The sequence below is a fragment of the Malania oleifera genome, chromosome 13 (assembly GCF_029873635.1).
Source record: "Malania oleifera isolate guangnan ecotype guangnan chromosome 13, ASM2987363v1, whole genome shotgun sequence".
Lineage (NCBI taxonomy): Eukaryota > Viridiplantae > Streptophyta > Magnoliopsida > Santalales > Ximeniaceae > Malania > Malania oleifera.
This window is the reverse complement of record NC_080429.1, coordinates 11,558,293-11,630,381: the sequence shown is the minus strand read 5'-3', so window position 1 is coordinate 11,630,381 and position 72,089 is coordinate 11,558,293. Positions and strand designations below refer to the sequence as shown.

The 72,089-nt window shown below is 35.7% G+C and overlaps 1 protein-coding gene across 1 annotated transcript; it reads left to right on the top strand.

Moving 5' to 3' along the window:
- Positions 1-56,855: 56,855 nt before the first annotated feature.
- LOC131146697 (uncharacterized) lies at positions 56,856-70,026 on the top strand. The gene is made up of 6 exons (XM_058096446.1): positions 56,856-57,735; positions 63,937-64,523; positions 66,877-67,069; positions 68,582-68,646; positions 68,764-68,974; positions 69,446-70,026. Exons 1-6 carry the CDS (start codon positions 57,565-57,567, stop codon positions 69,809-69,811), a joined length of 1,593 nt encoding a protein of 530 aa, XP_057952429.1. The 5' UTR covers positions 56,856-57,564; the 3' UTR covers positions 69,812-70,026.
- The last annotated feature ends 2,063 nt before the right edge of the window (positions 70,027-72,089 follow it).

The window sequence follows — 72,089 nt, the reverse complement described above, 5'->3', positions numbered from 1 at the left end:
AATTAAATCATCCACGCAATTTAAATATGTTTGAAAATAAAGAGTAAGGGAAAGAGAGAGTGATATAGGGATTTTTACGAGGTTCGGCTTATACCCAGCCTACGTCCTCGCCTTTAGAAAACCACCAAAGGATTCACTAAACCTGTTCCATTGACGGGTGGAACAAACCTTTACAACGCTCCTTGGTTAAGCCTAGAGCCCGCCTTCTCCAAACGATATCCTCTCATTTGGTCACCCCTTACATAGGCTAGAGTCTGCCTCTCTAAGCAATATCCCCTTGCTTAGCCAACGATCCAAACAACCCTTGGAATCGTCAATCTACAAGAAACACAAGATAAGATCTGCGTACAAGTATACTCTCTCAAAGAGCAAGTTAGTACAATTTCAACACTATATACTTCAACGTAAAATATCAATATGAAATAGAATGAAGCTCAAGTGTAGAATTCACCAATATCCTTCTTAGATGAGGATTAACAGTAAGAATTCAGAAGAGGAAGGATTAGCACTTCAAAATATCTCAGTAAAATAGATTTGCAATGAGTGAGCAAGAGAACTTGTAAGAGCAAGAGTGCTTTAAGCTTCTCAAAATAGATTTTTCAATTCTATGTATGAAAATCTTTGAAGTTTGGAGCTATTTATAGATGTTTAAAAGTAATTCCTTACCCCAAAAGTTTCCTTGAAGTATTTTCCAAGTTTTTCAAAATAATAGTGTCCAAAAGCTTCATTTAAAAAATCTTCCCGTTGAGAGTTTTTAAGCCAACGTTCGAGTGGTAGTTGCCTGGCATGACCACCCAGGCGCCTGGCATGTTCAGGAAGTTTCCTGGCATGCTACTGCCTCTTTGAAATATTATTCATTTAATTTGGCAGTCGCCTGACCCTTCTGTTTTTCAAAAACTCTTCTTTTTCAAAAACCTTTCTTTTCATTGATTTTAAAAATATTCTTTAGAGTTTCCTTAAAAATATATTTCTAAGTTTCTTTTGATTTTATGAGAGAGCTTCATATTATTTCAAACAATATTTTAAACATTAAAGCACTTACATGAGATTTTTAAGACATTAACATTCTAGGTTCTTGAGTCTTCATGTTTTGTCCTTAGCGTGAGTTCATATTTTCTTCAAACTTCCATATTCTTTGAGCTTTCTCACTTTGCCTTTCTTTGGCTCTTTTGAATTTAAACATTCCTTGGCTTTCAACAAATCATGCATGACCTCATATTCTTCAAGGTTTAAAATATCATCTTTAAATCTATGCTTTGACTCATTTAAGCTTCATTTGATCCTTGCGGGCACTTTGACCTTGCTTTCTCATATATGAGCCCTGAAACATCATTACTCACACAAATACATTAAATTTCACTTATTTGTTAGCACCAAAACAAGATAACAAGATTTTAAGCCTTGTAAGGCTAACAATCTCCCCCTTTTTAATGATGACAAACAAGGAGCAAAAATGTGAGTAAGCCTTAAAAAGGCTCCCCCTTTTAATAAGCTTCATCTTAATAATCAATCATGCTCATCACTTTCTTTTGGTTTTACAAGCTTTTTCAATCAATATTAAGTACTTAAATACTTCTTTTGAATAGATATAATGTTCATGCTCAATTATGCTCAATTTTTGCTTCACAACTTCTCCCCCTTTTGACATCAGTCAAAAAGAAAAGAAATGATTTAAATTCAAATACAAATCATTTTAAGCATATCAATAACCATGTATTCCAAACATATGTACACACTCAAGTTATTATTTTTCAATATAACATGTGTAGTGTGTAGCTCATAGCATTTATTCAAGATACCAGCTGATATTAATTTGATGATTTTTATGATACCAATTTAAAATTTAATTCATGATATCAATTGATTAATGATTAATGACACTCCCCCTAAATTCAATACATTCCGTTTTGTTATTAATTTTGCTTTTATCATCCTATGTAAAATATTGAATCATATCATGTATCGAATATCAATATCATGCTAAGATCATTAATGTCATACCATGCTCACAATTATACTTGTCATCCTCAAAAGCAAATTTAACTTTTAGATTGTGATACCAAGTGAGTTTTGTAAACTTGTGATACCAATTAAAATTTTTAAAATGTGATACCAAAATAATTTATAGATTCCAAAGTCATTATCACATTATGCATAGCTCATGGATATCAATATAACCATTATATCTCATAACTCATGGATATCAATACAAAAAGCAGTAAGTTTATCCATGTGATTCATCAATAGCATGCATGGTCAATAATTAATCAAAATTCATATCAAAATTCATGCTTATACTCAATAATTTCATACTCAAATAATCTCATGCATGGTCAAGCATATCATATAGCATATCATATAGGCATGTAAGCATATAGCATCTCATATAGTCATTCATTCTCAAACTTATCTTAAACTCATCTTTAAGTTTTTCTATTTTAACTAGTTTGTTTGTTGATCATGAATTAAGTTACTTTCTCAATTTTTAAAGGGAATGACTTAATCCATGGAGTTTTACACTTATGAACTAGTCTTTCATCTTGGTACCCATACTTTCTTGGGCCCAGTTGGTTTAACAAGAGATGATTCCTTAATTCTCCATACTTATTTAATTTTCACACCCTTTCTTTTAAATGGACATTCAAACTTTATATGCCCTTTTTTTCTTACATTGATAGCATATGGTGTTTGTGTAGGCATTAGAAGATGTGCATGTATAATCTTTGGATTCTTTCGAGAAATATCCTATGTAAGAATTCTTTTTTATTTTATTTTCAATTCCATTGAAACCAATGTCTTCTTTATTTAGAGACATTCTTTGTAAGCCAATCATCTTATCAAGGTTTTCCTTTCCTTTTGTGACGTTGTAAATAATTTTGTCCTTATCTTTGATTTGACTCTTGAGATCATTTAACTCTATGTCTTTCTTGTTATCAACCTTCTTTAACGATTTCTTTAATTCTAGAGATAATTTTCTAATTCTATCCTCTAATTCATAAATATACATATCTTTCTCATATACGGTAGAGGATAAGGATCGAAGGTCTTCTATCATTTGGTCATTCTTGCTTTCTAGTTTCTCAATTTTCAAGTTGTTTTCTTTTTCAGCAAGATTTTTGGATTCTATTTCTTTCATTGCTGATTTATACTTATGTTCTAATTTCTTGATTCTTGAATCCTTTTCTCTTTTATTTTCTAGTTCAGCATTTCTAAGGGATTCTAATTCTTTCATTATACTTTCATTCTTATTCTTCAATGAGGTGTTTTGTTTATTTGCTTTCATCAGCATCTTATGTACTTTGAATAGATCATTTTGAAGTTCATCATAAGATGTCATACCCTCATCACTTGATTCATCACTACAAGAATTATTTGAAGATTTAGTTGAGGAGCTTTCTTCGTTATCCCATGCCATAAAGCACGTGTAGACAACCTCTTGGTCACTTATTTCATTCTCCAAACTACTTGTACTATCCTAAGTAGTGGCTTTCATGGCCTTCTTATTTTTCTTTTTAGACTCTTTCTTTAATAGTGGACATTCCGGTTTTAAATGTCCAGCTTTATTGCAATTGTAGCATTTTGGAGTTTTAATCTCTGATTTCTTTTTGCTAATATCTTTTTCTTCTGATTCGGAGTCTAGATTTCTTCTTTTGAATTTGTTTCTCCTTCTTAGTATCCTTGCTAGCTTTTTAGATATGAAGGCTTCTTCATCTTTATCCATTTCACTACTTGAGTTTTCTTCTAAGGCTTTAAAGGCTATTGTTTCTTGGGCTTTGGTTTTCCACCTCTTTTCATTCATTGCCATTTCATATGTGAGAAGAGAACCTACAAACTCATCTAAGGAAGTGGTTTTTAGATTTCTTCCTTCCATTATAGCAGTGGCTTTTGGTTCCTGTTGACTTTATGGGAAGTTAGCAATCAACCCTGTTGCAAGGAATTGTAGCAGTGGGCCCTAGCTCGACAGTGCTTGGCGTGCCAGCCTGTCGGCACCCCTACTTAGAATTGGTGCAGCCCCTCATGTCCACTCGACGCTTAGTGCGGGGCTCTGCTCTGCCGTTTAAAGGAAAAGGTTGAACTCCTTCTACCACCAGTTGGTTTTAGAAGAACCAGTAGCGCTTGATCCTAACAGTTCCCATTTAGGTGGCAGCCCTCTAAGAATTTTTCTTATCATCTCATAAGTAGTGTAGGTTTTTCCTAGTACATTTAGGAAATTGATTATGTGAGTGAACCTTGTCTACATATTTGTAATTGATTCATTTGGGTTCATTTTAAAGGCTTCATACTCACTTGTGAGCATATCAACACTATTATCCCTAACATTCGTTGTTCCTTCATAAGTAACTTCTAACTTATCTCATATTTCCTCAGCTGATTTACAACATATTTCCTTAGTTGATTTACAAGCCATTACTCGATTAAATTCATTAGCATCCAAGGCACAATATAAAGCATTATAGCACTTGAATTTTTTTGGAGCATTATATAATCTTGATTGGTCATATCTTTCTTCTCTTTTGGGATTTGTTTTCCATCTACTATCTTAGTGGGAATTTGATCTCCATCTATAACAACTTCCCATATTTTCCAATTCATCGTTTGGAGATAGATTTGCATTCTCTTTTTCTAGAAAGTATAGTTTTAACCACAAAAGATATGAGACCTAGTTGAAGATTGTCCCTCTCTAAAGGGAGCTATGCCTAAGTTAGCCATTTAGATCTTTTTATAGCTTCTAGTTAAGAGTTGCTATAACCCCGCTCTGATACCAATTGAAATTAAGAATAGCTTCCCAAGAGGGGGGTGAATTGGCTTTTAAAAATTTCTTTTAATTCCTTTGTAGAATTCTTAAACTAATTTGTTCAATTTGTTAAGCACTTAAGAACTTAGTTTCTTTATTTAATTCTTAATCATACAAACATCCAATCATCCAATCAACTATAATTAGAAAACAACCAACCAAGCCAATACACAGCACTTATGTAATATAAACACTCAAAATGATTGTTTGTTGATATTAGCCAAATTTGAACCAAGCCCTGTAGTGAATGAAAATTTATGCTTGCTGATGCAAAGCCATGTATAGATGAAATTTGTACTTGCTTCTTCAATATGATGTGCAACATAACATCTAATCAACACAATATCTACACTCTTCTCAACATTCAAAACTCAACTAAACTCTCAGTTAATTTATCCTTGGGTTGTTAACCAAGCAACATACTCTCGTATGGTTTCCGTAAGATATGGTATAACCAATGTACTCCCTTTCGGTTTCCGCAACCCAAATAAAAATTAGACTTCAAGTTTACTTGATTTTTATATTACGTAGTATATATGATTATCAATTAAACCATCCACGCAATTTAAATATGCTTGAAAATAAAGAGTAAGGGAAAGAGAGAGTGAGACGGGGATTTTTACTAGGTTTGGCTTATACCCAGCCTAGGTCCTCGCATTTAGCAAACCACCAAAGGATTCACTAAACCTGTTCCATTGATGGGCTGAACAAACTTTTACAACGCTCCTTGGTTAAGCCTAGAGCCCGCCTTCTCCAAACGATATCCCCTCGTTTGGTCACTCCTTACATAGGCTAGAGCCCGCCTTTCTAAGCAATATCCCCTTGCTTAGCCAACGATTCAAACAACCCTTGGAATCGTCAATCTACAAGAAACACAAGATAAGATCTACATATAAGTATACTCTCTCAAAGAGCAAGTTAGTACAATTTCAGCACTATATACTTCAATGTAAAATATCAATATGAAATAGAATGAAGCTCAAGTGTAAAATTCACCAATATCCTTCTTAGATGAGAATTAGCAGTATGAATTCAGAAAGAGGAAGGATTAGCACTTCAGAATATCTCAGTAAAATAGATTTGCAATGAGTAACCAAGAGAACTTGTAAGAGCAAGAGTACTTTCAGCTTCTCAAAACAGATTTTTCAATTCTTGGTATGAAAATCTTTGAAGTTTGGAGCTATTTATAGATGTTTAAAAGTAATTCCTTACCCCCAAAGTTTCCTTGAAGTAGTTTTCAAGTTTTTCAAAATAATAGTGCCCAAAAACTTCATTTAAAAAATCTTCTCGTTGAGAGTTTTTAAGCCAACGTTCGAGTGGCAGTCGCCTGTCATAGAACAAACTCACAACACAGAACATTGGCAGTCGCTTGCCAGAATCAAGGCAGTCACCTGGCATGACCACCCACGCACTTGGCATGTTCAGACAGTCACCTGGCATGCTACTATCTCTTTGAAATATTATTCATTTAATTTGGCAGTCACCTGCCACAAAAGGACAGTCGTCTGGCCCTTCTATTTTTCAAAAACTCTTCCTTTCAAAAACCTTTCTTTTCATTGATTTTAAAAATATTCTTTAGGGTTTCCTTAAAAATATGTTTCTAAGTTTCTTTTTATTTTATGAGGAAGCTTCCTAATATTTCAAACAATATTTTAAACATTAAAGCACTTATATGAGACTTCTAAGACATTAACATTCTAGGTTCTTGAGTCTTCATGCTTTGTCCTTGGCGTGAGTTCATCTTTTCTTCAAGCTTCCATATTCTTTGAGCTTTCTCACTTTGCCTTTATTTGGCTCTTTTGACTTTAAACATTCCTTGGTTTTCAACAAATCATGCATGACCTCATATTCTTCAAGGTTTAATATATCATCTTTAAATCCATGTTTTGACTCATTTAAGCTTCATTTGATCCTTGTGAGTACTTTGACCTTGCTTTCTCATATATGAGCCCTAAAATATCATTACTCACACAAATACATTAAATTTTACTTCTTTGTTAGCATCAAAACAAGATAACAAGATTTTAAGCCTTGTAAGGCCAACACGAATATTAAATGGATGCATAATACATATATTTTAAGTTATTTACACATGTCAGATACATAGTGACAAACATAACATGCTTAGCCCCCCTATACCTCCTTAATATCGGTATCATCCTCACTTTCTAAAGTGTCTTCCTCTTCACTATAGTACTCGACCCCTGTTTCATCTTCCCTATCAGTTTCCTTATCATCGATGAAGTGAACATCTACAAAAAGTTCAATTTTAATGTCAGCACTCCCTACGTGTTCTACTGTGGCACCATCCCTATGCAATGTTATAGGATCAGGGTCTTCTTCGACAACATTGAAAGGAGATTGCGCTGCTGCACTGATAGATGGCTCATTTTCTTGGAATGCAACTTCATTGGCACTCATCTCCCCATCTGCAACTTTTGTAATAGCTTACAAACTTCGGGGAGGAATCTTTTGGGTCACATGCCATTCACCCTTCAATTTGGTGTCTTTAAGGTAAAACACTTATTCTGCCTACATCGCAAGCACAAAATAGTCATTTTGATACCAGGTCTTGCTAAAATTGACACTGGTAAAGTAGGCATCGGTGTTTATCCCAGTCTTTTTATTGGCAATGTCCCACCAGGTATACTTGAACAGGTTGACAAGTCTGTTGGCTCCATAGCTAAGCTCTATAATGTCATCAAACACACCAAAGTAGTCAATTTCTTCGTCTCCTTCTGTGCCTAGTACTGCAACCACACAATTTTGGGTTCTTCTATGCAGTTCAAGGGACTTTGTATGAAATCGTAACCCGTTGACAATGCAACCACTAACTCGTTGGTCGGGGCCGCATGCCAACATGTACAAATCTTTACTTGCCGTTGGTTCCTTATTGTAATACATGAATTTCATCTATTAAATAAACAAGAGTTTAGAAGAATAAGCCGTCAATAGTGAAAACATACATTGCTTCTCACTCAAACAGTATTTGTTACTTACACGACTCCCAAACCAATTGATAAATTCCTTCTTATGTCTTTCGTCAACATTCCGTTCATTTTGGGCCAGAAGTTCAACTTTATGTTCACTATATGCAACAGTAGTACATGTTAATGTCAACTAGGTATATAAATATGCATATGTAAATACAATGCAAAGTAAGGAGTTTGGAACCACCTACTCGATATATGGAACAGTTTCATCACAATTATTGAGGACGTAAAAATGAGCCTTTTGTAAGTTGTCCATATAAATGAAATCGTAAAATCGTGCACCAAGAGGCCGAACATTTTGTCAAAATATAGAGCTCCTTGGTTCTTCATCTTCGACATTAATAGCATGAACATCTGCATTTCGCTCCTCATGAGTGAACCTTGTATCAATATCATGTAGATACATTGAGCAAAATGCAAGACATTCATTATCAATGCATGCCTCAATAATTGAACCTTCCGGCTGTGCCTTATTGCGCACATACCCCTTCAAAGAGGACAAGAACCTATGCATTTTACAGAGTATTATAGACTTGTAGACACAATAAAGAAAAATAAAAATAAAAACAAAGAAATCACATAACCATTATACAAGGACTTTATAATTTACCTCTCAGCGGGATACATTTAACGATATTGAACCGGTCCTCCACTTATGGCCTCCCTTGGTAAATGGATAGTTAGGTCGACCATCACATCGAAGAATGTTGGTGGAAATATTTTCTCAAACTTGCATAGTATGATCACGATGTCATCCTCTAACTATTCAAGTACATTTACGCTCAATTTTTTGGAGCATAATTGTCGAAAAAAGATCCCCAGCTCAATCAGCACCAAGCGAATATCTTCAGTCAAGTGTCCACGAAGGAAAACAGGTAAAACCCGTTGAAGGAAGTGACAGTCATGACTTTTCATTCCTAGCATCTTCAGTTCCTTCATGTTTATGCATCGAGCTATGTTCGATGAATATCCATCAGGGAACTTCACTGATTTCAACCATTCAAAGAATTTATTTTTCTTATCCTTCGAAAATGTGTAACAAGCAGATGGCATGAGAATTTTGTCCCCATCACGAAACAGGTGCAACTCAGACCGTATTCCCATATCTTCCATATCCTGGCGAGCATTTGAGGTATCCTCTATCTTCCCATTTATATCAAGCAATGTACCAATGACATTCTCACAAATGTTCTTTTTGATGTGCATGACATCCAAGTTGTGGTATAGTGGAAGATCTTTCCAGTATGGCAACTCGAAGAAAATGCTTCTCTTTGTCCAATTCAACTCCCACTCAGCGCGTTTTCTTTTTCTACTGATCGATGGTTTCCCAAATTTCACATCTCCGATTAACCTTAGCTGGTTTAATATCTCTTCCCCACTTAGTCGCTTTGGTTGCGACCTTCGTTTAGGTTTTCCATTGAAACTTCTAATGCCACGAGTCCTCCAAGGATGCCCAGTTCGTAGAAAATGATGATGACACATAAAGCATAACTTGTGGCCATGCTTCAAGGATAAGGACCCAGGATCCTTATTACATACTGGGCATGCTAAGTAACCTTTTATGCTCCAACCTGACAGGTTGCCGCAAGCGGAGAAATCATTAATTGTCCACAAGACTGCAGCATGCATCCGAAATGTTGTCCCGATTTCCACATCAAATTTCTCCACTCCTTTTTCCCATAGTTCTTTCAACTCATCAATTAACGGACGCAGGTAAACATCAATATCATTACCAGGTGCCCTTGGTCCAGGAATGAGCAGAGACATATAAATGAAAGGTTCTTTTATACATCGCCATGGCGGCATATTGTATGACATCATCATAACTAGCCACATGCTATACCGGTTGATCATATTACCGAAATGATGAACCCATCTAAAGCAAGGCCAAGTCTGATGTTGCGAGGATCACTAAAAAAACAACAAATGCATTTTATCAAAATCGGCCCAAGCTTTGGAGCCCATTGGATGGCTAAGAGTGTTTCCATCTTGAAGACGTTTCTCTTGATGTCATCTCATATCTGTAGCAGTCTTTTTGCACATATACAATCGTTGCTGCCGCGGGATTAATAGACAATATCGTAAAACTTTTTTTGGAATCTTTTTACCCTTCTTCTGATTAGTTGTATTCCTCGGTTCACCACATTATGGGCACTTGTTCACATTTTCATGTTCACCATAAAAGAGTGCACAATTATACATACACACATGTATTAGAGTGTAACCGAAACCCAATTCACGCATGTATGTCTTCACCTCATAAAAAGACTTGGGAAGTGTTTCATCATCAGGCAGTGCTGCCTTAATAAGGCTTAAATGCATGTTGAATGCGCTCTGAGATAACCCATGCTTTGTCCTTGCATGAAGCAATTTTATTAGAAACTCTAATTTTGAGAACTTTTTATAGTTTGGATATAAGGGCACCCGTGCATCCCTCATGAGATTAGAAAATGGTTTACCGAGTAGATTCAACGTACTAGCATCGCAAGGTACGATACCTACTGACGTAGATTCATCACCAGTACGCGACACAGGCACATCACCCATGTCCATTGCAATCCCCCTTTGCAAGTCACCTAACATTTCAATTACCCCTTCCGAACAAGTATCACCACCTACTATATTTGCCCCCTCATCTTCATCGTTATCATCATCGCTATGAACTATGTAATCTTCACTATGGAACACCCATGTTGTGTACCTTTTCTCCATTCCAAAGTCAAATAAATGCTTGAATGTTATGTTTTGTCATTTCTTGCAAGGACACCTTATTCTACTGGCTTTGTCTACACGAGGATGCACAAACTCTATGAAATCATGTACCCCTTTCACGTATTCTGGCAAAAACCTACCCTGAGCATTCATCCAACTCTTATCCATGTTCATTAATTACCCTATAACATGTTCAAGTAAATGGTGTTATTATTCTGGTTTTCATAATGTTTATAACGCATGCATCATGAATCTTATAATCAACCATCATACTCTAAAGGATATGGATCATATCCCATTTAGGAATGTTGCATTTACATTATGATTAATCACTCAAATTCCTTCATCGTAGTCGTTATAAATTTCAATAGCATCTCCCCATGTCTCTCCAAGTACACGAGAAGGGGGAAGTGAACATGTTGCTAGTTTTCCATTACTAACAAATTGTCACAACACCCCACTATGCACCCAACAATGTAAATACAATTTCTTGAACTGTCCACATTAGACAATCCAAGAATGGTTGAAATACAAACATTACTAATCGTAAGTGAAACAAATAATTAATATGTTCAAGTGATTATTAGTCAACATAGTATGACTAATAATCAATTGAAATATAATAATTGATTTGTCTCACATGTACGATTAGGTATGAATGTATACTAACAGTTCTTGGACGGGTCTAAGCTTTAATGAATACATGAAATGCCAGTAATTAATTTGGCATTTTACTTCATATGGCATTTAGTTCTTGACCTTTCACTGTACACTTAAGATTGTTGTTCTTAACCAAGTCTTTTTGATTTTCAATTATAAGCCTAAGATCGTCTCTTTTCTTACGAATTTCAACACGTGAGAGGCGCGAGTTAGAATGACTTTAAGTTGTAATTGATCATGCATACATTTCTTTGTACATAGTTTTATTATGGAAAAACTTTAATGAAAATTCGGCAGCACGTCGTCTGTAAATTGAACATATCCTAAAAAATTCTTGCACTAAAATTTCATAGATTCAAGCAATATACTAACAATATATATAATCATAGCTCTTAGAATCGTATGATTCCTAACTCAAATCATAAATTCATAGAAAGGCCTAAATTAGTCTGAATGTATATGAATATCATAAAAGGCTATTAAATAGATGAAACAAATCATATGAACGTAAGATTTGGATATGTCTCCCCCCAAAACCCAACTTAAAACTTTTAGACATTTGCACAATGGCCTTTTTTGCCATTTATGTAAGTTCTGTTCACCAATAGAGAAGAAATAAGTCTGTTGGCCTTCTTATTTTGCACTTTTCTTTTTTGCCGTTGGATATAAAATCAGAAAAAAAAAAAAAAAAAAATCAGAGTTAGAGAAGGAAACCATCTTGAAAAGAAAAGCAAAGTCGACTGGGTGGGTGAGCTTTTGGTTGGAAGGTTGTTTCTCCACTCTCCACCCAACAGATTTAAAGGCCTATTTTTCTTAGTTTTTATATTTTAATAAGTTTTGTTTATGTTTATTAACTTTTTTTCTTCTTATTTTAGTTGTTACAGAAAACCCGTACATTAAAACTAACTACTTTTCTTATTAAACACCATAAAGTTCAAATTTTTACTATTTATCATTGATTCATTCCCTTAAAAACCATAAAGTTCAATTTATCATAAATATTTTCTTAATTCCACTGCCTTTTTTAAATAAAACATACGGATGAACCTTTTACTGTTAAACATGTAAACTTAGACCACAACCATAAATTCTAATTTACTTTAAAAAAAAAAAATGAGTCCTTATCTTAGACTTGGTGCTTTAGTTTTGAGTCGCATAACACGTGTTCCATAATTTCATTGAAACTAGTTAAACTTGATACTTGATGGAGTTGGAATGGTATGATCATGGTATATATATTGTTTATATGGTCAATCTTCCACTTATATCAATATATGTTTGAGTTACATAAATCATGGTAGGATTTAAACCTACAAAAGTAGCTTCATGACAAACGGGAGACCCGGGATTTCAAGTGATTACGTGGCTGCAGTGGAAGCACCAAATGTGGTAGGAATATCATCGACAAAATTAATACTAATAACATGTTGCAACTTAAATATTTAAAGGTGTCTAGAGTCAACAATTCTTACAATTGTTTCACATTAGAAAAATTAAACTATTCAAACTAATTATAGGTCTCATTATCAATATAGCTTGAATTTTTTTTTTTTTTTTTTTTGCCCATATTAACTAATAAATTAATGATAGTATAGTAATTACATAATATCAAGATGGATTAGGGTTAGAAATTTGTCTAAATCGTTAACTGTTTTGTAACAATTATAATGATGTCAATCATAATAAGGTTTGGAAAAAATTGAATGAACTATAATGGCGCAACATATTTTTAATTTTTTATTGACTAATAAAATTTTAAATGACTAAAATTTCAATCGAAAAACATCATGGAAACATTTGATGTGATTAACAGGATGTAATATATTCCTGAGAACTATAATACTTGAATTATAGGATTTCTAAAAATATAGCGCTTATGCTTCTTATTTAAATACATATTATAGGTTTTTGAGAATATAGTATTTCCAAATTGGGTTTCAAATAATAATAATAATAATAATAATAATAATAATAATAAATTTAAGTTTTTAAATAAAATATATCATGTTGAATGGGATACACTTTTAAAAATACTTGGACATATTATTCTATCATAAAATTTAATGAAAAAAAATAAAACATTAAAAAAAAATACTCAACTCATTAAAAAAGTAAGTAATAATTAAAATAAAAGTAAGACAACGAGGAAAGAATAGAGAGGAGGAGAAGAAGATGAAAAATTTGGAATGAATCTTTTATAAACGTGTGAAGGTATCTTTAGAATTTTAAAACATTGTTCGGGTATTTTTTTTTTTTTTTGAATTCCTTCTTCTGCAGTCTGTTCTACAACTCTTTAATTTTTCAACAATTCTCTCAAATTTGAATTCACACTGAATTGCAATTAGAACTCTCTAATTTTTCTTACGCAATTTCCTATATGCTCTCTCTGTGATTTTCTGTCTATGTGAATGTTGTTTCGTTTTTGGAATGTGTCGTGTGACCCTAGAACTCCTCTATTATTAAGCTGAGGGGTTAATTGGATTAAATATGATTGATAATCAAGTTTAATTGATCAATCAAACTTAAAACAAAATGATAATAAATTAATAAATCAAGGTTCAATTATATTTTTAAACATGCCCCAATCGCCTCTTATTTTCGGATTCCTAAGCTTTCTTTTTGTGCATGTGTGCAGGTGCAAGCATGGGTGAATTTGGAGTCTAATTTTGATTTATTTATGATGTTTTGTTCTTTTTAATGCAAAGTGTATTTTCCTGTATTTTTACATTTTATGAAATAAAATTTTTGTCTAATTTAATTATATAAGCCCCGAATAAAATTGGGGTGGTGTCACATTTATTTTAAGAAAAACTAACTGGTTGATATTCAATGCATTGAGCTGTAATCGATGATGACTTATACCCTTATTGATCAAACCGGAATGGTTGGCTCTTATTTTAACCAAACCAATTGGTTAAAAAGATGGACTCATCTATTTTAACCAAATCATCCCATTTATACCACCTAAAGTGGGCTTTATAATTTTTAACCAAACCGATTGACTCATTGATGATGGTCTCTCAACATGTGTATTGGTAACATATATGGACTTATGGCACAAGAGAATTTTTCCAATATTGAAAGTTATTGACAATGGATAAAATTAATTTGGGTTAAAGTCTCAAATAGTCAAGTCAAGAAAGAGATATTGATAATCTAATTTGACTCTCCCATTGAATGTACATGATAAAATAATAATCAATCAAGCAGGGAGGCTAAACTCCCAATCTAAACAAGCAGCATCAAAATCTCCCAAAGTTTAATTAAAAAAAAAAAACCATACCAGGGGTTGGGAGGCAGAGGACTTGACGGCGTAGCGACGGCGGTGGCTACGGTTGCAGCTGTTGCTCTGAGTGTAGCCGGAGGTGGGGTACTCAACGGCAACTAAGTGGTCGAGTAGTGGCAGCGGCGGCTGCGGTTGTGGCTCTAAGGACAGCCGGAGGCGAGGTACTCGATGGCGACTAAGTGGGTAGGGAGGAGGAAAGAAGGGAGGAGGGAAATGGGGGGGATCGGGGAGGGGAGGGTCGAGAGATCGCAGCTGGAGACGAGTGGGAAAGGGATAAAGGAAAGGAGGGAAGAGAAGGAAGATTCGGATAAATTTAATAAAAGGACTAGTAGTGACGAATTCATAACTGTCACTAATACTCTGAAACCAAAATTATTATTATTTTTTTAAATACGGCATGTATTAGTGATGGTTCTCAAATCTGTCACTAATACAAGGGCAATAGTGACGAATATATAAATTCGTCACTAATACCCTGAAATAAAAAAATTAACATTATTTTAGAATATGGGAAGTATTAGTGACGGTTCTCAAATCATCCATAATTAATTGGGCCCAATAGGGAGATATAAAGAAAATACGTCACGAATACTTGAAAACAAAAAAAATTTATATTTTTAACATGTGAGTATTAGTAAATCTGACGGTTCTTATCCGTCACTAATGATGGGAAAATAGTGACGAATATATAATGTCGTCATAATACTCTGAAACAAAAATATTAGATTTTTTAAATACAGAAGGATTAGTGACGACTTCTTCAAATTCTTCACTACTAATAGGCAAATAGTTGACGAATAAAGAGATTCGTCACTAATACTCTGAAACAAAAAAAAATTTTTATTTATTGTTCAATATAGGTAAGTAGGAGGACGGGTCCCCAAAGCCGGCACTAATACTGTGAAACAAAAATATTGGGAGGATGGTGAAAATAAAAGGAGTGCGGGGGGAGACACCCAAAGGGGGACCCGAACCCAAGAGGGCAGTCCAGTAGGAGGGTCACGAAGCAGGCCGGAGGAGGAGTAATACGATGGGGAGTGGGACAGAGGAGGAGGAGGGGAGGTAGGGGGAGGAGTAGTAATATGGGAGGAGCGGTGAAAAGATAGGAGGAGGATGGGAGGGAAAGGGAGGAGGAGGGAGGAGGAGGGAGGACGGGACCAGGAGGAGGTTGGACGCGGATTGGTTATGTAGTGATGAGTTGCTCGATTATTAGGATGAGCCTCGAGAGGAGTAGGAGGAGGATACTTGAGCGATTATTTTATTATTATTAGTGGACTATGATTATGGTTTCTCTTAGTAGGATTATGTAGGAGTGGTTCGTAGATCATATCAGTGATGTGAAATATTATGTATTAGGTGTTATTATTATTACTTTACTATTTTTCTTCTTCTTCTTCTTCTTCTTATTATTATTATTATTATTATTATTATTATTATTATTTATTTATCTTCTATTATTATTATTATTAGGAGGAGGGGGCATTAGGATTAGGGTTTTTAGAAAAGCCTTTAAAAAGGCATGCTCGCAGGATAACAAGGGGAGCGAGGCCGCGGAGGAGACAAAGCAAAAAAAAAATAAAAAAATAAAAACCTCCTTCTTCTTCTTTTGGAGCCCTGCTCCGCCGACACAGGGGCCTTGCCGTTCCAGCCATCATCCTCGACAGCCTTCAGCCAGCAGAGCACAGCTCCGGTCCTCTCTCTTCCTCTCATCCTCTGCTTCTCTCTCTTTCATCCTCTGTTTCTCTTCCCCCTGCCCCCTCTGCTCCAGTCATCATCCTCGGCCACCACCGCGCCGCATGGTCTCCAGACTCACGGGGCCCAGCATCCATCAGGGCCGCCGTCGCTCCTACAGTCACGCCCATGCAAACCACCAGCACGGACCCTTCGCCCAGAACCAACAAGCAGCACAGATCTCCGGAACGCCCCCCCCCCCCCCCTTGCAACAGATCGCCGCTGCCAGTCACCATGGCCATTGCGGAGCTGTTACGGCCACGCACTGGCCACACCACGGGAGAGGTTCTCACCTCCGGCCAGTAACACATGCACGAAAGCCCCTGTTTGTTTGTTTCACCGATTTTTTTTTTATTGTTGTTATTATTATTATTTTTATTACCCTCTGTCTTGTTTTGTTTTGTTTTTTTTTTTATGATTATTATAACGTTTTAAATTTAACGTTTTGTCTTCTTTTTGTAGGATTTCTCTTGGGGGCTTATTTCAATGTTCAAAGGTTGAATCTTTGTTGTCAGGATGTTTATTGTGTATAATTTATGTTTATTATGGTTATTCTTTTATATTGTTAATAGTTAATCTATCTTGTGGGCATTAAGTGAGTGATATGGTGATTTGATTCATTGTTTATTTTGTTTAGTTGTCCTTGCATATTATATTTTATCATGGTTTAGGGTTTCATTGTGCTACCACATATTATTGTATATTATTTGTTAAAATATATATATTATTGTTTATTAGTGTGAAAAAATTTTGTATTATATTTATATGATGTTCATATGTGTTCAATGTTTAGCGGATTTCATGCTAATCTTGCTTAGGCAACTTTCCTAATTTTTTCTAGGATATTACTTAGGTTTAAGTTTCATTTAGGGTTTAGTTATTTTTACATTTTAAGTTGTTGGTTATTTTGGGTTTAGAGTTTTTGTCATAATAATGTGATATTTGGGGTTATTATTAGTTTCATATTTTAGTGTTTATTTTATATGTAGGCATAGTGAATTTTTGGGTTGTACATTAATTTTGATTCAAATCCATTTTCTAATTTTCCATTTTGTGGTCATATTGAGTATGTACCTTAGTATCAGCTTTAAATGTTTCCATAATTTCTACGTTTGTTTTACCTTTGTATAATCACCGGCTAAATTAGAGTTAATAAGTTTCCATGTTTGATCTAAGTTCGAAATTATTTCCGTAATCTTGCGTAAACGCTTCCAATATATTATTGGGTGTTAATATTAAGGTAAGTATTATATTATCATCAAACATCCTTATTATCATTATCGTATTAGAAGAGTAAGTTAGTCTTATCCAGATTGTACGTTATTATGGTAATATGTTATATTGTAATATGATGTATAGTGAGTTATATTGCTATACTAAGTATGTTGTTATATTCAGTATCTTAGTTTATATGTTATATAAGAATGTGGTTATATATTTTAGTATTATGTTTTTTTAGTATTTTATTCTGCTTATATATTAGATTATTATGATTATATTTAGTATTACTTATAGTGTATATTTTTTAGTATTCTATATATAATGGTATTATTTTTTATGTATCTTTACTATTTTAACATATATTATATTATGGTATTTTATTACTTACTTTGAATTCTTAATATTTGAGTAGAATGTTGTTATTAGTATTATTCATATAAATTGTGAGATGTTTAATTTCTGAGCTTATTATCATATTACTATAATTCAAAACTGGCCCAACTAGTATTTTAATACTTAGAAAAACTCTAGAAGATTTCCAAATTTTGGGAGTGTATTTTGTAAATTATTTTCGATTTTATCCCTATGATTTTAATGCTGGGGTATGAGCCTTCGGGTTTCACGTACCTTTAGATTTTACATATATTTTTGTATTATTTATTTACTTATTTATTTATTTATTTATTCACTTTGCCCGTGTATTAATAAATTTACTAGAGGAGTAATTTTAAAGACTTTTAAGATTAACCTAGGGATAATTCTAAATTAATTAGATACCGTTAGTAAGAACGGGGGCGTAGGGGGTGCTCGTACCTTCCCCTTACGTAACCGAACTCTCGACCCCATCTCTGGTAATGTAGACACATTCTACCCCTAATAGGGTAGTAATCATGTGTTCTAACCACACTAAAAGGTTAGTGGCGACTCCGACATTCCCTATTTTTCCTTGAAAATTAAAATTGATTTTTATTTCGCCGCTCAGGGCACACGCGCTTCGGGACATCATGACAACGGTTATTTATTCGTCACTAATAAGCATTTTTAGTGACGGATCTTTTCATCACTAATACTGTACAAATCATCGCAAATATTTTTCCGAGATAATTTATGGGCGAAAAACTATTTCCTGTGATTTTTTTTTCGATTTTTAGTGACGAAATTATTAGTGACAGATTCAATTTCATCACTAATAGTTCCATATTAGTGACGGTACTCAAATTCGCACTAATACCCAACTTTAGTGACGAAAGTGATTCCGTCACTAATAATTTCGTCACTAAAAGTTAGTTTTTTTGCAGTGCATGATGATAATCTATCTCACTAACTGAGAGGTGTCTCACCCTATAATTCAAACATTTTAGGAAATCCAGACAAATGAGCTGAGCGAACTCCGAGGTAAAGGAGGTTGTGACACTGTCCTAGTTTCGAGGTAAGTGTTTGTGCTGGGAAATATGTTTTGTGTAATCCCTAGGATGATTTATGAATTTTGAGGATGTACATGTTTAATTATGGAGATAATAGAGCTATGATATTGTATATAAGGTTTAAGTATATTATGTTTTTCGCTGCATAGATAGTGTGTATATATGAACAGGTATATCCCCGGTACCCCACAAAATCTGATACCACAAAATATCAACAAAGTCAATCCGGACCCAGAAGTGTATATATATAGCAGAATTTTCGGATCATGACACATGCCTTTAGTTTTAAAATTTTAGATAGTGTCACACAACCCTTCTCAAGGTGACACCTTGAAACGTGCGGAGGGTTCTAGTCCTTTAACACCTTGGTGGTACTATGGTGACCATCCTAAGTTTTGAACAAGTAATTATTCTTTAATATGTGGACAGTAAATCCTGAGTTTCTGGAAAAAGTCAAAGATGTGTGGCAGAGGTCTGATGATGGGTATAGACAATTCTGTTTTGTTAAGAAGCTTTTCGAGCCTGGAGAAACCACGAGATCTAAATGCTCACATGTCTCCCATATCTCTGTTGTCCGGAGTGAAAGGGCCAAAATGTGATCTGGTGGAAAATTCAAGAAACACATGAATGACCCGACTATGCCCTGATATGCCACAAGGAATTGTACAGAAAGAAAAAATGTTGCAGTAAGATTAAGAAAATGCTAAACAGGTTGTTTCTTTCCCAAAATGGCAAAATGTAAGTTTTTGGAACATTGTGATAGAAATTCTCCTCTTTCACACCCTCCTGGAGAAAAAACAAAGATAGGAATCACATCTTTGCTGTAAATGAAAAAGGATGGTGAGCTCACAAAATATATGCGGAGGTGGCTGCAGGTTTTTAATTTTTACTCTCAGTTATGGGTTACTGAGAGAGTTTGTGTAAAGGTAAATGGCTCAAGTGATAAAGATGCAAGCTATTCTGATGAAAGTAAGAAGAAATGTGATATGGTATCCCCTATAACAGATGGGGAATCAGAAGGCTCGTTTAGTATGGAAAATGACAAAGCTCCTAGCCTGATGGTTACTAGGTAGGGTTTATAAGAACGTCTTGGGAATATCATTGGTTCATGATCTCCGCCTAACATTTAAGGAGTTTTTTCCAAAGTGGCAAATTATTTAAAAACAGATCAATCATACATCATTGACCTTCATCCCTAATCAAGCATACATCTACGGTGAATGAATGATCGTACAATCTCTTGCCGTATTAATGGTATGTATAAGTTATTGCCAAAGCGTTAGCTGAAGGATTTAAACCTGCCTGGAGGATCTAATAAAAAATGAACAAAGCTGCCTGTGAGAGGGAGAATATGGTGAGAAAATATCTACTTGGTGTAAGAAGGATAGAGGCTCTACAAAAGGAAAAGGATATCACCCTAGACTTGTTGGGTGTTTTTTTGTGTTCTTTTCTTTTGTTTTGGTGTTGGCTCGTTGGCTTGTTTGTGTTCTATGTCCCTCTACCTATTGCCCCCTGTTTCTGTTTCCCGCCCTCTGTTCCTCGGTTCGCTGCGACCCGTTCTGGGTTTTTTTTCGTTTAGTGCTTTTTCCGCTTATCTGCTGCGCCTGTTGGGTTTGGTTCTGGCTGTTACTTCTTCGCCCGTTTCTCTTGTCGGTGGTGTTTGTCCCCGCCGCCGTTCCGCGGTGTGTCCTCTGCGTTTTTTTCTTTCTCTGTGGTCGTGTGGCACGCGTTTTTGTTGGTGGGTCTTGTTTTTCCTTGGTGTTGGCCTGCTGCGTGTACTCGCCATTCTTCCTTGACTTTCGATCCATAAATTAGTACCTCTTTTTTTCCTTTGATTCTTCTCCTCCCCTAATTTTTTTAACTATAAAATGACCGATGACCAATTATATTCATGGCGCCTATCTCTGTATTTCATAGTATTTTTGTGGGTCATGCTGCGTTGAACTCCTAAATTTTTGATTCTCAACATAATGAACTAGTTAGCGTTGCATGGCAGTGGTCACAGACTAACATCCCTCTCCGCAGTTTCACCTTAACGGTGATTTGTGATTGATTCATGGATTTCTTTCAAAGGCCCAGGAGGCGGCGTCCTCCCGGCAGGGGCCCGTTGTCTCCTTTTCGTCTTTGTTATCTGTCTTTGGTATCCGAATACATCGTTACTTAGGAACTATAGTCTCTGGTAGAGCCACCCACATGTCAACATCATCATTTAGTTCACCACCCTCAATGTGATACAATTACTACCAATTGATCACACACCTGGTTTTTGTCAACTGTACTTATGTTGTTCTCACTTATCTTATAGGGTGCCATGCCTTTTGTTGCTTTCATGCTAAAAAAATGGTAGGGGCACGTTCCCCACGATACCCCCCCAATTGCGTTCTCTCACACGGCTCTGGACTCGTCATAACGACACACACGTGAGGTACACTCACACTTAGCCCCCCGGTTGGTCATGAAGCCCACACGCGTTTTGGAACTTGCCAAATTCCTTGAATATCACATTTACCTTGGAAACCATTCTTTCCCACTTATTAAGAGGGCCAAACTTTCCTCCGAGGCTAAAGACTTGTTTGGGTTGTTACACCTCGCTTGTCCTTTCCAAATTGAATGTTGTGCAATTACCATTCCCATCTAGTTGACTTTCCCCTTCTCGAATTTGTGGGTGGACAAGGGCCCTGCCTGGTTTCTTCCCTCTTTCGCTGGATAACACCACACTTACATATCTGATTGGGCAGATTAGAAATAATTGTAACTCTTCAATTTTTTTGTTCCATATGGCTTATGAATTCTCTTTGAACAGTTTGTGTGCTTCTTATTTTCCCTATTGCCAATGAACCGTCACTAAAATAAAAGTAATTAAAGCCCCCTTGTGTATGATGTATTTTGTCCGGCTTCTTTTCCGGCCTTCCCCCGCTCTGGCTGGCAGTAAAGCTTTGGGCGATTCAGAGTATCCGCTTGTAAGCTAATACCAATGATTTATGGAGGTTGAGCGAGCCCCTTGTCGACACCTAAGTCTTGGATATTTACAGAGCTCTTTTGACAAAAGCACCTATGTGTACATATACCAGTACGTGTAATGCCGCATTATAGTCGATCTGGCACAAAATGGATTTACAATCGCCTTATTCATTTGAAGGATACTGGTTTACACCTGCGTATGCTGACTCGTCTAATTCCCCCCTTCCAATAAACGAAGACTTTTTTCTCGACTCTGGTCACCCTTTTTTTTAAGATCTAGCTCTTTGTCTATAAATTATAAGTATCCTTATTTTTGTGACAATAAAGGCTCTGGACGTGTGGCTGACCAGCTGATGTTGATAAAACCTATGCATCAGATATGCGGGACCCCCCCCCTTAGCAACCCTCCCACATGTCTTTGTCATGACTCTCTAGAGGGAGAAGAGTCATCATAATGCACCTCTCGATTAAAATCTTGGCATCCGCGCCCTGACCATGAATCACCCACCCCACTTATATAGTATTGCTTTTGTGCTTGTGGCTAGATGAAAAGGAACAGACCTTCACCAAATGTGACCCTTCAGGTGTTATGTGTGATGGGATTGACTCTACCGAGATGCAATGTTCTGTAAGCGGGACATGGAGACATTGGACTCATATCTTCCTTTGGCCCGCCCCTGTAATTATACCCATGGACGTTTGGGATAATTAAGGATTGGCCCTTGGTATTAAAAGGGCTTTTGTTTTATGACAACATCAATTCTTCGGTACCGACGGTTAAAATGGTTTAGACATCAAGAACTCAAAAGAGTTGATAGTGGCACTATGTTGCTGGACTTTTTAAGAAATAAATAGTGGATTGGCTCACTATTGTTTATATCATTGCGCATTCTAGAAATAGGAAAAAGATTTGACAAATCACCTGTAACACCCTACCTCCTCTCCTTTCTATGATTTATTATGTTATAATTGTCACGCACAAAGACCCCATTTCCCTATCCGAGGGTGATGTTTGACTAACAAATTTGATAGTTCTCAGCTTTAAAATCTTTGTAATTGCTTGCTTATTTGACATCTTTGAGTCAGTGAGGTTGGCCTTTTGGATTTGGCCCCCAGGTAGCACTGGGTCTTTGATGTAGCGTTTTTCTTTTGGCTACCTCCCCGTGTTCAGGCCCTCTCATGTTTGATGCCTATATTTATAGTTGATCAATACATCTTACCACCCATTCACATTGCCAAAAAACAAACCCAGTAATTATACTCCAATCGCAATAACAATGCGCGGGTAGATGTCCCCCTTATTCTTGTGTGAACCCCCAGGGATTGCACTACTTTGTGTTTGGTTGCTCTCGTTCACACAAGAAACAAAAAAAAAATAAACCACTATTAGATATCACAATGCACTTGACCTGAAGTTAGTTCCATATCCAATTTGATTTTGTCGCCCACGTCCCAAGTTTCCACACGAAGAGTATTCAAAATCAGCTCTAATTTGAGCTCTTTTGTTGTAGTTGATTAGTTTGAATTTCGTACAGTGTTTTTCCTTCATTTTTTTTTGTTTTGTTTTTTGTGTTTCTGTAATTTTATTTGTTGGAAATCCTACTACAACACAACACCACGAAATAAAAATGATATATTTATATCTATGGAATTTCTTGTATTTGTGTTTTAAAATCTAGTGATAACCAATGTGCTTTCATGACTACATTATCCACAAAACATAGTGCAAGACTAAGGTTTTTGTCAAACACCATGATTATTAGTACTAATTTTTTTAAAAAAAAAAATTAGCTACCTACATAATTATTGTCAATTATGTAAACCCATATCCATTGCGGTCGACACAAGGATCTGGCGTTGCCGAAACTCGGCCCTCACGCACTTTACGTGGGACCATTGAGCATCGGCATGCGATGTGCTGTTCCTTGGCACTTGTAATAATGTCTAAACCTTGATCATCATATAAATTAATTCCACCTTCATAGACAGAGGTAAGGCTTGCATGTCCCTAGCCCTAACCACCTTGCGAACACACGTTGTGGAACCTCCCACACCCGGTGATAATGGAACATGCATATGGACCATTACTCAATGAATATTATATACACCTCAAAAACACCTAGCAAATATTCATGCAGAGCATTGACCCTAGATATAATACATTCCCTACAATTATTAAGCCCCCCAGTTGAATTCATAACTACCTCATATTTAATTATAAATTATTAAAATCTACACACATCGACTACAATCAATTGTCAATAATACCATCACTCCCTCCCCCCTCAGTTCCTACCATAGAGCGAGAGAGAGAGAGAGGATCACATTTATGAGGGTGATAAACTTGCTATGCTTTTGGATTGTCGTCGCTAATTTTATGAGGGACTCCCCCCGCCGCACTCCTGGGTCCATTCAGGAAGTCCGCCCTCGGCCACCGGAGTCCCCGACCCCGCTTTCTCCGGATGTGTGAAGACTGTTGTGTGTCTTCGGTTATTGAGGGGCTGCATTTCCCTGGAGGTCTCGTCAGTACACTGCGTTGGTACGCATGCGACGGTTGGTCTGCCGTACTTGTAAAACCGACTATCGTTTTCGCCACGGCGGTGGGTGTCCGGTGGTAGGCCAATGTTGTTCACCAAACCGCCTTCCGCTCCTTGACACAGCCTTCACTCACCACACTTCCTACATATCCTCTGTACCCACACGCGCTCCAACATTACCTCAGTGCCCCCATTCCTTCTGGCTTTCCATCTTTTTCACCCTACTATCTTAATCACCCACCCCTAGAAAGATAATATTACACTACTACAATAACAATTTAAATACTAATCATATTTTCATGAATACTCTACATTACATAATATTGAATTAAGTTTCGGGGCGTTACCGCCCCACACGGCCATTGAAGTGACCCGTGAGCTTGCGTTTGCCATTTTATCAGGGGCCTTCTGGGATCGCACGTTAATATTCTGCAATGTGCGGTTTGATAAGGCCAAACGAGGGTTTAAGTACGCTGGTCCCCGGTCTAAATCCACCGTTTCCTAGAGATTGCGTTGCATGATCAGCTTGATAGGGCTGGGGTCTCCAATCTTGGACAGGCCCTTTCCCGATCTGTCACAGGCATATGCTGGTTTATGGGGAGACGGCGTGGTGCCTACCCGTAGTTGTAGATTGGAAGAAGTATTCTCATGTGGTTCCAAGTCATATTTTACCATAGGTAGGCTGTCAGCACATTGCACCGTCAGGCACCCCTCCTGCCCCGATCACTGTGTACAGAGTATATGAGACTCCTGAAACCATTGAGGCCATGGACTGCGCATCCTCACCAACTTTCAACTCAGTTTCGCAACCCACGGACATGAAGGCAGGCAGAGTTCACCATGCGATGATCCAATGAAACTCTTGACAAAGAGAACTCATTAAAAAATGAAAAAGATTGAAAGGCAGGAATGACTGTTTTCTATGAGGAATTGTATGCATAAATGCTTTACCAGCCGAGCTGTAGAGTTTCGCGCCGTCCTCCTTTCCAGTTTTCACCCCCCAGCACATCTCCTTTTCACAATCCAGTTGGCATTACCCCCTACCTCAACCTCCAACATCTCTGCATATGTTACATAAAATCCCCTACGTTACAGTCGCAAATTTTTTGTAAATCAGTAAATATATAGCCACAAAAGAGAGATTTCGACGATGAGATAGCACGAGGAGTTACGTCCAGGCCAAATGGCGCCAGCTGAGCAATGGTACACGGTTGGACAGATTAATGTTGAAGGACTTTGTTCTAGAATGAAGAACAGAAAGAAACCACATTTTCGGGGATTTGTAATGCTCCCCCAACCGCGGAGTAGTTTCGAGCCCTTTATATACCACTTGCTCTTTTGTACAGTGGCTGCTGAGCGATTAATGATGGTCATGAGAATTTGAAAGTATGCCCAGATTTCAGCTACGGCAGCGTTGCGGCTTTTGAATTATATTGGCAGACATTCCCACAGTGAAGAGCCCGTCACGCGTTTTGGGACGGGAATTACACAACCTCAACCCCAGGGCCCCCCACCCACCCACAAAGCCCCTATAATATTCCACCCTACACACACCCATACACTCGTATTCCTATTCCGCTCTCTCTCTCCATCTCATTTCCAAGAAAAATTGTATCGCTTTACAGTGCAAACGTGCAAACGAAAAAAAACACTGAAAGATCGGAAAAAGGGTGGAAACAAGGTCCTTCATGAATCATGAGGGTATGAAGCACTCAATTCAATTGCCAGTCCCACCCCCGGCATGAGCCATTGTGATGGGCCGACCGAAACATTTGAATCATTATTTGCCCGTCACTGCACAAACTTCCTATATATTTGCGCCTCTAACGAGCCGTACTGCATCCTGCCCCTGTATGTTACTAAATACCTCGGATTTGGGAAGAAGGATCGTCCATCATGGAACAATTTTCGATACCTCTACCTTTTCAACCGTGTTGGCCATGTCGTCCAGATAACCACATTAGTAACCGCACCACGGAGCATTTCCTACCTGCATGGGCGCAAACACACATCATTAAAAACCCCCTAACTATATAATTAATCAAGATGCACCCTTTATGGATGATGAATCTGAACATCGACATGTTTAGGATGGCCTTGGAGGGAAGGCACGCCAACAAACCAAAACACCCACCGGAAATTAAAACCCTAGGCATAATTACCCGCATATTGAATAGATCAGTGACAATTTATTTCACTTTCGTTTGTCCTACCTTCAGAGTCGACTGGCATGATTCTACACATCCTAGAGAACAACCATTGCTAGTCCCACATAGTTGTATATGATAGCTTAGTAGGCCAAACCATCTTCAATGGTTCCCCTATATTATTTTACTTTGGGTGACGTTACTAAGGTGTGGATCCACCCTCACGATTCGCGCCATCTCGCGATATATACCGATAATTTGACGGTCCAGTATTGAGTTACGTTAGCAAACATTCTCTACTGTATTATTCATGATTTTATGCCCGTGGCACGATTTGTAACCATTGATATTTGGATTAAGGCTTTTTTTCCCCCTTAGACAAACGCTCGGTCATTTGGCGATCCAATTTATGGTCCTTTGGCAGAGATGGCGCACCGTGTCAATCACACACTTACTTTTTCACTGTACGCTGCGCTAATCATGTGCAGAGATGCCTTCCAAACTATTGTAATTTACTCAACATCCTCATGTTTTGTAGGTAATTCAGAACTTTAAATTTTTGTCAGAGGGAACATCGGTAAGATACCGACAAGTTGAATTATGTACTCCATTTGATCTCCTGCTAGTACAAGGTTATGATCATTAAACTAATTCTATACTCAGATTAGTAGACAAAACAGATCACAACAATTATACATGTTTTATGTAAGGTTCGGATGAGTTTTTCCGTGTTTTACTTTTAAAAATCTAAAATAAAAACTGGACTATACATTGAGTAGGATCAAATACCACCCTTATACCTACACTTAAATCTTCATCTCCCATTCCCTATAATTTACGTCCTCTTTTGCGATGGTGAACGTCATTGTTGATGACCATCATTTAATTGTAAGGACTCCGATTTGTTGTTAACCTACCCTAATTTGAACGGACTGAAGAGGTTTCTCCACAGTTTAATTACTCATAGCCCGCGTTGGCACCCCGCCCCTGTGAGGCCCATCACTACATAAAAAAAATAAAAAATAAATTCTAGTGACGCAAGTTAATAGTGATATTTTTCACTTTGTCACGAAAAGTGCCTTTTCTAGTTTTTATTAGTGACGATTTTAGAAATACTCCCGTTCACCTAATCGTCATGAATGTTTTAAACCGTAACTAATAGTCACCTTTATAACTGTCGACCTGGGTGTTGAATCGTCCACTATAGTGAATATTAGTGATATTTTAGAAAACTGGGCTCACTATGTAGTGTTCCAGCTATGTCAGTGATTGGATTTTTTCACACCCGTACACATAATGAATCGACTAGTACTTTTTACGATTTTTTTTTTTATATTGCTTTTTGGGCTCAGCGTGCTTCAATACGGCATGGCACAAACTTTATCCCACACACTGTCGGTACCTTTTTAAAATACTTATAATCCCCTACAACAAGACTCTTCTGACCTAGCCATCGAACAACTTGTCAATCTTATTGGTTCCATACAAACGTGCCAATGAGCCGACATCCTGCAAACATAACAACGTACAAACGTGCCATTTGCAATACACCACGCTGAAAACAAATGAATACTACCTAATTTAGTGACCTCCCCGGCTTCTCTGTACCATCTGTCACACCACTACATAATGCATTTGTAGATATATACCTGGGAAAAAGTAGGTCAAAACCAACAACTCAAGTGATGCCGTTTTTGTTCTAATCACCTTTACCTTCCTCTGCCGCTATGCTGTGCTCTGGTATGCACCATGACTCTATGTCAGCGGCCTTTAAATTCGAATCTGGGATTGTTCTTATACCATAGTGGGCGAAAAAAAATGCCAAGAGCTATCATTGGCTATTTTTAGTAATGAGTGAATGATTGGGGTTTGAAATTTAACCCATGTCTACTTAAATTTAACTTCTTGACGGTTTTTCATACCTTTTCGGATTAGACCGTGCTACAATTACCAGGAATTGTTTTTCCTCCCCCCCCCCCGGCCAAGTCTGTGGCTGCCCAAGTTGCAATGATGGGACTAGTTTTGGAAATGCACTAGAGTTGAGAAGTCCTTTGAAGCCCCTTGATCATCCACATAAAAAGGGATGGTGATGCACAAAAGAAATTCTCCAGGTGGGTTTGTTACTCGTGAAGATGATTTACAAATTAAGTAAGGGTCATTTAGTGAGGAATATATTCGGTAGCAAGTGGACATATCTATAGATTTCAACCAGTTGCTGATATTTACTAGGATGGAAACAAATTATTCTTTAACGACTATACAACATAATGTACGCGGCTAACCTAGACAAGTGGGTTTGACACACACAAAATAAGTAATCTATTTAGGATAGTTGAAGACATAAATATACAACCGCAGCAATAGATGTCCTTAACCGGTATGAATTGCTTGAAGAGACAAGACTGTCACCAATAAAATAGTCTTTTATATCTCCGTGACGACTTATGTAGAAACTGCCCTCACACTAATCAAGCAACTCTTGTTGACCGGGGAAAAAAGGTTTTAAAAGGTTACCAAGTTACATAAGACTCACAATCAGCGAGACCCCCTTTTAGTCAGTCATCCGCTAATTTAAGACAATTACTCTCTTGACCTTTACAAATTGATTCACGGTCCTCAAAGGGGTTGTCCATTCTTGGTGTTTGTTTTTCTATGTGTTCATCCTGGTAAAGAATGTTTTTTTTTTTCCCCCCTTTTAAACACTCAACAGGGGTTTATCTAATTCAATTGCGTACGTATTGTTGATTTCCACCCCATTTATGCTCTCGATTGTTCTTCAATTTTTTTCCTAGGGAATTATTAATGATAATAGGAAATAGGACGGATTCAATTTGTTTAGGTGTCAAGCCCATTTGCACGTAGGCTCCTGGATCACTGTGACAGAGGATATGAGAATCTGAAACCATGAGGATGGATGAGATTCCTTCACCACTTAATTAGTTTGCAATGGACATGAATGGAAGGCGCGTTCAATCGAGCTCCAATGAAATTTCAAAGAGAATCCAAAAATGAAAAAGATGAAAGGCATGTATATGACGTATGCAGGACATGTATGCATTAATGTTACCATCGAGCTTGTAGAGGGCTTTCTTTAGTTTTGAAGCACATCCTTCACAATCCAAGTTTGGAACTCTCACCTCCACCATCTGCATATGCAAAATCCCCTCACGTCAGTCTGAAATAATCAGAAATCCTATCTCACAGAGAGAGAGAGAGATAGAGAGAGTACTTACAGACATGGCGCAGTGAGCAATGGTAAAGGTTGGACAGAGTAATGTTCTGAAGTGACTTCTAGATTGAAGAAAGCAAGAACATTTTCTGCGGTTTGTAAGCCAAGGGAGTAGAGCTTATATACATTGCTCTTTCAGGCTGCGAGCGAAGATGGCATTGAGAATTTGAAGTATGAGATTTAGCTAGGCAGCGTTGGGTTTTGAAAATTCGAAAACAGTGAAGAGCTCACGCGTGGGACGGGAAAACTCAACCATGTGCCCCCACCCCACCCCAAAGCTACCCTACACACCCACTCTCTCTCTCTCTCTCTCTCTCTCATTTCAGAAAAATTGTATCAGCTTTACAGTGCAAAGTGCAAACGAAAAAACAGAAAAGAGAAAAAGGGTGGAAACAAGGATATTTCATGAATCATGATGGGAGCAGACAATTAATTGCAGGAGGCAAGAGCATGTATGGTCGAAACATGCATATAATGGTCTTGCAAAACTTCTATATATTTGCAAGAGCGTTCTGCATCTGCCCTCTGTTCCCAAATATTCGATTTTGGGAAGAAGATCGATCAGGACCATTTGATCTTTACTTTTCAACCTTTTGTATGGTCCAGATCCATCCAGACAGGAGATTCCTACATGCATGGGGCAACCACATCTATTAAAAACCCTAATATATATTAATAAAAGATGCATGGATGATGAAATGAAATGATTTAGGCTGGCTTGGAAGGCTGCAAAAACACACAGGAAATTAAAATAGGCATAATTAAAGCATATGAAAGAATGAACATATATCATTCGCTTCTGTCCCTTCAGATTTGAGGGCATGATCTACACATCCAGAGAAAAATCTATTCATAGTTGTATATGATAGCTAGCTAGGCACCATCTTCAATATTGTTTATATTATTTATTTGTGTGCGCTTACTAAGGTTGGATCCACCTCGATCGGATCTGTATATATATATTAATTGACGGCTCAGATGATGTTACGTTAGCACATTCTACTGTATACATACGCGTGGCACGATTTGAACCATTGATCCTTTGGATTAAGGCTTAGCAAGTGGTCATGGCTTAATTTATGGCCGGCAGAGATGGGACGTGTCAATCAACATACTTTTCATGCGCTGCGTAATCATGTGTGCAGAGAGCTTCCAAACTTTTGAAATTTACAACATTCATTTTAGTACTTTCGAATTTAAATTTAGAGGGACATATAAGATACGAAAGTTGAATTATGTCTCCTTTGATTTGTATAAAAGGTTAGATCATTAAATTAATATATACTCAGATTTAGAAAAAGTATCACAACAAAAAATGTTATGCAAGGCGGCTGAGTTTTTGTGTTTTACTTTTAAAAAAAAATAAAAATGTAATAATTAGAGTAGGGATCAATTAATTATATCCTACACTTAAATCCTTCAATCTACCATTACAAATTACGTCCTCTTTTGAGATGGGAAGTCATGTTGATGAATCATTTAATGTAAGGATCGATTTTTGCATACCAATTTGAAGGATGAAGAGGTTATACACAAGTTTTAATTATCATAGTGTTGGTGTGATTGCCCACACTACAAAAAAAAAAAAAAAAAAATTTAGTGACGAAAGTAATAGTGATATTTTCACTTCTGTCACTAAAAGTGCAGTATTAGTGACGATTTAGAAAATCGTCACTAATAGTCATGAATGTAAACCGTAACTAATAGTCATTTATAAGTGATGGTTGTGAATCGTCACTAATAGTGAATTATTAGTGATATTTTAGAAAATTGTCACTAGTAGTGTAAGTATTAGTGATGATTTTTAAAACCGTCACTAATAATCGAATATTAATTACGATTTTTTTAATTGCTTGGGCAGTGTGCTTCAAATACGGTGGCCAAAAACCATTTGTAAAAACTAATTTACAAAGACTTCTGATAGATCGAACAACGAAAATGGCCATCAAAGTGCAATGAGCGAATGCAAACATAAAAACGACCTTGCCTTTGCAAAATACGTGAAAACTGACCTACCTAATTAGTGACGGTTCTTGTACATTGTCACTAATAATGCATTTGTAGACAAGGAAAAAGGTCAAAACTAAGTGATGGTTTTTGCAATTACTTGGGTAGTGTGCTCTAGAGTAGAATGATCTATGTCTGGCCAATTCGAATCTGGGATTGTTCTTAACATAGTGGGCGAAAAAAATGGAAGAGCTATCATTGATATAATAGTGAATATTGGTTGAAAACATTCTCTAAATTTAAACTTCTTGAAGTTCATACCTTTTGGAATGACCGTGCACAAACCAGGGAAGTTGTGGTGAAGTTCTGCAATGATTGGACTAGTTTTTGAAATGCAATAGAGTTTGAGAGATCTTTTGAAGCTGATCATCACAATAAAAAGGGATGGGATGCACAAAAGAAATCTACTGGTGGGTTACTCGTGAAGATGATTACAAATTCAGAAGGGTCATTAGGAGACTATATTGGTAGCAGTGGACATATAAGAACAGTTGCTGATATTTTCTAGGAAACAAAACAAGATATACAAAAATAATGTTGTGGCTAACCTAGCCAGTGTGTTTGACACCACAAATAAGAATCAGGATAAGTTGAAGATAAAATACAACGAGAATAGCATGTCCTTAAGTAGAATGCTTGAAGAGAAAGACTGTCACCAATTAATAGTTTTTATATTAGTGACGATTTTTAGAACTGTCACTAATCAAGCATTTGTTGACGGGGAAAAAGGTTAAAAGGTTACCAAGTACATAAGACTCATCTCTGCGCAGTCTCATCGAAAAGAAATTATCCTCTTGACCTTTACAAATTGATTCAAGGTCCTCAAAGGGGTGTCATTCTTGGTGGTATGATTAGGTAAGAATGTAAAAGGTTTATCTCAATTCAATTGGTTAGTATTGTTCTTTCCCCCTCTGCCTCGATTGTTCTTCAATTTTTTTCCTAGGGAATTATTAATGATAATAGGAAATAGGAGATCAATTGGGCACAAACCTTATAGAATAATATTGTATCAGTAAATTTACTTGTGACATGTTTGTTGATATTTGTTTTGAAGTTTGATGGTGTTTTACCATTTGCTACATGCTTCTTTGACATTAATCTATTATGTTTGGAATTTTGCTTACTGAAGTTTTTAACTCTTAAGCCGGTGGGGCTTGGGTGATGTAGTTATTGTCAAGGCTGCATCGCAGTAGTATTTTTTTACAAGACTAGTCATTGTTAGAATTGGTGTATTCCCAAGAGGGAGGGTGAATTGGAATTTAAAAAATTTATCTCCTAAGTTAAATGAAATACCCGCACAATATAACCCAGGGTCTTTCTATGCAATTCCAATGCGCAAATAATGTAATGTGCAGAAATTTAAATCAAGCGCATCATTCACACCATAACATACATGTACGTTAAATATAAAGTGCAGAAATATAAACAAGACACATGATATGTTATCGAGGTTCGACCAACTGTTACGTTGTAGAGACCCAAACCTGTATAAGTTGGGTTCGTCAACGAAGAGTCGCGTTCGTTGACAAAGTCCTTCAGATCTTCGTTGACGAAATTCAGAGCCTCGTCAACAAGCAAATAACGAGCAGATCAAAGAAATATCCGGAACTTGAACTCGGCGACGAAGGGATGGCCTCGTCGATGAGCCGTGTGGTGGATTCGTCGACGAAGACGCTGCCTCGTCGATGAGTTGGACTTGGTCAAAGGCCCTATAAATATCCAAGTTGGTTGCTTAGAAGCTAAGTTTGCTTCCAAACTCTCTCTCTCTCTCTCTCTCTCTCTCTCTCTACCAACGAAATTTCTCTCTCTCTCTCTAAGATTCTTTGCTGTTCGTCGTCCATTTCCAAAAACTGAGGGTACTGCGTGGATCAAAAGAAGAAACTCTACAATTTTAGTGGATCGGATCGTAGTTTCGAGGATTGTTGGGTTTTCCAAAAAATCGAGGTAAGGATTTGATCTTAATCCTGATTGGATATTTGGATAGTAGTAGAAGATATAGTAAGATTATATTCTGTGGTTTTTAGGTTTTGAGGATCCCGGATTGTCGATTTGGACCATATTCGTATGAAGTTTCATTTCGAGTTTAAGGTAAGGGGAAATTGATTACAACAACATTTTGGAAAAACTAAACCGCTAAAAAGTTAGTTTATATTTGTATGTATGATTTAACTACTTATTTGCTAAATTCTACTGAGTAGAAATGTTGGTTTTACTATTTTTTCAATTTTGGTAAAAATAAGGATTTTGGCATATGATCTCCAAATCCTGCGAAAATTACTTATTTGCGTTTATATTGTATTAGGAGATACTTGAATCCTTTACTTTTCTTTTTAAGTGATGGTTACTGGATTTATATCATTTAGTGACTTTTGGACTAACCTCGTGTGATATATGTTGAAATGAAAATGTATGAATTTTCTATACTATTGATATAGATGATTAATGGGAAAGGACTTGTCCATTGTTATACTGAAATGTGACAAATAGAGGTCGATTTATAACTGAGCGTATCTATGTAAAAGGTAACCGGTGGATAGGCGCCGATTTGAACCTGATGTGATATTTGATTTGTGTGAAATATTAGAATTGCACAGTTACTTTAGTTGCCATAAATGTATATCTGATAAATGGGAAACAACTTGCTACAAAGGCGTTGAAAGATACTCAAGCAATAGGGTTTGACAGATACTTCCGATTAAAGAGTGATGAACAAGCTTCATAATGGAGTTGAAAGATATTCCCAATGGCAGGGATATCCGCAGCGGGAGGGTACAATGCAACCACTCATGTTTAAAATCAATGGGAGTAAAGAATGGTTGGCTAGCAGTATAATGAAACCACTGGTATAATCAACCAAATGGGGGTGTCAGGACTATAATAGATACTCACATATGTCTACACAACAGGCATGGTTGGAGCTACAGTGACATAACCCATGCCACGGGATAAATAGGATAATGTAGCCAAGCTGGTCGTGGTTCTGTAATTACTAGCATGATTTAATACTTGATGTGCAGAATCTAGTGTTACATGAAACATATTATAATTTAACAAATGTTTTTTTCCAAACGTATGAGTTTGTATGAAAATGTGCATATATGCATCACACACTATTGTAAACCACTTTCATACTGAGAGGTGTCTCACCTATCTAAACCTTTGTTTTCCAGTCCATCCGTACGTCGGTTAAGTAGCTAAAGGGCCTGGGGAGACTATTTTTTTTAACTTACGTAAAGCATTTAAATCCTATATAAACATAAATGCATCTTTGGAGGATTGTAATAACCGGATTTATTATAGTCGGATTGAGGTAATGTGGATGTGTTTATTAGTAAAGCTCTGGATAAGACTAATAGAAATCCCAATGAATGTTTATGTTTTTCCGCGACATTTACATCGATATTATGTATGATTTATACCCTTATGTCCCTAGTTAAGGCGGGTCGTTTACGTATCTTGAACAGGTACATATACTTAGTATGAATGAGTGACACTTGGATCCATATACGGAGCCGGGTCATTACAGTTGGTATCAAAGCCTTAACCAGTCAAAAGTATGATTTGATTCATGCTGCTTGGTTAGGGATATGTACAGAACTTAGGATTTGCTAGTTTGGATAGTCTAGAATATACCAGAGTATAGGACAAGGATAAAACCTTGGATTTTGCTTTGTATATCTGGAGACAAAAATTCATCGATAGACTTATGTGTTTTTCTAGATCAGTCGAAAGGTTCTCAGGAAAATAATTGGCAATCATGCGGTTTTGTTGCGAATAGAAGGGAGACATTTGAGTTGCGAAGTGATATTGTCAAATTAATGGAGTACGTCCAATATTGGAATAAGAATTTAGGGATTGAGTTTATAAAACTGATAGTGTCAGTGATCCCTTAGGCTATTACCTTTCTAACGGTTATCGTAATTGTTTCAAGCGGGAATCTAGGGATATCACTGCCAAACATGGAGGCAGTAGTAGTGGGGTGCTGACCCTTGAGGCTGTTGGTAGTGCCTCTACTGTGTGTTAGGTGACTTGGCACGACAAGCTTATGGCTGCGTAGGGCGGGACAAAATAGGGGGCAAGATCGTCCTACGACTAAGTTAGGTTGCTCCATTGAGCAATTGACTAGGTTGAAGCCCTTGGCTTTTGTGGGCAATACAGATCCAGTTCATGTTGAGAATTGGATCTATGATGATGAGAAGATCTAGACTGATGAAACTGCATGAGAGGCAGATCACCTTCACCCACATCAAGTTGGCAGGGGAGGTTGAGATGGCGGGTGTCTGTACAGCAGAATGGAAGAGCACCAACCGATACCAATAGCTTGATGTGGGCCCGATTCAAAGAACTTTCTTTAACGTTATTTCGGGCCACGGTTAGAAATGCGAAGATAGTGGGAATTTATGAAATTTGACACACCACATCGGCTGGACCGTGCAAGCAATACGCTGTCAAATTCCATGAGTTGTCCCGACTTGCTCCATTCGTGATATCGAATGAAGCGAAGAAGACCCGAAAGTTTTAAAGGGGTCTGAGGAGTGAGATCCATAAGCATATAGAGATCTTGCAGTTGCAATACTTTGCTATGTTGGTTGATAAAGCCACGATAGCAGAAGAGTGTTTGCTAGAGGAGGACAGGAGGTTTGGAGGTTAAGTCATTGAAGAAGAGGCGGCAAGCGCCTCCTTTCTTCGCTCGGGTAGGAAAGGTAAGTGGAAAGAAGAGAAGAACTAGTGTTGGTGATTAGGTCACTAACAACACATTTTCAATGTTGCCCTTTGTGTGGAAAGAGACACTCGGGTCAGTGTTGGTTGTTTACGGGGGCGTGTATGCGGTGTGGTAAGCAAGGGCACCAGATGAGAGACTGTTCAATGCAGGGAAATAGTGGAGCCTCGCAGGAGCTATATAGTGGGAATGCTCCAACACCGCATGGTAGTTAGCAGGGGGGTATGACGTAGGTGAGGGTGTATTCTCTGACTCTTAGTGATGCTGAGAACGTTGGTGTGACGTAGTCATAGGTATCATTTACATACTTTCTTATGAAGCTGTTGTATTATTTGAATCCGGGGCAACGCATTCTTTTATTTCCTGAGGTTTTGTTAAATTGTGTGGATTAGAAGTCCATTGTTGATTTGAGCTGAGGGGTACCTCGTCTAGATCTGTGGGCAGTGTTGTAGCCCAAGTTAGTCGTTGATTTCCCAGTTGAAATTCGGGGAAGGGTGCTACCAACTGACCTTATGATGTATGACATGTATGGATTTGATATCATCTTAGGGATGGACTAGTTGTCTGCCAGTTATACCAGTATCAATTGCCACAGGAGGGAGGTGTTGTTCAGACCGTCAGGGCAGCAGGAATTTTAGTTCCTCGAATCGTGTGTGCATTCTGCACCACAAATCCTTTCTACTATGCAAACTAGGAGGCTACTCCTGAAAGGGTGCCAAGGGTATCTGGCATTTATGAAAGACACGCCAGCAAAACGAACGGGAATTTAGAGATGATTGCTAGTAGTGCGCAAGTTCCCTGACGTGATTTTATAGAGGACTTGCTAGGTCACCTCCAAACCATGAAGTGGCTATTTTATTGCATTAGGCTCCAGACGCGCCTATATCGGAAAGTCCAATCGATATGGCTCTAGCCGAATTGAGAGAATTGAAAGAACAATTCAGGAGCTACAGACAAGGGGTACATACGACCTAGTGTTTCTCTTGGGGAGCACCGGTGGTATTTGTGAAGAAGGAAGTATGGGGCGATGAGGATGTGCCGGACTATCGAGAACTGAATAACGGGACGTAAGAAATAATATCCGCTACTCAAAAGCGATGATTTGTTTGACACATTAGGGCCGCGGGTCATCGCCAGATTGACCTACGTTCTGGGTTCACCAACTAAAGGTGACCTGGAGGATGTCTCGAAGACTGCATTTCGAACCCGGTATGGCATTCGAATGTATGGCATGCATTTTGGTTTGCACTACTGAACCGCCAAGCCTTTATGGATTTGATGAACAGGGTCTTTCATGAGTATCTAGACCAGTTCGTCGTGGTATTCATTGATGATATCCTAGTGTATTCTAGGAGTGCTGCAGAGCATGAAGTTCATTTAAAACTGGTATTGCAAATGCTTAGAGATAAGAGGTTGTATGCTAAACTGAAGAAGTGTGAGTTCTGACTGGAACAAATTGCATTTCTGGGGCACATGGTGTCTAAAGAAGGTATATCCGTGGACCCAAGTATGATTGAAGCAGTAGTGGACTGGGCGAGACTGAAGAGTGTGTAGGAGGTTAGAGGTTTTCTGGGTCTTGCAGGTTACTACCGTCGGTTTGTGGAAGAGTTCTCTAGTTTAGCAGGTCCTTTGAAGAAACTCACGCGAAAGAACATGAGGTATAATTGGACGGATGAGTGCGAGATGAGTTTCTAGGAGCTAAAATAGCAACTAGTCACTGCTCCAGTTCTGACTCTTCCATCCAGTGATGGTGGTTTTGTTATTTATAATGATGCTTCGAAAAAGGGCCTTAGTTGTGTACTAATGCAGCAGGGTAAAGTAGTTGCTTACGCTTCTCATCAACTCAAAGAATACGAGAAGAACTATCCAACGCATGATTTCGAATTAGTAGCGGTAGTGTTTGCACTGGAAAATTTAGGAGGCATACTGACAACGGTGAAGGTGTGTGAGATTTTTACTGACCATAAAAAAAATCTAAATACTTTTTCACCCCGAAGGAGCCTAATATGAGACAACGTTAGGTGGCGTTGACTGGATTAAAAAGGACTTCGATTGTACATCAGCTTTCACCTAGGAAACGGTATGTGGTAGCTGAATCCTATGAGTCGGAAGTCTGTTGATGCGTCAAACTCAGCAGTGGAGGTTCAACATCAGATTTGTATAGACCTTGAGAGGTTGAGTTTGGAGGTAGTGGTAGGAAACCATCAAGTTGTTCTTGCTAGCTTGGTGGTACAACCGACTTTACAGGAGAGGATCCATGTGGCGCAGAAGGACGATCCCGAGTTGGTTGAGGTTATGGAAGGAATTCAGACGGGGTTGAAGCTGGATTTCAGTATATCTGGCAATGGGATATTAAGATTTCGCGGTAGGGTTTGTGTACCGAATGATGTTGTGATTAAATGAGTCATTCTAGAGGAGGCACATCGTTCACTCTACACTACACACCCTGGCAGTACGAAAATGTACCAGGATTTGAGGGAATCTTTCTGGTGGTCCAATATGAAAAGAGAGATCGTCCGATTTATAGAGCAGTGCCTGACATGTCAGCGGATCAAAGCGAAACATCAGAGGCCGGCAGGACCGCTTCAGCCACTTGACGTCCGTGAGTGGAAGTGGGAACACGTCTCAATGGATTTTGTGGCGGGATCACCTACGGTGGTGCATGGGTAGAATGTCATATGGGTTATAATGGATCAGCTGACAAAGACTGTACATTTCATTCTAATCAGAGTCAGCTACTCTTTGAATAGGCTGGCAGAACTTTATGTGCAGGAGGTGGTACGACTCCATGGTGTCCCTATATCTATTGTTTCAGATCGAGATCCGCGTTTTACATCTCGATTTTGGAAGAGTTTATAGGATGCCTTGGCATCGTGACTGACGTTCAGTATGTCTTTTCACCTACAGACGGATGGACAGTCAGAGAGGACTATTCAGACGTTAGAGGATATGTTGCGAGCTTGTGTACTAGATTTTGGTGATAGTTGGATATGATATCTACCACTTATTAAGTTTGCTTATAATAATAGTTATGATACGAGCATAGAGATGGCACCTTATGAGGCTTTGTATGGTCTTTGGTGTCGATCTCTGTTGTACTGGGATCAGGTAGGTGAGCGGTAGATACTGGGTCTAGAACTTATCTAGTAGACCTCTGCAAAGGTTGAATTGATTAGGGAAAGAATCAAAGCAGCTCAGAGTCGACAGAAGAGTTATGTTGATACTCGTCAACGAGAGTTTGAATTCGAGGTAGGAGATATGGTATTCCTGGGAATCGCTCAGATGAAAGGGGTGATGAGGTTCGAGAAGAAGGGGAAGTTAAGTCCTCAGTATATCGGACCTTTTGAGAGCCCTTGGAAATGGATAGGTCGGTGCTTATCGAGTGGTTTTACCTCCTGCATTATCCCAAAGGCATGATGTATTTCACAGTCTGTACTGAGCAAGACGTACATACCAGATCCCTCCACGTTACTAAGTTTACGAACCCTAGCGATTCAGCGATGCTTATCGTCCGAGGAAGTACAGTGCAGCTATTGGATCCGAGGTGAGCGTTACGGGAAAGGAACATCCTCTCGTAAAGTATTATGGCAGAAACCATTGCAGGGGAATAGCTTCATGGGAACTAGAATCTGAAATATGCCAGAAGTACCCACAGTTATTTGATGAGTACGTAGAGGTAATAGTAGTATAGATGGTATAGATAAATGGTATGATCTTGGAAAGTGTGTATTTTTTTTTTCTTGGTATTTTTTTGTTTTATCTTCCGAAACATTCTTTTGTGTTAACCACGTATTCCTTTGCCATATGTGAGAGTATGTCATGAAATTGGGCCAAAGCACTTGCGGTTGACGGGACAACTTTTTGGTAAGTGATGAATAAGAAGATTCTGGACTAAGTGTTAGTACATTCGAGGATGAAATTCTTATAGGAGGGGAGATTGTCGAGGACCCAAAACCTATTACGCTGGGTTCGTCGACGATAGGGTCAGTTAGTCCAAAAGTCCTCAGATCTCGTGATGAAATCATAGCCTAGTCGACGAGCAAATACCGAGCAGATCAGAGAAATATCCAGAACTTGAACTCGATGACGAAGGGATAGCCTCATTGACGAGTCGTGTGGTGGATTCGTCGATGGTCGAGATGAGATGGCCTCTGTTAAACAAGTTGGACTGGTTCAAGGTCAATACATGTAACCCAAAGACATACTCTATGGTGTTGGGACTTTTCAGTAGGGGTAGATAGAGGACTCTGTACAGTCCATTTGAATGCAGCGATAAGGATATTCCACTATGTCTAGGGTACCATCACCGATGGTATGTTCTATTCATCAAGAGGTGATTGCAAACTTATTGGCTATTCAGATAGCGATTGGGGAAGAGATATTGATGAAAGAAAAAGTACGACTGGATTCACATTCTTCATGGGAGATACATTGTTTACATATTCATCAAAAAAGCAACTCATTGTAACATTGTCATCGTGTAAAGCAGAGTATGTTGCTACCAACTCAGCTTTTTGTCATGGTATATGGATTAGGAATGTACTGAAGTATCTAAGATTTCTTCAAAATGACCCCACAGAAGTCTACATCGACAATCGATCAATGATTACATTTTCGAAGAATCCAGTATTCCGTGAAAGAAGCAAGTATATTGATACTCAGTATCATTTTATTAGAGAGCATGTCAAGAAGAAAGAAGTGGAGCTGGTATCTTATAGAACGTATGATCATATTGTTGACATTTTCACGAAGTCACTCAGGCATGACATTTTTGTAAGACTGAAGACAATGCTTTGAATGACAAAATCAGGAAAGTCAAATTTAAAGGGGGATGTTGAAAATTAAACTTGACTGGAGTCGTCGGCAGTCGCACCAACCAGCCGCTTCTGTTGACATTGGAGATCAACAGCCATACCAACCAGCTGCTTCTGTTGACATTGGAGATCGGTGGCCACCAACCTCACCAACCAGCCCGCCCATTGTTGATTATACTATTCTAGCAATTGCTATAAATAGATGTGTGTGTGTGTGTGTACATGTGTGTGTGTAATGTAATGTGTGGGTATAGAGAGGATGAATAACCAGTGAGAAAAGAGTTTGTGTATTTAGAATTCCTCTGTAATATTTTTTTCAGATTAAAATCAATTGAGTGTATTTGTGAGCAATCCTAACTGAGTTTCAGTCACAACCAGTGATTGAGTGTGTCCCCTCCACCCATCAAGTGACGGTTTTAAAATCGTTACTAATAATTGACTATTAGTGATAGTTTTAAAACGTCACTACTACTTGGGTTTTAGTGACGATTTTGAGTCAAGAAAATATAGAATTTATAGTGACGGTCTTAGGCTTTTAGTGATGGAATATCATTAATATTAGTGACGATTTTAAAATTCATCACTAATAAGTATTAGTAACCATAGATATAACGACTAATTTAAAACCGTCACTAATAAACTTATTTTTTGTGGTGCCATTAGAATTCTTTTAGATCAAATTACACTTTTATTGCATAAATTTAATTTGTAATATTTTGAAATTGTGACATATTGACCCGATTGATTACAATGGGTTGTCAAGTGATGGATGCAATAGTCCATTAGCATTGTGGCATTAGGCTAAAAATTTTCCCATTGAAAAATAAAGTTTCCTACATATGAAATTCTTTCTGCATAAGAAATTCACTCATGTTGAATTTGGGTACTTTAGATTTAGGATTTAAATTTTGATAAATTAGGATAAATTTTAGTACAATTTTATATTATATTTTATTCAAATTCAATACAAATCTAAATATAAGGCCTGTTCAAACATAAAATAAAATATTTAGAGGCAAAAAAGGATTTGCTTGATATTAATTAAGAAGGCTACCAACTTAGCACCCATTTGGAACCATTTATAAAAAAATACTTAAAATAAGTTCTTGTTTGAAGTAGTGTTGTTTGCCTCACACCCAAATGAATACTTATTATAAAAATACATTTCGAAACTATTTATTTTTAAGTAAAAAAAGAAATATTTTTTTCAAAAGTAACAAAAGGATACTCTTTGAATGAGTACTTAATTATATATGCAGTTACTATATAGAGAAGTTGATCATAAATTTGTAAATTTCATAATAGAGCTCCATCATTTTGTATCTCCATCGTTATCTATCATTTCTCTCTGTGTCCCTCATCCACTCTTGTTTCTTTCCCTCTTTTGCACAAATTTGTGGGTTGTGACCATATTTTGTTCTTTTATTTAGAACTTTACTTCGCAGAGTTTGAATATCAATTAGGGTTTTGTAGGGAGACATGGTAGCTATGGAGTTTGAGAATCAAAAGTGTTTGAATCAGAGGGATGACTATGACTAGATATCGAGGTCAAAGTGACTAAGGGTAGGAGTTGAGATGGTTCAGAGCCTTCGAAATCAAAGGTGTCGAGGGTGGGTGAATGAGAGGTGTGGTGGAGGAAGAGGCCGAGGATGGAGCTTTGGATGAAGGAATAAGCTTTCAAGGTCGAAGGATTTATTAAATTTAAATATTTAATAAATAATAGAATTTATTTAAGTATTATTATTGATTCAATAGTAATGAATAATAAATTTTTTTACTGTTCATTATTATTAAGTTGTTACCAACTACATCTTTTCAGTAGAAATAAATATATTATTGCCATTTATTTAAAATCACTAATTATAAAAATTAAATTTACATATTTAATAAACACCAAAATATATGATCCCACACTTGAAAATATATATATATATATCATACGAAGACTAAGTATGGTTGTTAATTAGGATATAGAATTAAGTTATCAAAAAATTTAAAAAAAAAAAAAGTATAAGTTATTGTTTATTTTGGTTAAGCATAATATTCTTCTTGTGACAAAAAGGTTATAATAGCTAAATTTAACAATAATAACAATTATTCAAAGAATTAAACCTCTTAATCCATTTTTAGTATTATAATAAAATGTAACAATAAATATAAATGTTCAATTTAGTAACTTTTTTTGATAACTTGTTATAGTGCTAGGATTGTAGTTCTTAAAAAAAAACTTGAACTAAGCAAATTGAAATTAAGGATTATACTAATTAAGCAAGAAATATGTAAGAAAATAAAGTTAATGTGTTTACTACTTTTTCAATTAATTATTTAGGGACTAACACTTTTAAAATTAAGAAAATATTGAAAATTTTTTATTCGTGAACTTAAACGACAAAATAGTCCAAAAAAATTGACTGTATAATTGATGTAATTCTCTAAATTTAGAAATTTAGCAATAGTCATATATTTTGATATTAAAAGATAGACACATCATTAATTTAAAATTTATAAATATTTTAAATAAATTTATTTTTTAGAATAAAAAACAATGAATTTTTTTCATTGCACAGGTCTTTATTAATAAAATATAAAAAGCAACATAATAATAATAATAATAATAATAATAATAATAATAATAATACCTTTTAAATATTAAAGTAAATAGTAACTTTCAACACTATAGAAATAAGTCGAATTCACTTATCATTACATAGAATTCAATTAAGGTACTTTATAAAAGTATAATTTCTTAATATTCAACAATGAGAATTTTTAATTCTATTGAGCTAATTTTTTCTATTAATTAAACAAGTTTTACAATGTAGTTTTCAATTATATTTTTTATTCAATCATTTTATTTTTTATAAAAAATTATCAATGTTCATCAATTTGTAAAATTTTTATTGCTTGACCTAAATGACAAAATAGTCAAAAAAAATTTGACTATAATTGATGCAAGTCTCTAAATTTAGAAATTTAGCAATAATATCTTTTGATATTAAAAGATAAATACATCATTAATTTAAAATTTAGAAATATTTTAAATAAACATCCAGTATAGTTGTTGAAGAATGGTTTGTGTGCTCACTTATACTTTGGCATATTCAATGAAATCAATCCCTTTCAAAGTATAAGAAATTTATAGTATCTAAGTAATAATTCAAATTGATAGGAGGAGCATCTAAAATTAAAATCTCTATCATATTATGCTCACCAACTTTTTAGCTTAGATCTATTTTGAAATCATGTGCGGTATGGCATATTCAATGAAATCAATCACTTGCAAAGTATAAGTAATTTATAGTATTTAAGTAATAATTCAAATTGATAGGAGGAGCATCTAAAATTGAAATCCCTATCATATTATGCTCACCAACTTTTTAGCTTAGATCTATTTTGAAATCATGTGCGGTATGTGCTTGAATGCATTATTCTTATTGAAAATCATATTCTGAAATGTGTTGCTTTACCAGATGCTGTTTGTGTTTGTCATGCGATCCTTACTTTAAATTGTTTGACATATTTAGGATCATCATGATTGTGGCTTTTCTGGTTCTTTTTCAGTATGTGCTTTATTGACAAACCAAAAAGTTTGTTGCTTGCTTGCATGATATTTAAATTATTTTTCGCAAGCAACCCCCGGTATTTTAAGCAAACATTATAAGGGGGATATATGTGTATATTTATATACATATGTATTTATTTTTAGTACTTTATGGCAAGAACTAATTTCAAAACTATTTTTTTTGCCTTATTATAATTATTATTATATACATATATGGTTATAAAATTGGATAACTGGTTTTCTTATAGCAGAAGGGGGGGAGAGCAAAGCAAGAGAGATATAGCTGATAGTGTGTGTGAGGAAATACAATGAGAATTATAGTGTGAGAATTGCAGAAAATACAAGCAGCATTTCAACATTTCAAGAGGAAAATTTAGACGCATGGAGTGCAGACAAGCAGAAGGGTTTAGTGAATCATTCATACTAAGCATATACACGGAAGCAGGTAAGTTTTAGTTTTTATGAAATGAGGATGCAGGGAGAGTTTGAATTGGTGAGAAAATGAGAAAATAAAAAAAATAAATAAAAGAGAAACGGAGAAAAATAAAGAAGAAAAGAGAAGAACAGAAGACACGGAGAGGGAGGAAGAAAGAAAAGAGAAAAATGTTACCCAAATTCTTCGATTCCGATATGGATGCATGGATCTTCGCATCTGATTTTTGATCCGCAAAAAAAATAGAAAGAAGAAGAAGAAGAAGAATACAGAGGAGCGAGTACGTGGGGAGAGAAAGGGAGAATGAAGAGGAAAGAGGGTCTGTAATAGTAATTAGGAGAATATGGTCTGTAATAATTAATGTCTTACCTGCATGGTAAGATCGATAAGTTCAAGACCATAGATGGATCTTAGGGAACACCGGTCAACCGACACCGGATTTTTTCGATGTTTTTGAAAAAGGCTTAGAAGAGACCCTAAATCACTCACTCATGCATACATATGATTGATTATTTGATTCAGGTGATTGCATAGGGAAAAAAGACCGAATTGCACACATTGTGCTCTTTCGGTTGACCGGCCAAGGTAGTTCATTTTGCCCAGTCGATCGAATCCGGACTGGGTCAATAATTTGACTTCAGCCCGGTCGACCGAACCAGATAGTTCATTTATAGCTCGGTCGATCGAACCTAAGTCCAAGTCAACGGTTGACCATGTCCTGGTCGACCGAACCAGTGTAGTTTAAAAATCCTTGGTCGACCGAAACCCCCTCGGTCAACAAATTGACCATCTGGTCGATCAAGCCAAATTTATATTGCAACTACCTGGTCGACCAAGGGTCCTCGGGAGAAATCCCAACTGCTTGGTTAAACGTTAATTGCAGTTTAAATTCCATTGTATATTTACATTGCTTTATTTTACATGCACTAGATTGACCTTACGTTTGTGTAATATTGTTGTTAGTTGATTGACCTAAGGCAATAAATTTTAAATACCAATTCACCCCACTCTTGGGATTGCACCAAAGCTAACAATTGGTATCAGAACCTCATGGCATTGACTTAAATGTTGTTGCTGAAAGATCATGATGGCTTGTGTTAGTACATCCCCTTCATGTGAGGGAAGATTGGTCACACACCCACCTGTATTCGGTGGTGATAATTTTGTTGTATGGAAATTTAGAATGACTATGTATGTGAAAGTTTTAAATTGGAAATTTTGGAATGTCATTGATCAGGGTGATAGTGTGCCTGTTAAATTCATTGGTTGTACTAGTGTTCCTAAATCTGAGTGTGAATTGAATGATCATGATGGGAACTTAGTGCAAATAAATTTTGATGCCATGAATACCTTACTGCATACTTTAGATTCTAATGTTTTATATGAGGTTATGGCGTGTAGTAATGCTAAGTAGATCTAGGATGAACTTGAGAGGAGATAGGGAGCACCCATGCAAAACAATGTGATCTCTCCATGTGACTCAAGCCCTACTAATCTTAAAGGAGGTAACCAGTGCTTTGTTGCCTTAACAGATAATGAGGTTATCTCTGTTCCTTCTACCTTAGTAGATAAATTTGGTAATGATTCATGTGATGAATTGAATGATGCATCTGATACTGAATCATGTGATAGTATTGATAGTGAAAACATGCCTACTTATGAGGAATTGCAAGTTGAATATGTTAGAACTCATAAGTCACTTGTTAAAGCTAATTAAAGATATACTGCTTTGAAAAACAAGTATGAGGCATGTGAGAAAGAGTGTGAATCTAAAATTCTCGCTGAAAGAGAGAATGACTTGAAAATTAAAAGATTAGTAAGCAAGAATGAATCATCGGAAAAGGATTTGACTATCTTGAAATCTAAAATTTCTAATGATGATAATAAAGACCACATGATTGCAGATCTTGAAAGTAAAGCAAGCACTATGTCTAAAGAACTTTTGAAACTTCAAAATGCTTGCAAAAATTTTGAGAACTCAAAAATTCAAGATCTAGAGAAGAAAATAGAAGACCAATCTAAGATTTTCTACACATTCAGTAGAGGCAAGGAAAACTTTAATAAACTGCTAGGTGCACAAAAGATGACCTTAGATAAGGAAGGTATAGGTTATAATGTGATTGAAAATAAGAAAAGAAATAACCTATACATGGGGTACTTTGTAAAAGAATCGAAACATTATGCTAGTACCTCCTCTAGTCCATACACTCACACCACATGCATCTTATGTAAAAAGAAGGGTCACACAAAATTTGATTGCCCATTTAAAAGAAAAAGTGTGAAACCCAAACAGGTATGGAAAATTAAAGAATCACCAACTCCTAACCCATCGATAATAAAAGGTAGAAAAATGATATGGGTCGTTAAGAAAGAAAACCCCTTGAAATTCAAGGAAGAATTTGCTTAAACAAGAATTACATGATCACATAATTCTTCCTTAGTAGTTAGGATTAGCTATAGGGGGTTGTGTCTTCTAAAGGTTTAGGAAGTGGTTTAGGACTGAAAATGTAAAATCTTAGTATATGCCAACTATTTAAAATCTTACATACTAAGTATTTTGAAAAATCAAGCCAATCTGCAAATCCAAGCATATAACCAATCTGAACTTAATGCATACATTCCTTGGTTGAAATATGAAATTATTGGCTGCTTAAATGAAAATCCACTTCCAAATGGACATGACATTTTTGCCTTATATTAAAATTTCAAATTGCTTAACTCATGCGTAAATATGAATATCTAAAGTTAAGCATACATTTTGTCCATTGCCTAGCTTGTGGTTTAGGGAATCCATCTCACACTATATATCATTTAATCATAAACCTATCATTGAACTTAAATGCCTAATAAAATGTTTAGTCATCACTCTAGGCTTGAAGCACTATTAATCATCAACTCCAAATATTTTTGGTGCTTATTAAAAGATATTCTTTCATAATTAAAATTAGAGGCAATCACTAAGGGATTCTAGTGTCATTGATTAATCAAAATATTCCCTTGTGTGCTTAAAATATAAAGATCTTCTAATTTTGGTTCACCGTATCCTCCACAGGGAATCTTTGCCAACCATGATCACTTCAAGTAAAGATCCACCTTCTCACTGGTTCGTATCCTTGCTCTAAAATTATGATCATATCTAAAGGATACATTCCCAATCACCAAAGAGCGTCAGTTCCTAATTATTCATATCCTCCACAATGCTCTTTGCCAAAATAAGTTAGGACATATTCTTTAAAATGCTTATCTTGTACAATATCCTACTTTTGAATACTCTATTAAACTTAAATAAAATGTTTAATCTTTAAGAGTATTCAATTTTCTTCCAAGCTCTCAAACTTTATGTAAAATCATTTACGAGCTTCATCCTCATGAATTAAGTTAAAATGGCTAATTTAATTGATATAGGTTTCAATCTATATGATGGAACAAAAATTCAAAGAAACCTATGCATGAACCTTAAAATGAAAAGTCATTTGAACTTAGGCCTCTCATGTATTGTAAACCATAAGAAAAGAGGCAAATATTGGCTTAGCTTATTTAAAGATATATATCTTGTGACCTTTTGGTCCTCTAAGCCTATTCATTCAAAGCTAAGCATATAACATTGAAAATCTTAATACACTTGGCCTAAAGAACCTGAAAAATAAGAAAAGGCATAAAATGAATTAGCGCATAATTAAAGGGGAGCATTCATCTTTTATATCTATATTCATTAAAATGCTCTCAAATTTTATTTATGCTTATATGTTTGTATGCCTTTGTGAGAACAACTCTGCATTAATCTCATAACTATCCATTGTCAGTTGCTGGTCATGTCATATGTTGGATAATTCATCTCTATTATGAGTTGTTGATTAAACTACTGGAAAGCATGCTTGTATTGAATGCCTCCTGCATGGCGGATGCAGTGATATATTGTGCATGCTAGTTGTGGATATTAAGTTGTTGCTTATTTTATGTAATTTATCTATTGAAAGCAACCACTATCAGGTACAGGTTTTTATGGGAAAATGTCATATATACAAACGGCATACCGCCGAAATTTTGCTAGGATTTTCCCATATAAAATCTTGTATTAAAGATGATTATGATAAAATTAACGTTAAAATATTTTTGAAAGGATGAGTGAAAAATATTTGAAAATTAAGTTTCATCCTTACATAATCATCAAACACTTAGAGAGTTAAGCACCTATCCTATAGAAAGAACTTATAGGTCTCACATGCATCACTGTTATTTATTGAAATATTGAGGCTCTTCTGATATCCCTGAACATTATATCCTGCACGTAAAGTCTCATGTTTTGATATGAAATGTTTTTGGATCATGAGTTGCATTGAATGCCTTAATATCTATTTTCGATGCACTTGTTGTCCATAGGTATGACTATACTTATTTGAGATAAATGTTGTTAATAGACATCCAGTATAGTTGTTGAAGAATGGTTTGTGTGCTCACTTATACTTTGGCATATTCAATGAAATCAATCCCTTGCAAAGTATAAGTAATTTATAGTATCTAAGCAATAATTCAAATTGATAGGGGGAGCATCTAAAATTGAAATGCCTATCATATTATGCTCACCAACTTTTTAGCTTAGATCTATTTTGAAATCATGTGCGGCATGTGCTTGAATGCATTGTTCTTATTGAAAATCATATTCTGAAATGTATTGCTTTGCCAGATGTTGTTTGTGTTTGCCATGCGATCCTTGCTTTAAATTGTTTGACATATTTAGGATCATGATTGTGGCTTTTTTGGTTCTATTTCAGTATGTGCTTTATTGACAAACCAGAAAGTTTGTTGCTTGTTTGCATGATATTTAAATTATTTTTTGCAAACAACCCCTCAGTATTTTAAGCAAACATTATAAAGGGGATATATGTGTATATTTATATAAATATGTATTTATTTTTAGTACTTTATGGCAAGAACTAATTTCAAAACTATTTTTTTTGCCTTATTATAATTATTATTATATACATATATGGTTATAAAATTGGATAACTGGTTTGGTAATTTCATATGAAAATGCATGCGAACTTGTTAGACTATTTTTATGCTCAAACCTCCATTTGGTATCATATGCCGTGTGTCTTTAACTCAAATCTTCCACTGGTCTTATGATATGTTTAAATTGCAAATGGTTTGTGCATATTCATGGTCTAATTTTGTTTTTCATGTCATTTAAATCATTTTTATAACCACTTATATAGTTTGTGTGCATAATTGCTAAACCAGTCATTGTTTTATACTCTATGAATTTGTCTGTGCTATAAAAATGCATGACTATTCTATCTCTTAAATGACTGAAAGTTATACTTCTATTTAATGTTTTGATAATACTGGACTGTTTGAGTAAGTAGTTGTAAATATCTTGAATATATATATTACTCAATCAAATCATTTGTTTATAGAAATTTTTGAGAAATGTTCTGTTTTCAAACGGCATGCTGTCGAATTTTCTAAAATACCTTTTCCCAAACATTTTCTGTATTCAGATAATTATTTGTCTATTTGCCTCAATGTTTATTTAGGCCCTTTTTGCTGTTGCTAAAAGGGGGAGAAGTAGGCAAGTATTTGTCATCATCAAAAAGGGGAAGATTGTTGACCCTATGGGTCATACCCTGTTTTGATTATGACAAATACGGTATTTAATGGTTTGATGAGTTTGTGTGCAGGACCGATCGAACGTATCATATGGTGCACACACACGACACATGAAGTGAAGACCTGAAGACCCTATTTATGTTGTATAGTAATTTAATCTTTATTTGGGTCTGTAATAGTAATTAGGAGAATATGGTCTGTAATAATTAATGTCTTACCTGCATGGTAGGATCGATAAGTTCAAGACCATAGATGGACCTTAGGGAACACCGGTCGACCGACACCGAATTTTTTCGATGTTTTTGAAGAAGGCTTAGAAGAGACCCTAAATCACTCACTCATGTATACATATGATTGATTATTTGATTCAGGTGATTGCATAGGGAAAAAAGACCAAATTGCACACATTGTGCACTTTCGGTCGACTGGACAAGGCAATTCATTTTGCCCCGATCGACCGAATCCTGACTGGGTCAATAATTTGACTTCAGCCTGGTCGACCTAACCAGATAGTTCATCTATAACTCGGTCGACCAAACCCAGGTCCAAGTCAACGGTTGACCATGTCCTGGTCGACCAAACTAGTGTAGTGCAAAAAGCCCCAGTCGATCGAAACCCCTTAGGTCAACAAATTGACCATCTGGTCAACCAAGCCAAATTTGTATTGCAACTACCTGGTCGACTGAGGGTCCTTGGGAGAAATCCCAACTGTCTGGTCGATCGAACCAGTTAGTTCAAAATGTCCTGATCGACCGAACCTCGGTAAAGTGGAAATCGCCCACTTTCGGTCGACCGAGCCCTTAGTTCAAAAATATCCTGGTCGACCGAACCATATGAACTCTGATTGACCGAAATGGTCTAGTCGACCGGACCTCTCGGGTTACCCCTAATTTTTACCATGGTTAACTTTTTTAAATGGGGTTAAAATATTAAAGTAATATTAAAACTTTTCTAATAATTCCATATGTGTCCTTAATGGTTATATTTGAGGGGTTGTCTATATATACCCCCTCATTTGGAATAATTAGAAGAAGAATAGCAAAACAATTAGCAAATATCCTCTAATTCTCAAAAGCTCTGTTTCTCACATCCAAGCTATATTTCTTTATTCTTACTTATCTTCATTGCAAATCTTGTTAAGTAAGAGTGCTATTGTGAGTATCTAGTTAAGCTTACACTCTCATTTGTTCTAGTTGATTGATATATATTTTTATCCAAGAGTAAGCTTGAAGTTTTTCTAGGAGACTTCATTAATAAGTCTTCCATAGGAAAACTTCGTAGAGCTTGTGAGTTTTGCATCATCATTGCAATACTCAAGAGTCCGTATTGCTTTTTGTTTGTGAACTAAATTATTGCAAATCGATTTCAAATATCTCGTGTGATTTACTTTGAGAAATATTTTGTTGAGATATTTGTGCATACGCAAAAAGATCTTTGTTGAAATATCCTTTGATTGATTTTATCTTCTTGAACACAAAGATCAAATTATTTTATAAACTAAATCTGAATATCTCTTGTGGTTTATATTGAGAAATATTATTTGTTGAGATATTTGAAGTGTGCTTGTGATCTTTGTTAGTGCATTATGATTAAAATATTATTTTGACACAAAGATCCTATCATTTACTCTCTCACGCACTGATTGCCATATTTGCATATATATATTTGAGAGTAAACACTTATACTATATCGAGCTTATCAAATCCTATCTTTTGGTAGTGTATTGATTATTCTGTGCGTAACTGGGTACATATATGCTTTACACGAAAGAACAATCATTGTACCATTTGATTGTAATACACATCTGTTGTATTTCTAGGCATGGGCCTGAAGAGGGAGACTAGCCCTAGAATAGTCCTAGATTGGCTTAGGCCCAGTTAGGAAAGTTAGGTGCGCCATCTTGTTAAGGCGTGTTGGTTGAGGTCAGCCCCTTAATTGACTTGGTTGTAAAGGTTGAGGTCAGCCCTGTGCTAATTGACCTGGTTGTTTAGATGCCCGCTCCACCCGTTAAGTGAGCCTATAGTGGTAATCCTTGTGCTTGTTGGCCAAGGCGGGAACGTAGACAATTTGGCCGAACCTCAATAACATTTCTGGGTTTCGTCTCCTTTACTGCTTTATTGTGCATGTTTGGTTAAACGTTTATTGCGGTTTAAATTCCATTGTATATTTACATTGATTTATTTTACATGCACTAGATTGACCTTAGGCTTGTGTAATACTGTTGTTAGTGGATAGACCTAAGGTAATAAATTTTAAATACCAATTCACCCCCCCCCCCCTTTTAGGATTGCACCAAAGCTAATAGTGTTGATGGGGGCCATGAGAGTATTAGATGGAGGAGGGGTTGATGGAGTCGTTGGATAGTTTAGTGGTCTCTCACCACTTAATCTCTGTAGAGAACATCGTAGCCTCACACTACTCACTCACAAGGAGAGGGACAAGCTCAAGCAAACAAATGTTTCTTCTATATTCAACTTCAACTTTATATCTTGTTCTTACAATAAGAAGACTATTTATAGGCATAGCCTGGGAGACAAAATACTAAACACTCAACAACTCTCAATAACTTTTAACAACAACTCAACAAATTTCAACAACTATTAACCTAACACAATTAATACTTACTAAAAAACAAGGAACTCCAACTCACAAGCACACAAGTTAGGCTTAGTTGTTTTATATTATTACAATTCAAATTTGAAATTTAAACATATTACAAAAGGAAGGCCAAAATCATGTGGGGCCCATTGGAGTCATATGGGGCCCAGAAGTCATGTAGGGCCCACATGAATTTTGAGTTGGACTTTACTTCAATACTTCACTTGGGTCTTCAAACACTTAATAATCTTGAAATAACATATCTACGAAAAATATAAATTAATACAATAACAAAGTCTTCACATAAAAAAAGTCTTCCATCAAAAAAGTTGAAGATCTTCAATTGATTCCATGTGTTCCTCCAAAACATATATAAACAATAGTGGACATCTGAAGGTCGTCCACGTATCACCATGTCAGCAAAGGAGTGGACATCAGGAGGTCGTCCATGTGTCATCATATCAATAAAAGGGATACATAAGGTTTGTTGATCCCCATCAACTAATCAACCCTACCCTGAGCTCGCTAAGCTCAATCACGCGAAGATCTTGAAAAATAGGTTGTATGATGAGGTGAGACACTTCTCAGTAAGGATGAAATAAATTATTGTCAGTGTGTGACAACATGAGTTTTAGTGTATACAAAATATAATCATTTGTTAAACGACAACAACTTTTAAGAAATTTATAAACTGTATTCACACATGTAACATCTTTTATAAGCGAGAGTTCCCGAGAATTGGGGAGATTACATGCCCATACATGTAACGCCTCTTTAATCTGATACCTTATGTAACCTTACCCATTTAGTTTGGGTGTGGCTACAACTGATACCTATCAGGACACTCGCCTTACTCAGCAAGCCCTTGAGTGGAGAGTTTACCTCGCCCCAATCATACGAAATATTACAGAATAATATGCATTTAATACTTTGCTTTAATTAACTTTCATTTACCAACTATAACTCACACACATTCAACATCAATCATACCACAGAATTCGTATGCACATATACCACAACACATCCACAATTACCATGCATTCAGCCCACATTCATGCACTCACACCCACAAATGAAAATGCACATTTACTTCACTTCTCAATACTTTCTTACACAATCCTTCAGCTTTAGTATAGACTTCATACAAAGTTTCTATACTGAGTTTTACCACTTCATCACGCCACACAGGCCTTCAGTATCAGTATAGACTTCACACAAAGTTTCTATACTGAGTTTTACCACTTCATTATGCCACACAGGCCTTCAGCATCAGTATAGACTTCACACAGAGTTTCTAATTGAAATTCACCACTCCATCACGCCACACAGATACAACATACAAGACCTTATTCATAGTAAAACAGTAAGACGACCTCCTCATGCCTGCTAACGTCTTAGCCCATCTATATAAATGACAATATAACAACCTCCTCAAATTCTATTAACGTTATATTGTGATTTATAACATGTACAATATAATGAACTCTTCATTCCTGGCAACGTTATATTACAATTTACATGAATAACAACATAACACCATAACATATCAATTACTCACCCCATAGCAATCACAACCTATTTATTATAAAAATGTTAATCTCATGCCACATGATTTATGTATTTAACCATAATTTATTTCTCTTATCTTAGCCTTCAAGTGGTGCCTACAACTTTTTAATCACGAATCCACTCCGGTTAAAATGTTGGTGACTGAGAATGGAAGTTAGAGATATTTTCCGTTCTTTAATCGGTCAAAAATTCATTGAGAAATTGAAGAGCGAGAGAGGGAGAGAGGTGGCGGAGGAGAGAGAGGAGAGTGGCTAGAGAGAGAGAAAATCTCTTTATTTCCTTCATCCCGAAGGAAACTTCCTTCTGATAGATTATATATATAATAATATTATTATTATTATAATATATTATTATATTTATATTATATTATTAAATTAATAATTATTATTTAAAAAATTAATTAATTAATAAAATTTTTGGGATTACTCCACTAATCTTGTATTACTATTTTTGGAGTCATTACAATTTATCTTTATTCTATTTTTTGCATTTACGTTCACAAATAAAAATTATCTAATTCCAAAATAAAAATTGGTTGCATTTCTGTTTTGTGTTAGATCATCTTGAATTTTGCTTTTAGATTTACAAATCCAAGTTGTCTCATTTACTGTAGGATTTTCCTATTTATTATGTAGTGCTCGTACATGTTAATAAATTAAAATAATTTTGAAATCTCTATCTAAATATCAATGTCATAATTTAGTTTTAGATATATATACACACACATATAAGCTCAACTATAATTCTTTAATTTATAAATTCAATTATGAAAAATTTATTATAAATTTATTTTCAAAATTTAAAAATTTGTATATGCAAATTTAATTTTAAAATAACTTTTTAAAGAATTAACCTCTATACAATATCCTCACAACACTAATTCCAAAATAAGTTTAGTTAAATTTAAATTATCAATTTGTTTCAAAATAAACAAAAGACTCTTTTTTTATTGCTCCTCAAATATTCAAGACAAATTCTAGTAAAGATTCTAAGACTTGTATAGAAGTTGAAAAGCAATTATGAAATGAAAAGTATAGAATAAATCAATTCGCTTTCTTATATTTAATTATTAAGAAAAGTAATGAAATAAATAAAATTATAAAAAATCAATAAAAATATTTAATTTTTACACACCATTAATATTCAAATTTCATAATTTTTTTATTATAGTAGAATAATTTCTTATTTTTAATAATATTTAATATAGAGAGCAAAATATAATTAAAAAAACTAAACATTCGTCTTTGTTTTTTTTCATTTTTCTTTTTATGAAAAATATTTCTAGGAAGGAAAAAATCTACGCTGTCCAAATTAAGTCTAACTTGTTATAAAAAATTCAACTCTTCTCGGTTTAGAGGACGAGAGATCTAAGTAAACTCAAAATATTTGAGTCAAATGTATAAATAACTTAATATTTATATTGGGAATTTCAAATATGATAATAATGTAATTCAATTGATTAATTCAATATAAATATATTAGATATCACTCTAAAATTTAAATTGAAAGAATAAGAGTCCATTAATATAATTTTATGTTATACAAGTATCAAATTTTAATTCGTGCAATATATATATATATATATATATATAAAATCTGTAAATGCATTACATAAAACTTGTTAAAAAACCTCAATTAATTACTTTAATTCATGAACTCAAGTATGAGAATGTATTGTTAATATACAAGAATTTTATTTAAAATTATTATTTAAAATTACCTTTGCTTCTGGGTGTTTCATTAATATATTAAATTCCAGAATAAATGAATTTAATATATTTATTTAGTACTGTTGAGTGTGTATTTCTTAAGCACTTTAAAAATTGACCGCACAGGCAATTAAGGAAAAGAAGAAATGGAGGGGAGGGGGAATTCATAAATCCGCGGTGGAAACGCTGCCGTATTGGACTAATCGGCAAAACCGATATTACAGATAAGGAAGGGGTTGATTAGAAACGCCATCACCGGCAATTGCAGAAAGTAAATGTATCGGTGTTTCACTTTCTAGCTTCACACTTTTTCCCCTCTTTTAGGTTTCGCCGGCCTCGCCCTCTCTCTCTCTCTCTCTCTTCTGATCCATCTGTTTGTCTTCATTCCCCCTGTTTCCCATATGAAAAATTTCTGTCTTCTTCTTCTTCTTCTGATTCTGATCGTTGAGCAATCCCATTTCAATATAAGTAACTAGTGAAATAGTTTTGTAATGTATGCCAGTTACCCCAGATCATTCATATCTTTCTTTCGGTCTCCGTCTCTCTAGCCCTCCGCTTCTCTCTGTTTTTGTCTCTCTCTCTCTCTCTCTCTCTCTCTCTCTCTCTCTCTCATTGATTGATCCAAATTGAGAGTGGAAATTAGCTTAATGGCTGCCTGAAAGCTGATCTGCACCCGAGTCCAAACTCCAATCTCCAAACAACCCGTTTCAAGTTCAGATCAAACTCCCAAATCCCTTTTCCCTTTAACCAGATCAGTGATGCAGCTAGTCTCTTAAATTGCATTTTTTGTGGGAGAGCACCCGTACCGTTAATTGCAGAGAGAGAGAGAGAGAGAGAGAGAGAGAGATGCAGGGGGTACAGAGTTATTTGACATATGGATCTGGAGTTTACAGGCACTTCGCAGACACTGTATGGCGGCCATTAATGAAAGCTCCTGCAAGAACCTCTGCCATCTTCTTCTTCTTCCTCTGCCTCCTCTGCGGCGCGTTCCTCACCACGCGCTTCCTCAACTATTCGGTATGTTTTTTTTTTTAAGCAAGATGCTGCCAGGCATCGACTAAACTTCAATTATTGAATTTTAAACATGATTTTTCAATGCTATCATAATTGTATCGTTTTACTGATAAACATATTATTCTAACGTACTGATCAGTAATCTCACTCACTCTTTATTGATGGGTAAGAGATTAGAGTCCCGTTAGATGATTAAAATGTTTTTACGAATTTTTTGAATAATTTTGTTCAAAGTTATAATTGACTAAAGCAATCAACTATTCCTAATTATAAGAAAAGGCTGTTACACGTTATTCGACATTAAAATATAATTTAAAAACTTAAAGTTTAGTATCATTTGCACACCAACCCGACGTCGTTTTAATCTCGCCCGGTTGTTCCGGCCTCGGCTTTTCAGAGTGAGAGAATTCAAGACTCTAACATGTGCTGTAGGCGTCGTCAGACTTTTCTTCTGCGCAAAGTTTTAGCGAGTCATCCTGCGCCACGTGTGTGCTTCTCAAGCCATACATGTGCAGCCTGGGCCTCCTTTGCATGTATGGGCCAGCACCCAGCTGGAAATTACTATATATTTTATATATATATATATATATACGGAAAAATAGTTCATTCCAGTAGCATATCATTAAACTATTAGTTTATTATGAATTTTATTCGGTGCCCATTGTCCAAATTCATGTATTAAAAAAAGAAAACCATGAAATTCCCTCTTTGAATTATTTCCAATTTAAAAATTTTTAGGAATTAATAGATTGTAGCTGTATGATGGACCTAACACGTCGTCAAATTTATGAATATTAAATGGGACAGCCTATTAAATAGTAATGGTACTTGCTTGTTAGGTTAGTCGTGGATTTTTTTTATTAAGACGTTCACCAGATCTTGACTCTTCTATTGAGAAATTTCGTGATTTTCTATTATTTTGAATTTTGAAATTAATTTTTGTAAATTTAAATATAAATTTTAAAGTCTATGTTCTTAAAATAAAATTTAAACATAATTTTTAATTTTGTATAAAATTGATAGACATTTTGAAGGACCCGATTCCTGTATAATCTTTCCAAGATGTTGGTCTGCACGGTGCTTTAATTTAAGGGTGTTATTATAAGATTTTGCTTTTGCTTTGCTGGACTAAGAGAAAATGGAATACAGGGGAGAGATGGAAAGAATTTTCTGTATTCCTTTTCTTTCTGAAATTCTGTATATGCAAAATATTGTACAGGAATGGTATAAATAGAATACAAAAAAAGGAATCAAAGTATCAAGACAGTTTTTGACTACAAGAATAATATACAGTTATTCCTAACCATTTTCTGTAATAGAGAATAAAAGTTGAACTGTTGTGGGCTGCTGCTTGCAACCACTTTTATTCCCTTCAATTTTTACAACCCCTCACAAGATGAAGAGTAGATGTCTTCTACTCCCATCTTGGATAAGCACTAATAAAAATTTTGCAAGCCTAAGCTCTTTGTGAAAATGTCTGCCACTTACAATTTGCTTGCCACTTACTCTGTTGAAATGCAATCCTCTTGAATTTTGTCTCTAATTAAATGACAATCTATCTCTATATACTTTGTCCTTTCATGGAACATGGAATTGGTGGTAATGTGTATAGCTAATTTGTTGTCATAGTACAAGAAAGCAGCCTGTGGGTAAGCAATTTGTAAATCTCTAAGTAAATACTTCAACCAAGTTAATTCACAGCTGACATTTGCCATTGCCCAATACTCTGCCTTTGTAGAGGACCTAGAGACTACACTTTGTTTCTTTGACTTCCAATACACCAAGGATTTCCCGAGAAACACGCAATAGCCTGTCACGGACCTCCTAGTGTCTGGACAAGCTCCCCATTTTGAATCACTAAAGCCTCTGAGTTGGGTTTCTGAGTCTGTTGAATAGAACAAACCTTGCCCTGGTGACCTTTTGATGTACCGTAGAACTTTGTGAGCTACCTACAAGTGTGGCACTCTTGGATTCTTCATGAATTGACTGAGCATTTGGATTGAGTAAGCTAACTCAAGTCTGGTTATGGTTAGGTACAATAGCCTACCAATCAACCTTCTGTAGGCTCAAGAAGTAACTCTCATTCTTCTTTGGACATTCTCACATTTTGATCTAAAGGAATCTTTGTTGGAATGGTATGTGAGTCTCCTAAAATATCCAAAGCAAATTTGCTTTGGCATAAATGAATTCCCTTTGTTGTCTTGGCCACTTCAATACCTAGAAAATATTTTAACTTACCAAGGTCTTTGATTTTGAATTGGTCATTAAGAGATCTGTTCAATTGATCAATTGTTTCCATATCATTTCTAACAACTATTATGTCATCCACATATACTAAAATAGTTGTGAAAGAACTTTCAGTTACCTTTTTGAACAAGCTTTAGTCTACCTTGGACTGAATATATCCTTGGTGAATAATGAAATTTGAGAGTTTTGAGTACCATTGACGTGAGGCTTGTTGGAGACTATACAAACTTTTGTTTAATTTGTATACTTTTCTCCCATTTTCATTAGGATACCCCGGGGGAAACTCCATGTACACCTCCTCCTCTAAATCCCCATGCAAGAAGGCATTATTGACATCAAATTGCTACAAAAACCACCCTTTTATTGCTGCAATGGTTAACAAGGTTCTTAAAGTGACCATTTTTGCCACGGAAGAAAATGTTTCATGGTAATCCAACCCCTTTTGCTGTGTGTACCCCTTTGCAACAAGCCTGACTTTGTATCTTTCTATACTACCATCAGCGGGAAACTTGATTTTGTAAACCCATTTACAGTCTATTGGTTCTTTGTTAGGAGGTAAATCCATAATAACCCAAGTTCTCCAGAATCATTATGAACAAGTAAAGTGGGAATGGAAATGATAGGGTTTTGACTAAAACTTAATTCATTTGGATTCGGTAGAGGTTCAATGTTGCTGACATTAGTATCAAGATGGCTGATTTTGTCTGTTTGGAATGGAAAGACAGCTTCATGAAACACAACATTTCGAGAGATGAAAACCTTTTTAGTATCTAGGTCCAGAAGTCTATATCCTTTGACACCAAAGAGGTAACCAATAAATACAAACTTTCTAGCCCTAGGATCACTTCGAATGGTTTTTACTTTTGTTTCAAATTGAGTTTCTACCATTACACTAAAGTTTTGCAAATTGGTGCTGGCTTCTGATTTTAATCTCAGCATATAAGTCCAGGTACACCTACTGAAATCATCCACAATAGTCAAAATATATTTGCAACCATCATGACTAATCTCATTGCATGGACCCTATATATCACAATGTATCAGTTTAAAACATTTCTTGGATTGATTTTGGCTAGTAGGGAATGGTAGCTTGTTTTTTTTAGCTAAAGGAAAAATGAGATAGAGTTTATCTTCAGAGGGTTTTAATATGTTGACTTTGGTATCTGTGTCAAATTGAGAGTAAGAAGAATGACTTAATCTATATTGTCAGAGGTCAAAAGATTCATTATTATTGCTGACAGAGGCTGAAAAGCTGGTTTTGAGGTTGTATTTAGATAAAGCATCAGATAAAGCTGAAGGAGAAACTTCCATTTGCAGCATATGATAGAGTCATTGCTTCAACTTCACCCATGCTAGTTGTTGTTCAAGTCAAAAGGTCCGGAATATAGCAGCAATCAAAAAAGAAAACAAGACAACAATTTAGTTCTTGAGTTATTATCTTTGCTAAAATCAGGTTAAAAGAGAAATTGGGAACACAAAGGACAATGTGTAGTATGAGATTCTTGGTGACTTTGGCTGTTCCTACATGAGTAACAGACACTATCTCACCATTTGGTAAGGCTACAGAAGAGGAAACAGTATTTTGGATGGAATGAAATAAGGACTTGGAGCAAATCATATGGTATGTTGCTCCATTGTCTAGAATCCATGGTGTTTCTAAAATATTACTAGTTTCAGGAGTAGAGACAGAGAGACACAGTGATATACCAGGAATTTTGTGATTATTTGCATCTGAGGAAGAAGGTGCAACCATGGTATGAACATGATTGGCCGAGGGAATGAAAGCTTGGTTGCTAGAGGTAGCTTTTAGGAGAGCCAAAAGCTAAGTATATTGCTTCTGAATTAGTGAAATTTGAGGCTTGTCTTTCACAACTTCCTGCCCAAAACTTACTACTGCATTTGCATTCGCCAGATTCATAATAGATTTGTTTTTTTCTTCTCCCTTGTATCCTGCTGGGTATCCATGTAGTTTGTAGCATTTTTCAGCTGTGTGGCCTCGACATTTGGCAGTGAGTACATATGGGCTTATTTGGATTTGCTTTAAAGCATCTCTCCAGAGAGTGTCCTGGATTTTACAGAAGGTACAATAGTACTTATCCCTTCTTTGTTGTCTAGTAGATGGCTTACTAAAAGACCTTTTGCTCACCGTGGCCATAGAATCATTGCCTAGGCTGTTAATAGAAATTTCTCTCCTCTTTTCTTCTTGTTGAATGATAGAATAAACCTCATTCAAGTTAGGAAAAAGTTTGATCAGCAGGATTTGTGCTTTAATAGCTTTATAAGTGTCATTAAGTCCCATTAAGAATTTCATCACACAATTCCTCTGTTGGTTCTGAACGACGACTTTTAAACCTTCACAGGTACAATTAGGAATTGATTCATAATTGAGTAATTCATCAAGCAAGGTTTTAAGTTTAGAGAAATAAATGCTCACTGAGTCTTGGTTTTGCTTTAGGTCTGTGATACCTCGCTTCACCTCGAAAATTCTTGGAGCATTTTGTTGAGCAAAACGTTGTTCCAACTCTAGCCAAAGCTGATGTGCAGTCTCAGCATATATAGTGCTAGACTTGATGTCAACTTGCATTGTGTTATGCATCCATGTTATCACGATGTCATTGCACCTCAACCAGTGTTCCATTAAGGGATCATTGGGATTAGAGGGTTCACAGATGTTGCCATCAATGAACCCAAGCTTGTTCTTGATCCGCAAGACCCTCTTCATGGATCTAACCCAAGAGTAGTAGTTTCTGGAGTCCAAGGTATGAGTAACGAGCATGGCACCTGAACCATCAATGTTGCAAATGTAATAAGGACTGGTGGGCTGCGTTGGGTCATGAGGAGCAGCTCCTGACCAATTGGGATTGGTGTTTGATTGCACAGGAATGGTGTTTGATGGTGGGTGTGGAGGAGTGTTTTGACTGGTATTGATGGATTCTTCCATCATTGACTTTGATACCATATAAGAATTTGCTTTTGTTTCACTGTAAATGTGAAATGCTAGAATGAGAGAAAATGGAATACATGGGAGAGATGGAAAGAATATTCTGTATTGCTTTTCTTTTGTGAAATTTTGCAAATGCAAAATATAAAGTTATTCCTATTCATTTTCTTTAACAAAGGATAAAAGTTGAGCTGTTGGGGGTCGCTGCTTGCAACCATTTTTATTCCCTTCAATTTTTAACCGTTATTGACTTTTCACATAGTGCTTTGTGTAGCATCCTTGACGAGAATTGAGCAATGGACAAATTTATGGAGATGAAGTCAACCACAGTGTCCAGTGCATTTTTATGTCAACCAATACTATTAATGACACAATTCTGACCTCTTCAACACTTTCTTCCATATTTTTAAAATTTTATGGGATAAGAATGGAATGTAAAGTAGAATAGAATGACAATTCCCATTCTACTATTTGGGGATAAATAGAAAGTCACATTGGAATGAAATGGGCATTCTCATTTTCCATTCCATTCTCATGTTTGATATAAGTAATTAATAATGAAATGGAATGTTCATCAATTTTTAAAAATTCATTAAAATGCACAAATCTATAATTTTGAAAAGAAATTTACTCTTTTAAATATAACTTTTTAACTTAAGAAAAAAAAAATTCATTTATAATGCACATGTGTAATTTTAAAGAAAAATTAAATAAAGTAAATCCCAATAATTTCATTCTATCAATATCACATGTTTTAAAAGCGTACTAAAATTGAAAAATTCCTATTCTATTAAAATTCAATAGTTTGTCAAATAAAATTAACATTCACATAACAAAACTACTAAGAATCATCTTCACCTATTCTTCTTTTTCATTATCAGCAACAATTAATAAAAAAAACTCAAGTTAATATGGGATCTGATCCGATTTTTATCATTGTCTTGTGCCCCTAGAGTGGTAATTTAATTTAGGTAATTTCCTTACATTATTGACTTTTCACATTGTGCTTTGTGCAGGAGTCCATCACCGGCGGTTCGGCTGAGAAGACACTGGCGGCGAGCAGAGCAAACGAAATCCCCAAAAGGCCCCGCAAGAAAATCGAAATCCCCCTCAACTGCTCCGCCGTCGCCGGTAATCTCACCGAAACCTGCCCGGCGAACTACTACCCATCAAATTTCCGGCCGGAGAACGATCAGGACGGTCCATGGGACCCACCGCCGACGTGCCCGGAGTACTTCCGCTGGATCCACGAAGATCTACGGCCCTGGAAGGACAGCGGGATCACGAGGGAGACGGTGGAGAGAGCCAAGAGGACTGCCAACTTCAGATTGGTAATAGTGAACGGGAGGGCTTACGTGGAGACATATGTGAAGGCGTTTCAGACGCGGGATGTTTTTACGCTGTGGGGAATCCTACAGTTGCTGCGTAGGTACCCTGGGAAAGTCCCCGACTTGGACCTGATGTTTGATTGCGTTGACTGGCCGGTCATCAGATCGAGCGACTTTTCTGGGCCCAATGCCACGACCCCACCGCCGTTGTTTCGATACTGCGGAGACGGTGCCACGCTGGACATCGTCTTCCCTGATTGGTCCTTTTGGGGATGGTAAGACCATTTTCTTATTTAGTAATACATTCATGGCATGTTTGGCTAGTACCTGAGTTTTGTAGTTGTATTAAATTTAAATAGAACAATAACTAAAATTATATTAATATTCATTTAAATGTACTCAATAACTAAAATTATATTAATATTCATTTAAATGTACTTAAATATTAATTTTATTTTTAATATATTAAAGAAATAATTTATTTTTAATAAAAAATAAAAAATAATAATGTAAGAGGTTAATTTATCATTTTAGTGTGTGATAGCATAATAATAGTGTTCCATTAATTTTTTTAGTATGCCGATATCAAACTAGTTTAAAAAATCAATTTTATTTTCAATTTATCATTTTTTTTTTTACTAATTTGTAATTTCAAATTATTTATTTTTTAAATAAAAAAAAACAATTATAGTATTAATTTTATTACTAAAAAGGCAGAGGTACTTTAAGAAAAGTAAAACCACAATGATATTGATGTTCTTTTGACAAAATGGGTATTCTCAAGGTTTGTGTATTAGTTTTAAACCTAGCCTTTTGGGATACTAAGTCATAATTGAACGTTACTTGATTTTGTTTTTCAAAATACTTTTTACTTTTAAGAGCAGAACAATTGCTTTTTTAACACTGCAAAATACCTTTTCCCCCCTTTTCTTATGGTTGAAAAATTGCTTCAAAAAGTAAGAGATATATTTTAAAAAGTCAAATGATGTTTGAATATAATTTTAGGTATGAGTCATACGTGTTGCTGTTTTTGTTGTTCGGTATTTGTATGATGTGTTCGTAGTTTGAATAGAATAAGAACCTTGTATTTATGACCATTTTCATCTCTTCTTGAATTTTAAGGTCCTGTTTGGAATTTGAAAAATCTGAATAAAAGTTTAAGTAAAACACAAATGTATTCACTTTTTGTTGTTTAATAATTATGGAAAATGATCAGAAAAATAATATATATATATATATATATATAAAATAAATGAGCAAAAAAATCTATTTTAGATAAATTTCCTTTCTTAATCATATTTGAGATCGAGAGAATACAACAAAAAAATTTTTTCTATCTTGTTTTCTTTTCCTTTCCTTTCCTTTTTTCTGCACAACATTCCTAATCCAAATGGAGCCTAAGGGATCGTTTGGAACCACTCGTGCAAAAGTGTTTTTCAAGAAAACAAAATTGATGAATTTAATAAGTGCTTATAATAAGTGCTAAACTGAAAAGTATTGAAAATTATAACTAGTGTTTGGTTGTAATTTAAAATAAGTGATATTAGGATACTTATTTTTACCATAAGATACTATATAATTATTTTTAAATATATTTTAAATTACAAATATTAATATTTTTTAATTAAAAATTTTATTAATAGTTATTTTAATTATTCATAATTAAAACTTAAATATTTTCTATTAAAAAATAATATAAGATTATTATTTTTAATTAATAATAATTTTATTAGTAATTTATATTTATAACATATGATTATCACATTAACTTATATTAAAAATAGTATTAATAACTAAATTAAGATTTTTAGTTTACTGAATGTTAATTAAATTTTTTTAATTCATTCCGTAAGTTAATTATAATTTCATTAATAATTAATAGGTTAAATGGATAATAAAATAACATATAATTAATTTTTAATTAATAATTACTTTAACTATTATTTTTAATTAACATTTTAATATTTTTATTAAGTGAAAATAATTGATTAACAATAATATTGTTCGTAATTTATATTTATAATATGTCAATATCATATTAATTTATGTTAAAATATTATTATTAATTAAATTAATATTTTTAATTTTTATTATTAATTTAAATTAATAAATGGTTCTTCTTCTTTATTCCAAAATTGAATTATGTTTCATTAATAATTAATATATTATAATACATAGTAAAATAATATATTATTATCTTCTAATGTATAATGTATTTTTTAAATTATAAAAAACTACTAAATTTTTTTAAGTTTATAAAATTGATCTCACCTATGAATAGTGTCACTTATAAGTGGTCAAAAAGTTGTCTTAAATTGTTTCTCAAAATTCACTTAAATAGTTCTAGAAAGAGTTATTCTAAAAAAATATTTTTTACAATAAGCGTTTATTATATTATAAGTTAAACGCCACATTTTTTTTGGGGGTAAAAGTACTTATTTTAAGTGATAAATATTAAAAATACGATGCTCCCAAACGGGGGGCTAAGAGCTGCTGATTGAGCTGATATATTCAAATAGATTTATGATCATATGCAAAACTAGGGGGACTCTTTTTTAAATGAAAAATTTTCATTTTAAATTTGTATCAACTCAGTTTTCTAAAATGAAATGTACTGATTTGTATCAGGCCTGAGATCAATATAAAGCCATGGGAGTCCTTGCTGAAGGAGCTGAGAGAAGGCAACAAGAGAACCAAATGGATGCAAAGGGAACCTTATGCCTACTGGAAGGGAAATCCTTCTGTTGCCGAAACCAGGCAAGACCTACTCAAATGTAATGTCTCCGACAAACAAGACTGGAATGCTCGCTTATATGCCCAGGTAATAATTTAAGCATCTGACTCATCCACCCCATAACGGCCCTTCTTCACTTAAATATTGAGTCGGCCAGTCTCCATTAGCTGTCTGAATGCAAGCATCTCTAGCATGTGCCTTTTTTTATTGTTGGTAAAAGAGGCAGCACCTCCTAGTTTTATTAGAAAATCCCTCACTTATAGCAGAGGAATACCGTGGTTCAATCTTGAGACTTTGGGACAACAAAAACAAACTCCAAGACTCTAAAACTAACTTAATCAACATAAACCAAACCAAAAAATCAAACGCCAGCAACCAAACAAAAAAAAACTAAGAAACTAAACCACTAAAAGTGGAAAACAAACAAAACTCCAGAAGATAATACAAAACATCATGAACGCAAAGAAGGAAAACCCAACAAATCCAATTGAATCATTCCCCTAACTTGCTGAAAAAGATCATCCTGACAACTATATGATCGAGAAATACCAGATTCATCCTGTTTGGCAAAGAAATCAGCACTTTTATTTTTCTCCCTGTAAACATGTTCCACTTTGAACTGTATGCCTCTCAATGCAAGCATAAGCTCTTCCCACAATTCTCATAAGCTCCAAACCGAACACTTCCCAGAACTTATCCACTGAACCAACAAAGTAGAGTCATATGCAATTTCCACTTGATCAAAACCGAAATCTTTACACAGATTAATCCCTAAAAAAATCGCCTTCAATTCAGTCATGTTATTTGTTCCATAACCCAAAAATGAGGAAAAAACTGTTTTAAATAAACCTTTTTCATCTCTTATCACGCCTCCACCACCACAATTACCTGAGTTACCTGTACAGCTCCCATTCACATTCAACTTAACCCATCCTATCCCAAGTTTACACCATCTGACTACACGAGAAAGACGAACCCCCACAATATCCGTGCAAGAAGCAAGTGCCTTCTTTAGAAAACACAAAACAATATTGGGCAAGAGCTGAAAAGTATGTTGATGATGAAAGAATTACTGAACTTGGCTTCACCAAGAGCCTTGCAGCCTGGTTCAGAGGCAAAAAAATACAAACATTAAGAGAAAAAAGTGCAAAACTGCAAGTAACGAAAGGAAAAAGGATAATAAGTGAATCCGCAGGTTCTAAAAATTGAATATAATCCCTATGAAGTACTCGCTGCATAGTAATGAGACACTGCAGTGCTCCAGCCTCGAGGCTTTGCGGATGCACCCTCAAGGCCTCAATGTTTCGACACCGACTCAAAATAATTTCAGACAGAATAATCCAGACCCTCTTATTCCCATTTCTTGTGCAAGCTGTTAAAAGACCCCAAATAACTTCTTGTAGTATGCATTAGATGGTCACATGCAGGGCTCATATGGTTCAGCTTCTAGCTGCTAGTGTTTTAAATTTTAAACCATCAATATAGCATTTGAGGGATTTGTGTTCTTAGACACCACTGGAAATGTTTTTAACATAAGCAAATAAAATGGAGGAAAAACAAAACAGCAACAGAGAAGTAATGATTTGGTCCTGTTTGCAGGACTGGATCCGAGAATCAAATGAAGGATACAAGCAGTCAGATTTGGCAAGCCAATGCATTCACAGGTAGATTGCGTGTGTGTGTGTTGCATCCTGCATTTTGCATATTCACTTCCTGTTTTGTTTTTTCACTTGTTATTTTAATTTCCTGCTACTGACGATCAACTCTCTTAAATTCCCCAGATATAAAATATACATTGAAGGATCTGCATGGTCTGTAAGCGAAAAGTACATCCTTGCATGTGATTCTGTCTCTTTACTAGTAAAGCCCCATTACTATGACTTCTTCACGAGAAGCCTGATGCCAGTGCACCATTACTGGCCCATAAGGGAAGATGACAAGTGCAAGTCTATCAAGTTTGCCGTCGACTGGGGCAACAGTCACAAGCAAAAGGTAGTTTCCCTAAGCTCGCCTAACATAATTAAATATAAGTAGGTAGAAAAGATATAATCTCACCATGACTACATTTTTAATTTTTTTTCTTGTTGTGACTGCTAAAAAACAGAATTACTATTGCCCCCAATGGTGGCTCAGATGGTAAAATTAAAACTTTCCTGATTAAATGACCAGATTTTGAGTCTTGAGGGCTACGACTTTCCATTTGAGATAATACCATGGTATTTAAGTGAAAAAGGGTAGAGGGACAAACCCATTATCCTAGTGGATTAGTCGAGTGTCCAAAAAGCCTCGAACACCATCGTTTTAAAAAAAGAAAAAAGAAAAAAAAAGAATTACTATTACAGTCCATGTTTCAAGCTGCATAAAGAGAATCAAAATTTAGATTTAAGATGTTTTTCGTGACAATTCAAGCAGAAGTACTTCATCTTTTCAAATTTCTTACATCTCTCAATATGGCATTACCAGGCACAGGCCATCGGTAAGGCAGCGAGTGAATTCATTCAAGAGGATTTGAAGATGGACTTTGTGTACGACTACATGTTTCACCTATTAAATGAATATGCTAGGCTCTTAAGATTTAGGCCTACCATACCGCCAAATGCAGTTGAACTGTGTTCAGAGATTATGGCTTGCCCTGCACAGGGACCAGAGAAGAATTTTAAAATGGAATCCATGGTAAAGGGTCCTGCAGAAAAAGGCCCATGCGACATGCCTCCTCCGTATGAGCCCCCAGCTCTGCTTACCCTTCTCAGGAGAAAAGCAAGCTCAATAAAACAAGTGGAGACATGGGAAAGTAAATATTGGGAAAATAGAAACAAGCAGCTCCAGTGAGGTTTCTTTTATTTGTTTATGATTAAGATGAATGTAGCATAGACATTCATAAGTAGATAATGTATCAGATAAAGGAAGTATTTGGTGTAATTTTTATATGAACTTGTCATCAATGCCCGGTGTTGAGTAATTCCCAGGCAAGTTTTTTGATACTGGCGGCCGATTTTGTCAGGAAAAAACAGAGGAATGAATCCAAAATGCAAATCTTCTGCCCACTATGACCTAAATTTACAATATGTGAAATGTAGCCACAGGGAAAGAACGGCAGAGCTGAAAGAGTAGATTACAGCAGCCGGATTCTACTCTTTTTGTGGGGATTCATCTCTTGTTTTGTTTTGTTTTTGTTTTTCGTCATTATAGGAGTTGGACTTCAAATTTTTGCTATTTAAGGTATTACTTTCAGACACAATAATAGTTTTATGTGATAGGCAGTGAGGAATTTCTTGATCAAACATTAATGAAGGTTGAAAACCAACAGATAGGAAATCGCTTCTCAACGACCTCGGCGGTCTCCCAATGACTTTGTTCCACATTATTTTCTTTGGTTAGGTGTTGTATCCTTGTCAGTCGTCTTTGTCATGCTTTTCTCATGAGATTTCATCTTCAATTGGCCATGCATCAGTGGTCTAATGTGAAAATTCTAAAATAACCTCATACAAGAAACCATGCACCAGATAAAAAATGTCCTTCGGGCCCTTGCCAGCCATGCAAAGCCTCAAGTGAACAACACTTCCAAATATGAACCATGAAGCCATAACTTTTGTTAAAATTGATAAGCAGCTTTGGGAGGATTAGTTATTTGTTATGATTAGTTAAACTTTGTATTTTCTTTTCTTCAGAAAGTTAGTTATTTAGTTAGCTTAACAGATTTTGTATATAAAGAGATTTAATGATTGTATTTTTAGTTTTTTGCTTGTAAGCTCAATTGTATTCAAGAAATAAGATCAAGTTTATTTAGATCTTCTATTCTTGGAGTTTTACTGCCTCTGTTCTTGAAGTTTTATATGGTATCAGAGCCTGAAACTGCTTCTATTCTTAAATACTTCTCACGCACAAGTCCAGAGGAGATAGGAAGTACATAGAGAGCCTGAAGGTGTATCCATGACATCTCTAGATTCAAGCAATCAATCTGATCCATCCTCACAACTGAACCTCTCAAATCCATTCTTCCTCCATTCGAACGAAAATCCAGGTAGCATTTTGGTTACATAGGCACTACTTGGTATGAAAAACTATCATTCTTGGTCAAGAGCCATGATTCTTGCTCTCACTGCCAAGAGAAAGATAGGTTTTATCAATGGAAAAATTGTTGAACCTGATCTAGAGTCTCCTCTCTATGAAAACTAGCAGAGTTGCAACACAATGGTAATTTCTTGTTTGATTAATTCAATGCACGCATATGTATATGGCAGTGTGATGTATTGTAAAACTGCTAGAGAGATGTGGTTGGAATTGCAAAATGTTTTTTCTCAGGAAATGGTCCCAAAATATACAATATTTAAAAGGAACTTTGTTATATTACTCAAAATTCGATGTCAATAAATGAGTACTTTACAAAATTCAAAAGGTTATCTGATCAATTGCTAAATCTAGAACCATTATCGAAGTGTACATGTGGTGTGAATAAAATCTTAAGTAATAATCATGATAAAGTCTAGGTCGTAAGGTTTCTTATGGGATTGAATGAAAATTTTGAAACCATTAGAACTCATATTCTGATGTATGAGTCTCTTCCTTCAATAAACAAGGTTTATGCATTAGTTCTTCAAGAAGAGTCTCACAAGAATGTTGGACATGGAGGTTCCTATGCTACTAATGTGACGACCCAAAGAATAATGGTTTTAAAATAATAAAGAGGGAGGGAAATGGAAACAGAAACAGAAGAAGGCAATAGACTTCATCGTTCAACGACAACATTGCACTTTGGGAGAAATAAACTACGGAAATTTAACAAGTCCTCGTCGACAAACATAGGGGATTCATCGACGAGGGTACAAAAGAGTCTCGTCGGCGAAGACAAATTTCGTTGATGAGAAGATACCGAGACAGGATTTTGAGAAGTCTGAAATTCATCGACGAAGGTGCAGGTTCGTCAATGAACTTTTTACAGGATTCGTCGACGAGGTGACGTGTCTCGTTGATGAATCCAGCCCTATAAATAACTCAAAATCCGGATTTAAACATAAAAATTAAGAAATCTCTCACACACACTCTCTCCCTTCAGTTTCTCTCCCTTCTCTCTTCGATTTCGGTTTCATCGCTCGCCGGATCGATGATC

Bases quoted from the DNA above. Each gene is read 5' to 3' on its own strand.
- LOC131146697 (XM_058096446.1), top strand. From the start codon at position 57,565: ATGCAGGGGGTACAGAGTTATTTGACATATGGATCTGGAGTTTACAGG. The intron at 67,070-68,581 runs GTAATAATTTAA...TCCTGTTTGCAG, and splicing joins ATGCTCGCTTATATGCCCAG to GACTGGATCCGAGAATCAAA. The intron at 68,647-68,763 runs GTAGATTGCGTG...TAAATTCCCCAG, and splicing joins GCAAGCCAATGCATTCACAG to ATATAAAATATACATTGAAG.